Source organism: Sapajus apella, unplaced genomic scaffold, assembly GCF_009761245.1.
Source record: "Sapajus apella isolate SASKATOON/1434 unplaced genomic scaffold, GSC_monkey_1.0 scaffold33, whole genome shotgun sequence".
Lineage (NCBI taxonomy): Eukaryota > Metazoa > Chordata > Mammalia > Primates > Cebidae > Sapajus > Sapajus apella.
The window spans coordinates 12,049,386-12,111,637 of record NW_022436973.1 but is presented as its reverse complement, the minus strand read 5'-3'; the positions used below and the strand labels follow the sequence as shown (position 1 = coordinate 12,111,637).

Genomic DNA, 62,252 nt, shown 5'->3' with positions numbered 1-62,252 from the left:
GTCGCCCAGGCTGGAGTGCAATAGCGCCATCTCAGCTCACTGTAACCTCCACCTCCTGGATTCAAGCGATTCTCCTGTCTCATTCTCCTGAGTAGCTGGGATTACAGGCCCATGCCACCACGCCTGGCTAATTTTTGTATTTTTAGTAGAGACAGGGTTTCATCATATTGGTCAGGCTGGTCCTGAACTCCTGACCTCAGGTGATCTGCCCGCCTCGGCCTCCCAAAGTGCTGGGATTATAGGTGTGAGCCACCACGCTCCACCTAGGCTAAGCATTTAAATCCACTGCATGACTTGTGTGGAGCTGGAGGCCATTATCCAAACTGAAATAACTCAGGAATGGAAAACCAGATACGAAAGGTCTCACTTGTACAGTGGAAGCTAAGCTATGAGGATGGGTAGGCATACAAAGCGATTGTTACGGACCTCGGGGACCGAGTGCGGGATAAAAGACTGCCTCTTGTGTACAGTGTACGGACCTTGGGGACTGAGTGATGGGGGCACTAAAATCTCAGAATTACTATAGAACTCATTCATGTAACCAAAACCCACTTGGATCCCAAAGGCTACTTAAATAAAAAGAATTAAAAATAAAAACAAGCTGGGTGCAGTGGCTCACGCCTGTGGCTCCCAGCACTTTGGGAGCCTGAAGCGGGTGGATTACCTGAGGTCAGGAGTTCAAGATCAGCCTGGCCAACATGGTGAAAACCCATCTCTAAAAAAAAATAATAATAAATAAATAAATAAAAGAAAAATAGGCTGGGCGGGGTGGCTCATGTCTGTAACCCCACCACTTTGGGAGGCTGAGGCGGGAGGATCAGGAGGTCAAAAGATGGAGACCATCCTGGCAACATGGTGAAACCCTGTCTCTACTAAAAATACAAAAATAAGCTGGGTACGGTGCCATGCGCCTGCAGTCCCAGCTAATCTGGAGGCTGAGACAAGATTCGCTTGAACCCAGGATGTGGAGGTTGCAGTGAGCCTGGATGGCGCCACTGCACTCTAGCCTGGCAACAAAGCAAGACTCCATCTCAAAAATAAGTAAAATAAATAAATAAATAAATAAAATCCACCACGGGGAAGCCTTAGGCAAAGGACTCTCCTTTCTGATCATCAGTTACTGCACCTGTAAAATGAAGATGGTAAGGCCGGGTATGGTGGCTCACGCCTGTAATTCCAGCACTTTGGGAGGCGTGGGGAGTGGATCACGAGGTCAGGAGATTGAGACCATCCTGGCTAACACGGTGAAACTCCATCTCTACTAAAAATACAAAAATTCGCTGAGTGTGATGGAGCGCACCTGTAGTCCCAGCTACTTGGGAGGCTGAGGCAGGAGAATCGCTTGAACCCAGAAGGTGGAGGTTGCAGTGAGCCGAAATCTCCCCACTGCATTCCAGCTTGGGCAACAGAGCGAGGCAACGTCTAAAAGAAAAAGAGACAAAAACAATAATTTCTTTCTTAACAAGTGATCCTGAGGAGCGAATGTGAAATAATGGGTCGTGCCCAGCACACAGTAGGTGCCCCTAAAGTCTGTGTCTCTCCTCCCCAAGCCCCAGTGGCCAGGGAGAAAGGAAACAAAGTCAGTATCCATCCCAGCTGTTTATTGAAAAGGAAGGTGGGATGGGAGGGGTGCAGGATGAGGAAGGGGGCGTGAGGCACAAGAACAGTAGGGTGTTCCCTGGTGGCGGCGGCCTGAGGAGCCCCCAGGAGGCCCTTCAGGCTAGTGGAGACTGAGCGTGAGAGTTAGGGAGGGGAGGGGAGCCTTGAGCGCCGCTCTCCGGCTGTATCGGAGCTCCCTCTAGTGGTACAGAAGAGACACGACGCCTCCAGCAGGGAGGGGCTGGTGCCTCCAAGAGGGCACATTTATTATCAGGGTCACAGTCAAGACTTGTGGGCTAGGTTTCTAGGTGGGTAGACTTCCAGAGGCAAAGACAACCCACTTCTCCTGACTCCCCTCCCCGGCTCCTAGAGATCATTTAAATCCATATCCAAAGTAAATCCGGAGCCACCTGAGAACATCAGGCCTCCAGCCAGTCTTTCTGAGCCAAATCTGTCCCCCACCCTGTGGACCCTCGGGGAACCAGGAAGGTGCGGGACTGGCTCTGCCCCACCTGTAGCACAAGAGCTGGCCCAGGAGGAAGATGAAGATGTGTTTCTAGTTCCTGCATGCTACTTTGTTGTGTGACCTTGGACATGTCATCTTCAGCCTCCTTCACCCACCTCACCTATCAGCTGGGGCTAGTAATTGCCAATGGTGGCTGGGCTGGGGGGCTCTGATGCCAAGAGGCAGGTAGAAGACACACTGTGAGGGGCAAACATCCTCACACATCCTGCAGGGGAAGTCCAAGTGAGCATCTGGGACACATTCATGCTGAATGACCCCCACCCCTTCATCTGTGTCTATGGAGGGCAGTGTGTGCCCTCAAGCCTGGGGAGAAGAGGAATCTAGCCCAAAGCACTCATGGTAGAGAGGCAGGAGCTGATGGCTTGAAAAGGCAACGGGCTTGCCCAAGGTCATTCAGAGGAAAGAGTGGGAACGGGTTGAGGGAGATGTTTTCTGCCCCTGAGGGCCTTGGGCAGAGGGTGTGGATGGGAAGTTTGGGGAAGACTTGAGGAAGGCTGGCATCTCAGATGAGTTGGGGCCCCACCCCTGGGGAAGGAGCACTGGGATTTGAGCTCCAGACTTGACCTGGGGTTGGGCTCTAAAGGGACCGTGCTGAAAGGGAGAAGTTGGGGAAACACTGAGAGAAGGTTGTGGTAAAAAGGGGGAAGGTTCCGGAACCCAGATCTGTCTCCTCCTTAGGCCATGTGGGTAGCTCAGGAGTCCCTCTTGGGCTGGATGGTCTGCAAAGAAGATTGCCCAAAGGGGCTGACGGGTGACGAGAACCATGACTGGCCACTGGCATCGTGGAAGATGGGGGAAAGCTGCTGGTCTGGCTCGTCCCTGAAGACCTCCATGTGGCTGTCAGCTTCAGGGTCCAAGGGTTCTGCCTTGGTGTCCTGTCTTAGCCAGCCCATCATGACCCAGAAGAGGCAGATGGCAAGCAGAACTCCAGCCGCCCCACAGAGTGCTATGCCTGCCAGGCGGCAGGTGCCCAGGGCCTGGTTGTAGTCGGCTGCCCGCTGATCCAACACCAGGAACTCACCTTCACCGATGCCCTCTAGCTTGGGGGGCACCGCATAGCCAGTGGTCAGAGCCGCCACACCCAATAGCATAAGCAGGATCCCCGAGGACAGGCTGATCTGAGGGGAAGCAGATAGACCAGGAGGCAGTCAGGGTCAGCCAGGGGCCCCTGGCCAAGGGATCATGTTGGATCTTCAGCATACTTAAGGGTAACCCCTTGATCCAACCTTAGGAGATGGGAATCACAGAACATACTTGCTGGGGTCTAACTGACAGGAGGCATAAACAGTGAAGTTCTACTTGGAATCCTGAGGCCTGTTAATTTCCTTCCCAGCTCCCACCCAGCACTGGGTTTCTCCAGCCAACCCTGCGTTTCCCTCCGTCATGATTTGGATCGCAACTCATCTCCTTGTCCTTTCTACCTTCTCTGTCTCTATTGGATTAACTCCTATGCACCATCAGATCTCATCTCAAACCTCACCTCCTCAGGGTGGAGAGCCCAGGGCTGACTCAGATCCCTTGCTTTACTCTGCACAAACTCTGCACCCATTCATTCTTCAATACATTTACCATTGTGCACACTTGCACATGTATTTTGGTTGCGATGTAAGTGATGTCTGCCTCTCCCACTGTACTGAGAGCCCCATGAGAGCAGAGGCTGTGCCTGTTTTGGCTCCCTAGGAGTCTTCTGTGCCTAGCATGTGCTAGCACAGAGCAAAGGCTGAATAAATGTTTGCTGAATGACTAAATGAACCACAGCTAAGAGAGTTCCTCAAAGTCAGGGACCATGACTTTTTCATTTATTTATTTATTTATTTCGAGATGGAGTTTCGTTCTGTCACCCAGGCTGGAGTGCAGTGGTGTGATCTCGGCTCACTGCAACCTCTGCTCCTGAGTTCAAGAGAGCCTCCTGCCTCAGCCTCCTGAGTAACTGGGACTACAGCCACATGCCACCACACCCAGCTAATTTTTGTATTTTCAGTAGAGACAGGATTTCACTGTATTGTTCAGGCTGGTCTCAAACTCCTGACCTTGTGATCTGCCTTCCTCTGCCACCTAAAGTGCTGGGATTACAGGCCTGAGCCACCACACCTGGCTGGACCATGTCTTAAATTCTGTGTTCCCAAGAGTCTAGCATAGTGCTTGGCAATAAGAAGATGCTTAAGAAATTTAAATACACACTAATCTTTCCTTGGAAGTCTTTCTTGATCGTTTCCTCTCCTGGTGTTCTCTGCAGACCTGACCTGAAGTTATGTAAGTTGGCCTCTCTGCACAGGTTGGCACCTTACCTCCTCACTAGAGTGAAGTCCTTTGAAAGCAGAAGGAGGGACCCTCTGCCTCAGTCTCCCGAGAGTATTTAGCACACAGCTATGCTCATCAAAGGGACTCAGCTCATTGCCCCCTCTACACCTTGACCCATTGGTGCACCCTGGCTGACTAGTCTCCTTGGCTGTTATGGAAATCAATTCTTCACATTTTTTCACTGCCCTGGCAAGGTACCCCAGTCTATCATTGGGAAGCCACAGTAAGATTTAAGTGAAATGAACCTCACTTCCTGCCAGTCAGCATATTCCATTTATTAACCATAGTGATTAGTTCCAGGCTGGCAAGTGACCCAGTGAGAGCCAATGCAATGTTTGTCAGGACTTCTGGAAATGAAAAGCACTGTTTCTTTTCATGTCTCTTGTAAATGGTGTTTTAAATTTCTGGCTATGCTGAATCTTTTACCTCTTCATATAAATGATAGAGTCAGTTTGTTGATGTCCACAAAATAACTTGCTGGGGTTTTGACTGGGATTGCACTGAATCAATGATCAGGTTGGGAAGAACTAACATCTTGACAATATCGAGTCTTCCAATCCATGAACATGAACTATTTTTTCATTTATTTAGTTCTTGGCTATCTTTCGAGTTTTGTAGTTCTTCTCATGTTGCAGATATTTTGTTAGATGTACATGTAAGTATTTCTTTCTTTTTTGGTGCTAAAGTAAATGGTAATATGTTGTTAAATTATTTCTATTTTTCTTTCTCTCTTCCTTTTCTTTCTTTCTTTCTTTTTTTTTTTTTCTTTTCTTTTTTTGACAGGGTCTTGCTCTGTTGCTCAGGCTGGAGTGCAGCGGCATGATCATGGCTCATTGCAGCTTCAACCTCCCTGGCTCAAACGATCCTCCTGCCCCAGACTCTGGAGTAGTTGGCATCACAGGCCCAACCCACCACATCCAGCTAATTTTTTATTTTTAGTAGAGATGAGGTCTCACTATGTTGCCCAGGCTGATTTTGAATTCCTGGGCTTAAGCAATCCTCCTGTCTCAGCCTCTCCAAGTGCTGGGACTACAGGTGTGAGCCACTACCCTTGGCCATTTTTTTTTTTTTTTTTTTGAGACACAATTGTACTCTTGTTGCCTAGGCTGGAGTGCATGATCTCTGCCCACTGCAACTGCCATCTCCCGGGTTCAAGTGATTCTCCTGCCTCAGCCTCCCAAGTAGCTGAGGCTACTTACAAGTATGCAACACCATGCCCGGTGAATTTTCTACTTTTAGTAGAGATAAGGTTTAACCCTGCTGGCCAGGCTGGTGTTGAACTCCTGACCTCAGATAATCCACCCGCCTTGGCCTCCCAAAGTGCTGGGATTACAGGCTATTATTTTTTTCTGAAGGAAATACCGCCGAAAATGTTGACTTCCCTTGGATGGTGTGGGGCTAAGATCTGAGGGTCCACACAGTAGTGGCTATTTGGGGAATATGTGGGAGAGTCTGAAGCTTACAGGCTACTAGGGTGGGGGCACCATGAGGAGCCCAAAGACTAAGAAACCTTGCAAAGTCCTTGGTGTAAAGGTTTAAACTGCCAGATCAAACTTTGCCTGGATGTATGAAACCTTCGGTCTCTTCTAAAAAATGAGCAATCTCTTCTCTTCATTATTATTTATTTATTTTGAGATGGAATGTCGCTCTTTCACCCAGGCTGGAGTGCAGTGGCACAATCTCAGCTCACTGTAACCTCTGCCTTCTGGTTTCAAGCGATTCTCCTGCCTCAGCCTCCCAAGTAGCTGGGATTACAGGCGCCTGATACCACACCTGGCTAATTTTTGTATTTTTAGTAGCGATGGTGTTTCACCATGTTGGCCAGGCTGGTCTCAAACTCCTGACCTCATGACCCGCCTGCCTCAGACTCCCAAAGTGCTAGGATTACAGGCAAGAGCCACCGTGCCTGGCCCCTTTTTGTATTTTTACAAAATAGAGACAGGGTTTCGCCATGTTGACTGGGCTGATCTTGAACTCCAGACCTCAGGTGATATGCCCACCTCAAGCCTCCCAGTGCTGAGATTACAGGCATGAGCCACCACGCCTATAATTATTTACATACAACAAATATATAACTAAATTATGTAAATAACTTGTATGTAAATACAAATACAATGAAGGCTCCCTTCTTTATTTAAACCCATTGGAGTTGGGTTGCTTCAATGTGCGACTCCTAACTATTACATTATCTCTTTTTTTCATCTGAGCCTCAAATTCAGACTCATTTCCTCCATCAAGGCAGAAGAATCACAGGAGTTGCTCATCTGGCCTTACCTTCCAACACAGTGAGGGCCAGGGCTGGCGTGGGCACAGGACCGGAGGTCCCTCAGGGTCGTCGCTGAAAGCAGTGCCTGCACAGTCCTCATAGAACAGGTGCAGGTAGGAGCGGACCCCATACCACTTGCCATCCTCCACGTTGGGGCCACGGCTGCAGCCGCAGGAACGATTGAAGTTCAGCATCGTGGATCCCTGTGGAGCAGGTAAGGTGCAGCTGGCAGAGGGAGGGATTAGTGGGAGCTGCTCATGGTGACCTTCATAAGCCCCCATATCTTTGTGTCCCACCTGCTTCTCCTCCCACTCGAGACACCCCACACTCAGCACAGTCTGGCCTTTTGGAATCCCAGCCTGTCCTTCCCGAAGCACACTGTGAATGAACCAATGCACTGAAGGGTTTAGCTCAGTGCCCAGCAATTGGAGGTGTCAATAAATGTGCATGTTTACTCTGGAGGCCACCCAGTACCTGGGACTGTGGGCTCTGGAGCCTGACCACCTGGACTGGAGTCGTGGACACACTGCGTCCTGGATTTGTGACCTTAGACAAGTGCTTCCACTTTTCGGGGTCTCAGTTTCCTCATCTGTAAAACAGATCTAATAATCATACTTGTTTCGCACAGTTATTGTGTCTAGTGCTGTGAAACAGTAGCTGTTGTGATTAGTACAGTAATTTTTTTTTTTTTTTTTTTTTGAGACAGAGTCTTGCTCAGCTCACTGCAAGCTCTGCCTCCTGGGTTCAAGCGATTCTCCTGCCTCAGCCTCCCGAGTAGCTGGGACTACAGGTGCATGGCACCACACCCAGCTAATTTTTGTATTTTTAGTAAAGATGGAATTTCACCATGGTGGCCAGGATGGTCTCAATCTCTTGACCTCATGATCTGCCCACATTGGCTTCCCAGAGTTCTGAGACTACTGGCGTGAGCCGCTGAGCCTGGTCCTAACTTTTTTGTTATTACTTCCATCTTGAACTTTTTAGGCTCCATGTCTGGAGTGACAGAGGCTCATCCTCTGCTCTCCTTCGGACACCCTCCTGGGGATAACTGTCATGGCTGACACTTGTCCAGTTGGGCTGGAGTTCTCAAGCTGCAAGGCTATAAAAGGTCCTCGCCAGGACTGAAAGCCTCTAGATTTCAAGAAATTTTGACTCCACAGGAAGTGAAAGTCGGGGACCCTCAGGATTAGAGGCTCTTAGGCTTAAGGGCTGTTAGATTTCCAGAGAAACCTATCAAAGATCACTTTTTTTTCCCCCACAAAAGTGGACGCAGGTCTTGGGAGTGGAAGGTACTTGGGTTTCCACATACAGGTTTGGCCCAAAGCAAGCCAGGAAGTGCTGGGGGAGGACTGGGCTTTTATCCTCGTCTCCATGATGACCCTCAGCCTTCAGTAACAGCTCCTACAAAATGAAACAATGTGCTTGCTCCAAAGGGTGAGATAAAGGTCCTGCCAGCTCCCTCTCACTTCCAATCGGATGTGGTCCTCAAATCCCTGCATAGAGAAACTCACCAAAACAGCACAGAGAAACACACAGACACATGCTCACAAAGCACACAGAGAGGTACCCAGATAGGTACGACACACACACACACACACACACACACGCGCGCGCGCGCGCGCGCGCGCGGTTGGAGGTTCTGCTTGGACTACAAGGCGCACAAGATTGCTGTCAAGAAAGTCTGTACATAAATCGTGGCTCTTCACCCTCCTCACTTACAATTCAGGGAAAAGAAGAGCGTGTCTGAAAAAAGGAAGAAAAATAACAGCAACAAAAGCCAAGACAGAGAACGGAATAAGGCAGAGACTAAAAGCGAAGGACCCTCGGAGGAAGAGGGCGAGAGGTCTGGAGGGCAGGGCTCTCCGGAGGAGGTGGGCGGGGCGGGCTCTGCGGAGGGTGCGGCCAGCGCCGTACCAGCCCCGGCGAGGCGCTGGGGAGGTCCAGGTGGAGAGAATAAATGGGGCCTGGGGGCGGTAGGAACCTTAGTGCGGAGACCATTATTAAAGACCGCAGGTGAGGAGGCGTGGAGGGGGCTTTGGAACTGTTGGCCTGGGTCATCTCCTCCACTCCAAATATATGTAATCGCTCAGTCCCGCTGGTACTGGAAAAGGAAGGTGACCTTGACAGTGTCTCCCCCTCGGCCTGGCCCCTCCCTCTCCCGTTTTTGGGCTGCAGGGAGTAGGTCTAGCTGGCCGGGGACGGGGCAGGGAGGAAAGGAGGAGTTGCTGAGGACCCGGCGCAGGTACCCGGGACGAGGGTTGCCATGGAAACCGCTAGGGTGATGTCCCTAGCCGGGAGCGGGGAGGAGCTTGGTGGGAAGGGAGCTGGAAGAGGAGCGGGCTGCGTTGTCCGACGGGGGAGACTGCGGCGGAGGAGGCAGGGGCAGGAGGCGTAGATGAAGGTGACAGGCGCCAGGGCCCAAAGACGGATGTAATCTGTCGCCTCTGCGCGGCCTCATTCAGTTCTCCTTCCCAGGCCCTCAGACCCGCCCACTACAGCGCCCAGCGCTGCCCAGGCGGGGAGAAGGGGCGCCCTGCCGAGGGGTGTAGGCCAGGGAAAGCAGGCCACTTCCCCCTCCGTTTCCCCACCCACACCATTCTCTGACAGGACCACAGATCCCCTGGTCCACACTAACTGCATCCTTTCCCCTAGAGAGAAACTGAGGCAGAGAGGGGTAGGAGTGGGTTTTTGGTTTGAAGAGTTGGCGCGGGGTGGGAAGGTTGTTCTTCGAAGCATCTACGCACTCTATCAACCCTGAGGTATCTAGGGGCGAGGGGGCTGGTGCTATCTCTCCTCCCTGCTCCTTCCCTGGGACCCCCACCTCCCAAACCCGAGGCTCAGGCGCAGCTGTCCAGTCCCAGGCGGGACACGGCCCGGGCTGGGGCTGCAGGCAGAGCGCGGGGATTCTCCAGGGGATGGGGCTGGGGTCGGGCCGCGCGTGGAGCAGGGCTAAGCTCACCTCTCTGGCTGCAGTCTCCGCCCAGCTAGCGGGAGCCGGCGCGGGAGCCGAGCAAAAGCGGGCTCAGTTCGCGCCTGCGCCGCAGCTCTGGGCGCGGGTGACACGGGGGTGGAGGGGGGCGGGGGGGCGTCGGCCCGCCGCAGGTGCTGGCTCTGCAGACAGCGGCCCCTGCAGCTCCCCCAGCTCCTGTCCCCTTCCAGACTTCCCTTCTCTCTCTGAGACCCCGGATCCCTCATAGAGACCCCTCGGACTCCCTGGGCCCCAGCCCTTCAAAGCTCCCATCACCCCCGCAGTTCCCCATCCCTCTCATGGAAGACCCATCCCCTCACTGAGCCTTCATCTCCTCGCTGTACCCTCAGTCCCTTCTCTGGGTCTCCTTCCGCCTCATGAAGTCCTAGCCCAGGTACAGAAACGGCATCTCCTCGCTAAACCCCGCCCCCATCACAGAGTCCTATCTCCCGGCTCCTACTGGGAAGTCTCCTCCCACTCGCCTTGAGAGCCTCTAGTCTCTCTGAAGCCCTCCCTTCTCACTTAGTTCCCATCCTCTTTTCACCCTCTTTACCTCTTTGAGTCCCTACCCCTCCCTGGCACAGGATCAGCCCTCCTACATTGAGAAGGGAGTTTGGCTGGGGGCAGTGGGTTGGGAGAAAAATGACTTCCACTTTGGAAGGAGCCAATGACACAGCCTCCCTTGTTCTCTCCTCCCCTAGCCCCAGTTATGCCCTGGGCAGTGTGTGCCCACTGCCCGTCTCCCTGGAGAGCCAGCTGGTGCCAGGCATCTGCATCTACTTGACGCCCTGCTATGAGCTGTCAGCTTTGGTTCTGTCCCACATTTGCTGTGTGACCTCGGGAAAGTCACTGTGCCCCTCCAACCTTCATCAGGCACCCTTGCATGAACATGCCTTCATGTCTTGAGCATCCGTTCTCTTTCTCCTTGTGTTAGAGGCTGGGGACACATGAATGAATGAGCTTTGCAAGATGGGGCCATGTCTTTCTTTCTATCTTTAATTTTAATTTTAATTTTTTGAGAAAGCCTCTCACTCTGTTGCCCAGGCTAGAGTGCAGTGACATGATCACAGCTCACTGCAGCCTTGATCTCCCAAGGCTCAGGTGATCCTCCCACCTCAGTCACCTGAGGAGCTGGGACTATGGGCATGCACCACCGTGCCCGGCTAATCTTTTGGATTTTTAGTAGAGTTTCACCATGACACCCAGGCTGGTCTTGAACTCCTGAACTCAAGTGATCCACCTGCTTCAACCTCCCAAAGTGCTAGGATTATAGGCGTGAGCCACCACGTCTGGCCAAGGGCAGCCACATATTTCTTGTTCATATTGTATCTGTGCACCTCCCATAGTGTGTGGCACTGAGTAGGCAGCCCGGTAAATATTTACTGAACACAGTCTATTAATAGTAGCAAACATATTATGCTCATTATGTGCAAAGTGTTTAAGTGCTTTATATGTACTATTTAATACTCATTTAAGAGAGAGAGAGAGAGAGAGAGTGTGTGTATGTGTGTGTGTGTGTGTGTGCACACGCGCGCGCGCACGCGCACGTGTGGTGGGAAGAACTCTTGCAACTCAAAACTAAAGGCCCCAAATCATGACAGGAGGTAGCATTGGAGAGGCAGGCAGAAATGAGACCCTGTGGGGCCTCATAAGCCAAGGTGAGGAGTTTGAGCTTCAACCGAAGAGTAGTGGGGAGCCATGGAAGGGTTATAAAGAGGAGTCGGATGTGATCTAATTTCCACTCTGAAAAGACATCTGGCTGCTGTCAGGAGAACAGCATGTTGAGCACAGGAGTGACAGCAAGGGATCAGTGAGATCAGAGATGACGGCGTCTTGGCCTGGTGCAGAGAAATGAAGAGACTCAAGATATATTCGAATGTAAAATGAACTACAGGAATAGCAACAGATTGGAAACAACCTGTGGTGGTTTTAAAATATGGCTACAAATTCTTCAGCACTCCTCTATAGAGAGGTGGGATCCTTGTACCCTCTCTGAATCTTGGGTGAGCTGATGACTGCTTCAAGCAATGGTGGAAGTAATGCTCTGACTTCTAAGGCCAGGACATAAAAGTATGTGCAGCTTCTGCTAGAACTCTAGCTCTTGGAGCCCTGAGGCACCATGCGAGAAGTTTGTCTACCTAGGGGCTGCCATGCTGTGAGGATGCCAAGACCACTGGGAGAGGCCACATGAAGCCACCAGTCCCAGCTAAGCTTAGCCTTGAGTCATCCCTGTTCAAGCATAAGACAAGTAAGTGAAGATAATCCAGATGAGGCTGGGCATGGTAGCTTACCTCTGTAATCCCAACTCTTTGGGAGGCCAAGGCGGGTGGATCACCTGAGGTCAGGAGTTTGAGACCAGCCTGGCCAACATAGTGAAATCCCACCTCTACTAAAAATACAAAAATAGCAGGGCATGGTGGCATTTTTTGTAGTGGTAGGCTCTCACTGTGTTGCCCAGGCTGGTCTCAAATTCTTGGGTGTAAGTAATCCTCCCACCTTTGCCTCCCAAAGTTCTGGGATTATAAGCTTGAGCCACTTGAGCTGGACCCATACCTAAAAAAAAAAATTTTTTTAGACGAAGTCTCACTCTGTCTACAAGGCTGGAGTGCAGTGGTGTGATCTTGGCTCACTGCAACCTCCACCTCCCGGGTTCAAGCAATTCTCTTGCCTCAGCCTCCTGAGTAGCTGGGATTACAGGCGCATGCCACCACACCCAGCTAATTGCTGTGTTTTTAGTAGAGACAGGGTTTCACCATGTTGGCCAGACTGGTCTCGAACTCTGGACCTCAGATGATCCACCTGCCTCCCAAAGTGCTGGGATTACAGGAGTGAGCCACTGCACTGGGCCCCACATCTGAAATCTTTAACTACAAGGTCCCACACTCTGACTAGAGACTTCCTTCCTTTTCATTCTTGGACTTCATTGAGCTCCTCAGGCTGGAGTTCCTGCATCTTTCCCAGATCCATCTGCTCCCTTCCTAGCAGCCCTGGCATCCTTCCCCGCTGAGCTGGGATCCATCCTGAGGTTCACCGTGGGATCTGCTCTCCCCACTTCTATCTGCATCCCCCTTCGCCTCCTCTTTCTGCCCTACCTATCCAGGGAAATTCCAACCCAGGGGCTGGGATACCAGCAGCCTTCTTCTTCACTCCCACTTCTGACACTGCCAGAGAAAATCACATCCATTTAGATGGTTGTCTCCATAGGTCATGACCTCAGAGCCATCAGAGCAAATTCAGATTCTCTGCATCATGACTGAGTGGCCTCATGCAGTGACTTACTCTCCCTAGACCCAGTGTTTATCATCTGTAAAATGAGAATTATCATAGTTCCTATCTCATAAGGTCATTGGGAAGTTTAATTATCCTGGCATATAATAAATGCTCAATAAATGATATCCATCATTATCACCATATTATTTATTTACTTATTTTTTGAGACGGGCTCCTGCTGTTTTGCCCAGGCTAGAGTTTAAGGCTACAATTACAGCTAACTGCAGTCTTGACCTCCTGAACTCCAACGATCCTCCCGCCTCAGCCTCCTGAGTAGCTGGGACTACAGGCAGGTGCCACCATGCCTGGCTAACATCATATTATTGTTGGTTCTGTCAAATCTTCACTATTCCTTTTTTAAAATTATAGTAGAATACACATAACAAAATTTGCTGTTAGTGACTTGTATTACATTCACAATGTTGTACCGTCATCATCACTATCTATTCCAGAATAATTTCATCACCCAAAAAAGGAAACTCATTAAGTAAGAACTCCTCATTCCTCCCTTCCCCCAGACGCTGGCAACCACTAATCTGTTTTCTGACCCTATGGTCTTTGTTTTTGCCAACTCCACATCCACTGCCCTTTCTTACAGTAACAGTATTTCAATTTCCCTTTAGGGAACCTCTTCGAGCAGGCTCTCAGTCCAAGAGGTTTCTCTGGGTTACTCACTGCAAGCCACCCAAAGGGTAATCAAGTAACCAGCCAATCAGGGACACTCCAGTGGGTTCAATAAATGACATATTACCCAACTCGGGGGAGGGGAATCAACATAAGGGCTTTTCCTGGGACTACAGGGAGAGAGAGATTCTTCTCCCAGCAGTTATATTTGAAGTCTGTGGCCATTTTGCTACCATATAGGGAAAAATCTGCCTGACACTGAAGCCAACACAGATGAGGGAAGAGCCAAGCAATGAAGAGATAGATACTGAGCATCTGGATCCAGCCATGCCTGAAGCCAGTGTCCCTTGATTTCTCAATTATGTGAGCCTTTATATTCCCTTTATTTGAAGCCAGTTCAAGTTTAAAAGTGCCACTTGCAGTGAGAAAAATTCCCTGCACTGTATCTACGGCCAAGACCTTGCCCCTGACTCTAGGCCAGTATGTCTGTACAGCGCCATTCAGCTCTGCCAAAAGCTAAGGACATCAGCTTCTCCACAGGTTGGCTTCCCTTGTCTATTTTCCATCTCTGTTAATGGGAGCATCACTCACCTAACCTATAGGCATAACAGTCAGCCTCTATCCTCTCTCTCCCTCTGTCTCAATTCCTCTCACTTCCCTTACTTCTTAGTCACCGAACCTCCATCTCTACTAAATACAAAAAATTAACCGGGCATGGTGGCACATGCCTGTAACTCCAGCTACTTGGGAGGCTGAGGCAGGAGAATAGCTTGAACCCGGGAGGCGGAGGTTGCGGTGAGCCGAGATCGCACCATTGCACTCCAGCCTGGGTAACAAGAGCGAAACTACCTCTCAAAAAAATAAAAAGGTGCTAAGCATACTAAAACCAGCAATTTATTAAAATGCTTCAGGGCAAAGATTAAGTGAAGAGTGTAGCCTTAACACCGATTTTTTAAAATTTATTTTTTTAATCTATTAAAATACTTCAAGGCTAAAATCAACTAAAGTACAAGATTGGATTTTAAAAGGCTTTGAGTGAAAAATGTCCTGTAAAACCTCTCACAGCCAAGATCACATTAGAGGTGCAGCTCTGCCACCTGTTATTCTTGCTAATTGCCATTGCATTGAGAGTGACAGCTTTGAGATAGCAAAGCAAAGGGAAAAAGCAGACTTAAGGACAATCTATTGAAAAGTATTGTAGGTACGGTTTTAGTACCATTAACTACAGTCAAATGGATAAGAAACCTAAGTTTTGTTTTGTTTTGTTTTGTTTTTGAGACAGAGTTTCACTCTTGTTGCCCAGGCTAGAGTGCAATGGCACGATTTCGGCTCACTGCAACCTCCACCTCCTGGGTTCAAGTGATTCTCCTGCTTCAGCCTCCCAAGTAGCTGGGATTGCAGGCATATACCACCATACCCGGTTAATTTTTTGTATTTAGTAGAGATGGGGGTTTCACCATGTTGGTCAGGCTGGTCTTGAACTCCTGAACCTCAGGTGCTCCACCTACCTTTGCCTCCTAAAGTGCTGGGATTACAGGTGTGAGCCACCATGCCCATCCAAAAACCAAAGTTTTTAAGAGAATTGTACTGTCAAAAAAATCACAAGCCTGAGCAATAAAGCCTGTGAGGCCAGGCACCTGTAATCCTAGCACTATAGGAGGCTGGGTGTGGGTGCACTGGTTGAGCCGAGGAATTTAAGACTAGCCTGACCAACATGGCAAAACCCTGTCTCTGCAAAATATACAAAAATTAGCTGGGTATGGTGGTGTGTGCCTGTAGTCCCAGCTACTTGGGAGGCTGAGGTGGGAGGTTCATCCGAGCCCAAAGAGGTGGAGGCTGCAGTGAACCATGATTGCACCACTGCACTCCAGCCTGGGCAACAACAACAAAAAAGCCCGTGACTGTTTGGGTCTGAAAATGACCCTAGTCACTTCACACCCATCAGGATGGCTACCATAAAACAAAACAGAATAACAAGTTTTGGCAAGGATGTGGGGAAACTGGAACTCCGCGAATTGTTGATAACAATGAAGAATGCTGCAGATGCTAGAGGAAACAGTCTGGGGATCCCTTGAAAAGGTAAAAATAGAATTACCACAGATTCTGGCAATTTTACTTCTGGGTACATACCCCAAAGAACTGAGGCCAGGTGCAGTGGGTCATTCTTGTAATCTCAGCACTTTGGGAGGCAGAGGCAGATGAATCACCTGAGGTCAGGAGTTCGACACCACCCTGACAAACATGGCAAAACCCCATCTCTACTAAAAATACAAAACAAAACAAAAACTTAGCCAGGTTTGGTGGTGTATACCTGTAATCCTAGCTACTCAGGAGGTTGAGGCAGGAGAACCGCTTGAACATGGGAGGCAGAGGTTGTAGTGAGAGGAGATGGTGCCACTGCACTCCAGCCTGGGCGAAAGAGTGAGGCTGCCTCAAAGAAAAAAAAAGGTTGGGGGTGGTTCACGCCTGTAATCCCAGCACTTTGGGAGACTGAGGTGGGAGGATCATGAGGTCGGAGTTTAAGACTAGCCTGGTCAACATATAGCGAAACCCTGTGTCTACTAAAAATACAAAAATTAGCTGGGCATGGTGACACGCACCTGTAGTCCCAGCTACTTGGGAGACTGAGGCAGAAGAATTGCTTGAACCCAGGAGACAGAGGTTGCAGCGAGCCAAGATCGCACCACTGCACTCCAACCTGGGTGACAGAGTGAGACACGGTCTCAAAAAAAAAAAAAGAACTGAAAGCAGTGTATCTTGAAACCCGTGTATCTTGAAACCCATTTTCATAGCAACATTATTTCCAATAGCTAAAAGGTGGAAGCAACCCAAGTGTCTATCAACAGATGAATGGATAAGCAAGATGTGATATACACATACAACAGAATATTACTCAGCTTTAAAAAGGAAAGAAATTCTGATACATGCTACAACATGGATAAACCTTGAGGACATTATGCGAAGTGAAATAGACCAGTCACAAAAAGACAAACACTGTATGATTCTGCTTATATGAGACATCTACAATAGTCAAATTCATACACATAAAAAGCCCAGTGGTGATTGCTAGGAGCTAGGGGGAGGGGAAAATGAAGTGTTAGTGCATAGTGGGTCCAGAACTTCAGTTTTGCAAGATGAAGAGTTCTCAAGATGGATGATGGTGATGGTGATGGTGATGGTTGCACAACAGTGTGACTATACTTCATGTCAATAAGTTGTACACCGAAATGTGATTAAGATGGTAAATGTTATGCTATCTGTATTTTACCACAATATTTAAAAATTATCAAAATATTTTTTTTTTTTGAGACGGAGTTTCACTCATGTTACCCAGGCTGGAGTGCAATGGCGCGATCTCGGCTCACCGCAACCTCCGCCTCCTGGGTTCAGGCAATTCTCCTGCCTCAGCCTCCTGAGTAGCTGCGATTACAGGCACGCACCACCATGCCCAGCTAATTTTTTTTTTTGTATTTTTAGTAGAGACGGGGTTTCACCATGTTGGCCAGGATGGTCTCGATTTCTTGACCTCGTGATCCACCCGCCTCGGCCTCCCAAAGTGCTGGGATTACAGGCTTGAGCCACCGCGCCCGGCTCAAAATATTTTTTAATGATCCTAGGGTCCCCAACAGTTTACAGGCAGTGAGTGAGCTGAAAAAGCTGCGTATCTCCCAAGGTACTTCTGGGCTTTCTTGGCTTCCGGTCGATTCCCTGGTCTTTCCTGCTCTACAGAGCTGACCCCTGGAAGCTACTCAGCCTCCTTTGTCAGCTGGCCTCTAGCTGAGGTCACCCAAGGTGAGGCACCCACAGGAAGTTGGAAGAAAAAAGGAAGAAGCCAGCCTTTTTCTTCCCAACCTTCTCTGACTTCCCTAGCCCATCCTGACTGATACAACCCCCTCATGTAAAATAGGAGCCCCTCCTCCTTCCACTTTATCCTCTTCACTGCATGACAAGATTATCAACATTTATCTGGTTATTCATTATATGTTTCCATCTACTACAGGAGGGAAGGTACTATGTCTGTTTTATTCACTGATGAATCCCCAGTCCTTACAACAGTGCCTGGAACATAGTAGGTGCTCAACAAAGGCTTACTGCAACAGTGAATAAATTTTGCAGTCGAACGAAACACATACGAGAGAAGAGAGAAGTGCTCGTTTCAGCAGCACATATACTAAAATCAGAACAATACAGACGGCTGGGCGCAGTGGCTCACGCCTGTAATCCCAGCACTTTGGAAGGCAGAGGCAGACGGATCACTTGAGGTCAGGAGTCTGAGACCAGCCTGGCCAACATAGCGAAACCCCATCTCTACCAAAAAATACAAATATTAGCCTGGCGTGGTGGTGTTTGCCTGTAATCCCAGCTACTTTGGTGGCAGAGGCAGGAGAATCACTTGAACCTGGGAGGTAGAGGTTGCAGTGAGCTGAGGTTGCGCCCTGTACTCCAGCCTGGGTGACAGAGTGAGACTCCATCTCAGAAAGAAAAAAAAAAAAAAAGAACAGGCCGGGCACGGTGGCTCACACCTGTAATCCCAGCATTTTGGGAGGCCGAGGTGGGTGGATCACTAGAAGTCAGGCGTTCAAGATCAGCCTGGCCAATATCGTGAAACCCCATCTGTACTAAATATACAAAATTAGCTGGGCGTGGTGGCACGTGCTTGTAATCTCAGTTACTCGAGAGGCTGAGACAGGAGAATAACTTGAACCTGGGAGGCGAAGGTTGCCGTGAGCTGGGATCGGGCCACTGCACTCTAGCCTGGGTGACAAAGTGAGACACGGTCTCCAAAGTAAAAAAAAAAATTAAAAAAATAAAAAAGAACAATACAGAGAAGATTAGCATGGACCTTGCACAAGGATGACATGCAAATTTGTAAAGTGTTCCATATTTTTTGATAGCACAACAGGGTGATTACAGTCAACAATTTATTGTACATTTAAAAATAACTAAAAGAGTAGAATGCCAGGCGCAGTGGCTCACGCCTGTAATCCCAGCACTTTGGAGACCAAGGCAGGCAGATCACCTGAGGTCAGGAGTTCAAGACCAGCCTGGCCAACATGGTGAAACCCCATCTCTACTAAAAATACAAAAATTAGCTGGGTGTGGTGGTGTATACATAATCCCAGCGATTTGGGAGGCTGAGGTTGCAGAAGTTGCAATGAGCCGAGATCATGCCCTGGGCAATAGAGCGAGACTCCATCTTAAAAAAAAAAAAGAAAAGAAAAAAAAAAGGAAAAGGGAAAAGGAATATAACTGAATTGTTTATAACACAAAGAAAGGATAAATGCTTGAGGTGATGGCTACCCCATTTACCCTGCTGTGATTATTACACACTGTATGTCTATATCAAAATATCTCAAGTACCACATAAATGTATACGCCTACTATGTACCCGCAAATAAAATATTTTAGAAAGAAGAAGGAAAACTCATATGACAGGTCATCACAGACTGAAATGAAAGCCAGAGAGGTCAAAGAGCTTCTCCAAGTCACACAGCAAATCCCCCACTGACCTCAAACCCAGGTCTCTCTTTGTTCTGGGTTGTATCCAGGTCTCCACAGAGACCTTTGGCCTCAGGTTTTCTGAAGGAGAAAGAGCAGAACTTGACATTTAGTTAAAAGGAAACCCTGAAAACAGCTAAGGGTGAGAAACTGGGTTGCTAAGAAACCCCCAAGGGTGGGGGAGAGGGTTGGCATTCATTGCTAGGCAACATAGAAGAAGCTAGGCAGACAGGTTTGGCTGCAGACACCTTTCTCCCTCCTTTTCATAGACTCCTAGAATGCCAGCCTGGATCTGCTCTGAAGATATATCTAAGGCCAGGCACAGTAGCTCACGCCTATACTTCCAGCACTCTGTGAGGCCAAGGCAGGTAGATCACTTGAGGTCAGGAGTTCAAGACCAGTCTGGCCAACATGGTAAAACCCCATCTCTGTTAAAAATACAAAAAATTACCTGGGATGGTGGCATGCACCTGTAATCCCAGCTGTTTGGGAGGCTGGGGCAGAAGAATCACTTGAATCCAGGAGGCAGAGGTTGCAGTGAGCTGAGATCATGGCACTGCACTCCAGCCTGGGCAACAGAGTGAAACTCCATCTTAAAAACAAAACAAAACAAAAAGAGACTACTAGTCCAACCACCTAATCATACAATGGGGAAACTGAGGCCTAACAGGCAAGGTGATTAGCCCAAAGTCCCTCTAATTCCTCTACATGAACAAAGATAAACAGCATGGGGGAGGCAGGAACCACCATCACTGGAGAGTGGCCTGGCATGGCTGAGGCAGTTTGAGGATAAATCTATAAAACAGAAAGTGACCGAAGAGAAATCTATTAAAGAGTGAGGGAGTCAATTGCAAAATGCCTTGGATTTCAAGTCAAGAACTTGAGAGTTTACCTTGAGGATAGTAAGGGGCCGTTGAAAGGTTTTTAGCAATGGTCAGGTTTGTGTTTTCAAAAGACCCTGGCTGGGCATAGTGGCTCATGCCTATAAACCCAGCACTTTGGGAGGCCAAGGTGGGCTGATCATTTGAGGTCAGGTGTTCGGGAGCAGCCTGGCGAACATGATAAAATCCCTTCTTTACTAAAAATACAAAAATTAGCCAGGTGTTGTACCATGTGCCTGTAATCCCAACTACTCAGGAGGCTGAAGCAGGAGAATCGCTTGAACCTGGGAGGCGGAGATTGCAGTGAGCTGAAATTGCATCACTGCACTCCAGCCTGGGAAATAGAGAGACACATTCTCAAAAAAAAAAAAAAAAAAGACCCCTTGGAAGCCAGGCACAGTGGCTCACACCTGCAATCCCAGCATTTTAGGAGGCCAAGGTAGGAGGATCTCTGGAGGCAGGAGTTTGTGACCAGCCTGGGCAACACAGCAAAACCCCATGTATAACACACACACACACACACACACACACACACACACACCCTTTGACCCCTTAGGCTGCAATGTGGAGACTCGGGATAAATTCCAAATACCTTCAAGGTCCTTCTCACTCTTGCCTGTCACCCTCCTTTCTCTACACCGTCCCTGCAAACTGGTCAGCTTCTGTGCCAGCTGCCCTTGCCAGGCCTTCCCATGTGCTGTTGTTGGCATCTGTAAAGTCCTTTCCTTTGCCTCACTCTGCCTTATCCAATTGTTCCAGTATTGCTTCATAACAAATTGCCCCAGAACCTAATAGTGTGGACAACTGCCATCTCCTTATGCTCCTGGATTCTGTGGGTCAGGAATTCAGACAGGACATGGAAAGGATGGCTTGTCTCTGCTCTGTGATAGCTGGGCCTCTGCTGGGAAGACCCTCCAACAGCTGGGAGTGACTTGAATGATGAGGGGCTGGAATCACCTGGAGGCTTCTCCACTCATGAGTCTGGGTACCCGTGCTCAACTGTCAACTGGAGCACCTACCTACACATGGTCTTCCCACGTGGCCTGGGCTTCCTCACTGCATGGCAGTCTTGGCTGTTGGCCTTTCAATATGGCGGTTCAGCGCAGCTTCACCTTAGAAATCCTGCAGCACCACGTCTGCTGTATCCTTAGTTTCACGTGAATCATGAAGGCCAGTACAGATTCACAGGGAAGGTAATTTAAAGGAGAAATGCCAAAGAACTTGTAGCACGTTCTGAGATCATCACATCCTACTGAGGTTTCAGGCCACAGCTTAAACATTACCTCCTCCAGGGAATGACCTGACCACGCCCCGCTCCATGTCTGGACTAAGCATCTCCTTGGGGTTCCCCTAGACTCACTGTCCATCTCCAGCAAATCATCTCCATTCCCGGGCTATGTGTATCCTCAGACCTGTGAGCTCAGTGAGGACGAATCATGTCTGCGTTTTTCACTTTTGTATGCCCAGCCCCTAGCACACGGTCTGGTCAAGGCAGACTTTCCTCCAATCCTCTTTTTTTTTTTTTTTTTAACAGGCAGGGTCTAATTCTGTCACCCAGGCTGGAGTGTAGTGGTGTGACCATGGCTCACTGCAGCCTTGAACTCCTGGGCACAAGGGATCTTCCCGGTTTAGCCTCCTGAGTAGCTGGGACTACAGGCTGGCTAATTTTTTAAATTACGTTTAGTAGTAGCAGGGTCTTGTTTTCTGGCTCAGGCTGGTCTCAAACTCCTAGCTTCAAGTGATCCTCCCACCTCGGCCTCCCATAGTGCTGGTATTACAGGCATGAGTCACCATGCCCAGCCCAGATCCTTAATAATGTTTGTTGAATGGATGAGTGTATGTGCCAAGGCATTCACTCACTGATTCCTTCCTCATGAAGCTTACATATAAATTGGAGAGAGAGACACAAAAAATAAAAACTACATGTGATAAATGCCATATAGTGATAAATGCTATTAAGAAAAATAAAGCAAAGGAACAGGATAGTTTCTGGAGGATGCTACTTTATGTGAATGGTCAGGGAGGACACTGTGAGGTACTCCCTGTGCCCACTCCAGGGCACTTTGAGGTAGTGGGCTGGGAGCTGAGGCCTGAAGGAAGGAAGACATGTGACTGTCTAGAGGAAGGGGATTGTTTGTTTGATTGTTTGTTTAGATGGAGTCTCTCTTTGTCTTGTCCAGGCTGGAGTGCAGTGACATGATCTCGGCTCACTGCAGCCTCCGCCTCCCAGGTTCACGCGATTCTCCTGTCTCAGCCTCCTGAGTAACTGGTACTATAGGCATATGCCACTATGCCCAGCTAATTTTGTATTTGTAGTAGAGGCATGGTTTCACCATGTTGGCCAGGCTGGTCTCCAACGCCTGACCTCAGGTGATCCACCCACCTGGACCTCCCAAAGTGCTGGGATTACAAGCGTGAGCCACCACACCCGGCCGGAGGAAAGGTATTTTAAACAGAGGGAAGAGCATATGCAAAGGCCTTCAAGTGGGAGTGTGCTTGGCACTTTTGAGGAACAGAACAGAGCCCAGTGTGACTAGGCATGTGAGAGAAGGAAAAAGTAGTAGGAGATGAGGCCCAGGCTCGGCCACAGGCCACTTCTCATGGGACTCTGCAGGCCATGCTGAGGACTTTGGCTTCTACTGAATGAGAGGAGAGCCACTGGCGAATTTTGAACAGAGGCAGGGTGTGTGTGATTTATAGTTCAACCGGATCACTCTGGCTGCTGTGTGGACAGTAAGACGATGAGTGGGACAAAGGAAAATGCAAGGAGCCCTTCGGGGAGGCTGGTACAGGATGCCAGGCAAGGTATGATGGATCCTGGATGTGGAGGGGTGCCATGAAGACATGAGAAGTGATAAGACACAGGGCATATGTTGAAGGTGGGGCCAACAGGATATAAGGGAGATCGCGCTGGGAGGAAAAGAGGCGTCGAGGATGACCGAGAGGCTTTAACCTTTCATTTCACCTCGCCTGTGAAGATGTGGTTTGCAGAAGCAGGCTTGGGAGCACTGTGGAAACAAGAGTTCATTTTTTGGCATGTCAAGTTTGAGGTGCCAATTAGATATCCCAGTGAAGATAACAAGAAGGCATCTTCTTGTCACCCAGAGTCATTTGTTTATGTTACCTGCCTGGTCCCTACAGGGGTGAGTTTGCTATTCTTCAAGAAGACCGGGGAGTCTAGCCATGTCCGAGATGGTGCTGTAGACTTGAGGATCCTCAGCTATGATACTTCAGCCTCCCAAGTAGCTGAGACTGCAGGCATGCACCACCATTTCTGGCTAATTAAAAAAAAATTAGTAGAGATGAGGTCTTGCTATGTTTCCCAGGCTAGTCTCAAACTCCTGGACTCAAGAAATCCTCCCACCTCCACTTCTGGGAGGTGCTGGGATTACAGGTATGTGATAAGCAGAATTCTAAGATGGCCCCCCAAGATTCCCAGTCTCTGGTGTAACTGTGCTAGACAGCCTCCTCCCTTTGAGTGTGGGCTAATCTAGTATGATGGCTGTCACTCTCATAAGGCTACAATATACTGCAAAGGTGATGAAAAAGAGGCAGAATTTCCCCATGTTGGCCAGGCTGGTCTCGAACTGCTGAACCTCAGGTGATCCACCCACCTTGGCATCCCCAAGTGCTGGGATTACAGGCATGAACACACTATGCCCGGGCAGGGGAGGCTTTTAAGAAAGAACTTAAATCTTCCCTGAGCCAAGTGACTCCAAGCAGCAGAAAAATTCTCCTCTAGCCTTGACAAAATAAGTTGCAACATTGTGAGAGGGCTGGGGAGGCCCTAGGAGGGCCATGTGTCAAGAAACTGTGAGCAGTTCTTAGTAATTACGAGTGGCACTAACTGACAGCCAGCAAGAGAACAGGGACCTCTGTCCTATAAGCACAAGGAACCAAATTCTGCCCACTACCATGAGAGTTTGGAAAAGGCTGCTGAGCTCCAGGAAGGAATGCAGGCCAACACCCCAGTTGCTGCCTTGTGAGATCCTGAGCAGAGACCCAGCTAAGGCATGCCTGGACTCCTGACCCACGAAGACTGAAATAACAAATGCATGTTGTTTTACCCTGCGAAGCTTGTGGCAATTCGTTACGCAGCAATAGACAAGAACCAAGACATCTGCGTATGGTGTTTTTAAAGCCTTGGAACCAGGGTGGCTCACATCACCTAGGCAAGGCGCATGACCCAGTGATGAGTCAATGACTGTATGAATGGAGGGAGACTGCAGTGGGAATCAGTTCCTTGGCGTGGGACACACCCTGACTCCCACCTCCCAACTACATAGAACCTTGGTAATACTCCTCTTAGCCACTAGGTGGCCCCAGAGACCCCCCCCTTAAGGAGGTGTCTCCTCAACTTCCAGGTCAGCATCCGAAATGGAAGGAACAAAAATGAGATGGTCCCCCTTCTAGTCCTAATACCCACTCCCCATAAGGCCTGCAAAGGGGAATAGGCTTGCCCAAGGTCCCACAGCTCTAGCATTATCTCCAATCAGGCATTTTACTGTGCCCCCCATTCGAGGCTATTCTGAAAGACAAACTCAGACAACGACCTCCCTCCAACCTGTTTTTACCAGGTTAGGGACTGGGAGCAAGAATGGCATCAGCAGCGGGCCCAGGAGGGCCTGTGGGCTGAGGCTGGACTCTGTAATTGACGTGACTGGCGTATAGACTAGGAAAGGGTCCAGCCCTGAGGTTGGTGCGGATGGCGTTGTTGAAGAGACTCTTGAGATTGGGATACGTCCCAGGGGCTTTGCTGCCGTTGCTGGGCCACTGACCCCATTCCCTTTGTCCAGTCCCTTGCACCCTCTGTTGAAGACTGGGTTTCTCTAGAAGCAGACGCTGAGACTGAGTTGGGGTTGCAAGATGTTTATTAGGAGTAAGTACCTGTGAAAAGAAGAGGGAGCAGGACTGGCATAGAAAGTCAAAGTGTGCTGCAGGCCTGATGAAGCCCTGGCTATTGCAGGCCTGGTGGGAGTACCTCCTGTCAGCGTCCGTCCCATCTTGCACTGAAATGACCAGGTGTTCATACCACGTCTCACTCAGACACCAGATGCAGGCTGCCCCAGGAAGGGCGTGGTCTCAGGTGAAGTGGCTCTCTGCAGCTGGGGCGTACCCTGATGACCACCGCGCCCAGTGATGGCACTTCCCACAGCTGGGGAAGTCTTCCCTTGAAGGGAGTTCTGGGGACAGGTAGCCCTATCTTCCACACCTTCTCAACTTTACCTCCTCTCATAGGATTTTATTATTATTATTTTTTTTTCTAGCTTGCTTTCAACCCAAAAGGCTGAGAGGAAGCAGTCACTGTAATTTCCACACTCGGCCCTGGCTTACTGGGAAAACAGAGGCTTTGTCCCAGCTTAGGAATGCACTGGATGTGACAGATGAAGAATGGGGGGGGGGGGGGCGGCGGTGTCAGAGGGACAAAGGAGGGAAAAGCCTTGGTCTCAGTTGTAAAACACTGGTCAGAGCCTCAAAGACAGGAATCACTGTGCTTCTGTTGCTCTTTGGTCTTTCAGTAAATCTACTCTGCAGACCAATGTGTGCCAGGCACTGGGACCAATCCCACCACTCCAGGCCCTGAGCTGGGGGTTAACACCATCTGCAGATTCAAACAGGGAGGGAGAGGCAGCAACCCGAAGCCATGCTTCACCAGGAGGCAGAACCAAGCCCTGTCTCTGACCCTGGCTGCTTGCAGCCCCTCCTGTGAGTTGCTTCCCCACCTGACCCTGTCTCCTTCTCTGACAATGGAGTAACACGATTTGTGGCCACCATGTTGAATGCTTCTCACCTCAAATTTCATCTCACCCTGGGAAGCAGCCACTATTATTAGCTCCATGTTACACATATGGAAAGGAGAATTGGGACTTAATGAAAGTCACACGGGTGCTCAGTGGTGGAGCTGGGCTTTGAGTCCAGTTTGGCCCAACCTTGCTGCTTAATCCTGATTAAAGGCATGGTAAGGCATGGTCAAGCCAGCCCCCTCCGACCAGACCTGCCTGCATACTTGTTTCATTTGGCTCACAGAGATTTAAAAATATGAATCAGCTTTCCTTTTGAAATTAAGATGACTTGGAAACATCCATCCAGCTTCTCTTTAAGTCTGGCCACCTGGCCACTGTGGACTTCATCCCCACAAGGTCACAACTGGCAGGAGGCGGGCCCCTTGAAGTGGGTCATGACACCAGTGTCCACCCAGAGTCACTCGTTTATGTTACCTGCCTGGTCCTTTCAGGGGTGAGTTTGCTATTCTTCAAGAAGGCAAGGGAGTCCTGAGATAGAGGCCTAGACAGGCCAGGTGGCTTGCCCTAGGACACCCAGTTGGGGCTCAAATCACAGGGACTTGAATCTGGCAAATTGTTTTGGGAGGGTTGAGGAAAAGCATAGACATGCAGAACCACAGGGCAAGGTCGGGGCAAATACACTTTATTCAGTCCTGGCATCAGACTGGCGGAGTCCTGCTGTGGGTGCCAGTGCCCCAGACGGAGGGACCCCACCCCTCAGCTACGAGACTAGTTCTCCAAGACCACAGACAGTGACATCTCTTCACTCACATGACGTCTTTTTTTTTTCATTGTCTTTTTTTGTTGTAGTTTTTCTTAAAAAAAAAAAAAAAAAAAAAAAATAGAGAGCGCAAGAAAGGCCCAGAGCCGGAGCACCAAGCTTGAAGGAGGCAGCTGGTGGCTTTGTCAGCGACGGGAACGCGTGGGGCAGAGACCTGTAGAGACCCTGGGCAGGGGTCCCGGAGGACTCTGGGACCGTTTGTTCCTGAGATTTGTGTGTGTGAATGAGAGTGTGTGAGCCACCCGGAGGGTGAACACACGCCGGTGAGATACAGGTAGTGAGGGCAAGGGGGGGTGTGGGGAGACCGGAGGGTCGGGGCGGGGCTGAGCGGAGAGATGTCGGCGTGAGAGGGGTCACAGCATCAGGGGCAGGGCTCCCGAGGGCACCCTGAACTGGACACAACTTCCTCCTAACAGCAGCGTTTTCCCCATTTCTCACGTGGAAAAACCGAGGTGCAAACGGCCCATCTCTACTCGCAATCCATTCTCAGTCTCACTGGCCAAGTCGATGGTCTCTTTCAAGCCAGATGTCTAAAAGTGGAACTCTTCCTGCCATCACGTCTGCTATCCACGCCTCAGTCCCAAACCCCTAGCACCAAAGTGCCTCAGTTTTTCCCGCTGAATACTGCAGCTGTGGGTACTGAGGGTGGACCTGGGTGACAGGAAGGGTCGGTGGGCTTAGGGAGGAGCCCAGGTTTCGGGTGCCCTGAGGTGAGAGGGCACTTCCCAGGAGGGGGTGGGGGAGGAGCAGCAGGGATCCTGCCCCCAAACAGACTGTTAGGTGTCTTGGTTTTGAGTTTTCTTGGGTGGTCCCTTCCTCTAATGTTGGATTTCCAGAGCAAGACCTTACCTCCCAATTCCCAGTTGGGGAAAGAAAGGGACATATAGATAAGACTGTAGAGGCAGCCACGCGTTCGGAGAGGTGGTCCGCGTGGGTGTAGGAGACCCCATACGGGAAAAGGGGCTATGCCACTTGGGAGAGTTTCAGGCCCAAACCATCCCTTCCAAGTGCTCCTCCCATTAAGGCAGCGACGCCCCGTTGGGTGGAGAGGAAACCCAGGGCTCCGGGATCAAAGGATTTCCCAGGATCGCTCTACACTCGCCCCCGCTTCTGCCGGGAGCAGGCGAAGAGGGCGGCTAGACTGGGACCAGCCCCCTCCTCCCAAGAAGCATTAAGCATGCGCAAGAAGGGGGTGGGTCCCAGCGGAGGGGCGGGCCCTAGCGCTCCGGGGATAAAAGGAGCGCGCCCCTCCCCCCAGGGAAGGGAGGGGCACAGGAGGAGCGCGCGTTGCCACCCAGCCGCATCACCCCCCTAACCCGGAGCGGGCAGGCTGGGCGAGGGAGGAGGGATCTGGAGCAAGAGAGGGGGCGGGTCCTCCGGCCACGAGGAGGGGCGTGTGCAAAGGGGGGGAGGGGTGCAGGTCTGTAGGAGAGGACGGGAGGTGTATCGGAGGGGGCTGGCTGCTGGTGGCTGTGCGGGAGGGGGCAACGTGGGGAGGGGCTTGGATGTCAGGGAAGGGGTGGGGGTTGGGCTGCCTTGGGGTGTGTCTGCGGGGGAGGGGCATGTCTGGATCTGAGGGGGGATGGGCACGTCCAGGAAGGGGGAGGCTGCGCGGGAGATGGGGTGCCAGCCTCGGCCTCCGAGGGGCCCCAATACCTGATTCCTGTATGTAAACAGCTGGTTTGGGGGCGTGCGCGCCCCGCTGACGGTGGGCTCAGTAGGTGAAAACCAGGTCGGCGATGCTAGACGGGCGCCAGTCCCCCGCGATCATCTCAGTAACCTCGGGGGTGCAGTAGTCCGGGAACTCGAAGTGCGACGTGCCCGAGGGAGGCGGCAGGTCCGGGTCGCGATCCAGGGCGCTGCAGTCTAGGCCGGCCGGGCCAGGGGGCATCCTGGATAGAAAGCCCAGCGGCTCCTCCCCCGACGCCACTGTCTCCTCTTCGCCTTCCTCAGCCGCTGCCGCCTCCTCCTCCTCTTCCTCCGGCTCCTCATCCTCCGACGGTGTCGGGGAAGCGGCGGTGGCGGCCGCCCCCTCGCCCGACGGCCCTTGGGCGCGTTCCGCTTGTCCTCGGGCGGCCCGTCCCGCCGGGACCATCCTCCACAGCTCGCGCCCCGGGGTCTCCACCAGGCGCACTTCCAGCAGCTCCTCGTCGTCGTCGTCTTCGTCGTCCTCGGGCGCTGCCGCCCCGCCCCCCAAAGGCCCTCCAGCCGCTCGGCGGCCCCCGCGGCCGGCCAGCTGCGGCCCGGGCTTGAGCCGGCCGCCGCCACCGCCGCCACCGGGGGGGGCGGGGCCGCGCCTTGGCGGGCGCCCCCTTGCTCTTTTTGCGCGGCCGGTACTTGTAGTCCGGGTAATCCGCCATGTGCTTGAGGCGCAGCCGCTCCGCCTCCCGCACGAACGGGATCTTCTCCGAGTCCTGCAGCAGCTGCCAGCGGCGGCCCAGGCGCTTGGAGATCTCGGCGTTGTGCATGTCGGGCCACTGGTCCATGATCTTCCGCCGTTCGTGCTGCGACCACACCATGAACGCGTTCATCGGCCTCTTGATGTGGCCGCTCGGGGTCTTGCACCAGCCGGGCTCGCGCGCCCCCTCCTCGGCCTGCCCGGGACCCGGGGGCGGCGGCCCGCCGTCCCGCTTGGCCCTCGCGCCCCGCTGCTGCACCATCGCGCCTGGGCCCGGGGCCGCTAGACGCCGCCGGGGGCCGTCCGCATCCTCCGCGGCTGGGGGTGGGGGAGGAGGCAGCGGCGACGGAGGGGCGGCCCCGCCCCGCGGCTCGGCCCGGCCCCCGCGAGCTGGGGAGCGAGGAGCTGGGCGCTTGGGCCCAACGGACGGCGGGGGGAGAAGGTCAGCGCGGTCTCAGGCGGGCTCGGCGCGCCCCCGCCGCCTCCGGCAAGTTGCGTCCCGGCGCACAACACACATTGTTTTGCGGGGGCGAAGGAATTGCACCCTCCGGGCCCCCGCGGGCTCTTCTTGCAGCCTCGGGCTCCGCCGCGGCCCGCGCGCGCCGCTCCCCACCCCGCCGCCGACGCCTTTCAGTGTCTTTCTCCCCGCGCGGCCCCGCCGGCGCGCGCGCCACCCCTCCCCCTCGTCGTCTGCGGGCCGCTGCGGCGCGCGCGGGGCCGCCCCGTGTAAACACCGAGGTGCCCGCTTGGGCTGCGGCCGGGCCACGCCTCGCGCTCGGGCGTCGCGTCACCCGTTGCTGGGCAGAGAAGCCGGTATTTGCATCTCCCAATCGCTGGCCGCCGGAGCGGGGCGGGGCTCGGGCTGCGGGGCTGGGCGGTCTCGCGGCTGGCATTGGGGGACACCGGGGAGATCGGTTTCTTTTCTTAGGTTGGGGGTTGGAGGAAGGGTAGGGGACGCCGAGCCTGCCTCCCGTCTGGTTCTGGACTCTTGTCCCTGCTCCGCGTTGCCTTTTAAATTTTAGCTCATTCCGAGACACCTGCCGCCAGGTAGGATTTCCGCCCTTTCCTCTTTCAGGGACGTCTTTTCGGACCGTCCCAGAAGAGAATTTGCGGGGACCAAGACTAGGAAAGCTTCTTAGAAGACAGACTCAGGTTGTTTTAGATGTTGTTCCTGCCTGCTACACACAGGATCCAGCCACATATGGGACCAGCAAATGCTTATGGACCCAATGAAAGAATCCCTTTCTCATATATATGTCTATTTAATCCCGTTTGAGGCTCCACAATAATCCCGAGGAAGAAGGGAATATAATATGATGCCCACTTTCCAAACACCGAGGAGACACAGACTAGGACCGGATTCCTAGGCTCGCGGTCGCAGCTTTCTCTCCGTTGCTCAGCACCAAGGGGCCGGGGCACCTCGCCTGCCAGCCAAGGGTTCTGAGCTGGGCGGACTTCCCGCTTTTCACAAACCGCTGGCAACATTCGAGGATGCCAGGGTGCGCCATTCCCAGGTCCTACCCCAACCCGTAGCCTGCGCGGTGCCTGACTTGGGCGCGTCGCTCCTCCCAAGCCTAGAGAAGCGTGCAGGGGCACGGGCGGAGCCAGTCCTGGGGGCGTGGCCGGGTGGCAGGCACGAGGCGCGTGGCGGGGAGGGGCCGCGCGCTCCCGGCTCACCACGTGTGAGCCCGTTCGGGCACCACCGGGCGTGTGCCGCCCCTGGGGGAGGTCACCTTCACGGCGTCGTGAGCTTGGGCGATGGGAGGGGGTGCTGAGGCCTCGCCCTCGGGAAGCAAGAGCTGGGAGGTGTCCGGATTAGGGTCTCCAAGGTGGCATTCCGCTGGGGCGTAGCGGGCATGGTTTGGGGCCGGGAGAATGCGCCTCTGGCGGTACAGCTCACGCACTTCTGGACGAGCGAAGGCCAGGAGCCGAGCCTGTGGGTGTGGGGCGGGGAGGAAGGACCGAGGTGCGGCTCCGCGGCACGGGGGGCGGGGTGATGCTCTGGGTGGCGGGGCTCGGGGTGGGGGTGGTGGGAGAAAGTAATTGGAGCATCACTGAAAGGAGGGGGCAACTCTTAAAGGCACAGGGCTCTCGGAAAGAGAAGGCTCTGCTCCCGCCCGAACGGTCCCTCCGCCTGATTAGAAGCTGAGATCTGGAAATTCCTACGTGTGAAACCTTTACATCTGCAGCCTGGGTAGTCTACCCGATGGAGTCACACTTCCTGTGTTTCACATCGCAGTCCCTCCTTTTGCTTACCCTGAAAATGGGGAAAATGCTGTTTCTCCCTCACATGGTGGTTTTACAGATTAAGTGGGTTAATGCATGTAAACACATCCTAATGCCTAGTGAATGTTCAATTAAACTTATGATAGACCGGGCGCGGTGACTCACACATGTAATTCCCAGCACTTTGGGAGGCCGAGGCGGGTGGATCATTTGAGGTCAGAAGTAAGACCAGCCTGGCCAACGTGGTGAAACCTTGTCTCTACTAAAGAGACACAGGCCACCACACCCGGCTACTAAAAAATGAGCCGGGCGTCGTGGCCTGTGCCTGTAATCCCAGCTACTCGGGAGGCTGAGGCAGGAAAATCACTTGAACCCAGGAGGCACTGCAGCCCAGCTTGGGTGACAGAGGGAGACCCAGTCTCAGAAAAAAAAAAAAAAAAAAAAAAAGCTATGAGAAACTAGATTTCCCGATAGTTATTACACTACGAAGGTCACCAGCAACCCAGATGCATCCACTTAATGAGAAAAAAAAAAAGGGGGGGGCAGGGTGGGGACAGCTCTAACATTTCAGAAAAGGTATCAAAGTAATGATCATGGGACAAACAAAAGCTTTCTTGGAATTATCAACACCTTAAATTTTTTCTCATTTAATATTTATTTTATTTTAAATGATGTATGATCGGCACCATCATCTTTTCAGTGCTCTTGGCCTCTCAAAATGTGTCTCTCATCCTGTAGCTGCTGCTGCTGTTATTATTCCACTGTATTTGAAGAGTTCCCACTCTTCTCACTGCCAGACTGATTTTGACTGGGGTTTCACTCTTTATTCTCAGCAGTGAGAAAAAATACAAAAAATTAGCTGGGCGTGGTGGCACATGCCTATAATCCCAGCTATTCAGGAGGCTGAGGGAGAAAAATCGCTTGAACCTGGGAGGTGGAGATTGTAGTGAGCCAAGATCGCGCCATTCCACTCAGCCTGGGCAACAAGCGTGAAACTACATCTCCAAAAAATACTTCATAAATTATTTAATGTTCCTTCCTTCAACAGGAAGAGCCTAATTCCTCTTCCCCTTCCCCAGTTAAGTGTCAATTTGCCTCTAACTAATAGAATATGACAGAAGAAATGCTGGTATGTGACATCTAAGATTGGACATAAAAGCCTCTATGTTTTCCTCCTGGCTGTCTTATTTTGTATCATTTATTCTGGGAGAAGTCAGCTTTCATGTGAGGGCACTCAAGCAGCCTGTGGAAAGGTCTATGTGATGAGGAACTGAAGCCTCCTGCCAACACCAACGAGGAACTGAGACCTACTTCCAAAAGCCATCTGAGTGATCCATTGTGGAATCAGATCCTCTAGCCCCAGTCAAGTCTTCAGATGACTGCAGCCTTAGCCAGTGTTCTTAACTGCAACCTCACGGATGATCCTGAGCCAGAACCATGCAACTAAACTGCCTGGATTCATGATCCACAGAAACTATGACATAGTAGCTGTTTGCTTTGGTAAGCCTTTAAGTGTGGGAATAATATATTCATATATTCTCCTGCCTCAGCCTCCTAAGTAGATGGGATTACAGGCACCCACTACCACTCCCAGCTAATTTTTTTATTTTTAGTAGCCACAGGGTTTTGCCCATGTTGGCCAAGCTGGTCTCAAATTCCTGGCCTCAAGCAATCCACCTGCCTTGGCCTCCCAAAGTGCTGGGATCACAGGCGTGAGCTACTGTGCCCAGTCACAGAATAAACTGGCTGTCCCCCAAACACAGTAGGCTTGGGCGTACCTCAGGGCCCTCATTCATGCTCTCCTCTGTCTGGAACATGTTTCACCCCCATCCCCACATGGGCTGGAGCATCTCATCCTAGCCTTGGCTCAAACAGGCTCCACTGTCCTGACCACTCTCTGCAGTTAGCTGTTCATCCCCCTCCATCTCAGGTGCACAGAATTGCTTCATCTGTGCATCTGTGACACATTCTTATTGTTGTCCATGATTGCCTCACTTTATGTTTGTGTGGGGTTTTTTTTTTTTTAAGAGACCTGGTCTTGCTCCATTGCCCAGGCCTGGAGTACAGTGGTGCGATCATAGCTTACTGCATCCTGAAACTTCTGGGCCCAAGTGATCCTCCTGCCTCAGTCTCCCAAGTAGCTAAGACTACAGATGCATGCCACGTGGGTGGCTAATTTTGAAAAATATTTTTTGTAGATAGGGGTCTCACTATGTTACCTAGGCTGGTCTTGAATTCCTGGGCTGAAGCGATCTTCCCACCTCAGCCTCCCAAAGTGCTGGGATAACAGGTGTGAGCCACCATGCCTGGCCCTGTGTGTATTTATTTTTATATAACAATAAAAATATGTGGAGTCAGCAATCTGACACAAGAACTGGAACACTGATAATAACCTGTTTTCCCCTATGAACTCCTTTACCATACCATCTCCTGCCTTCCTTCACCTGAGATAACGTTTACCCTGATTTTTCTGGAAAAAAAAAAAAAAAGCTTTATTGAGATGTAATTCACATACCCCATCTATTCACTCATTTGTAGTGTACAATTCAGTGGCTTTCCGTGTATCCACAGAGTTGTGCAACTGTTGCCACAATGGATTTTAGAAAATTTTCATCATCCCTAAAAGAAACCATTAGCATCAGTACTTGTTAGCAGTCACTCTCCCATCTGCTCTGCCTCCCCTCTAATCCTCAGCCCTAGGCAACCATTAATCTGCTTCTGTATCCATGGATTTACCTATTCTGGACAGTTCATGTAAAGAGAATCATAAAACATGTGGCCTTTTGTGACTGACTTCTTTTACTTAGCATCATGATTTCTAGATTAATCTATGTTGTAGCATGTATCAGAACTTCCTTTTTATTGTCAAATAATATTCCATTATAAACCAGATATGGTGTCTCATGCCTATAATCCCAATTCTTTGGGATGCAGAGGTGGGAGGATTGCTTGATCCCAGGAGTTTGAGACTAGTCTAGGCAACATAGTGAGACCCAACCTCTAAAAATAATAATAATAAAAAAAATAACTGGGCCTAGTGGTGTGTGCCTATAGTCCTAGCTACTTGGGAGACTGAAGCAGGAGGCTCTCTTGAGCCCACGAGTTCCAGGTTGCAGTGAGCCATGATCACGCCACTGCACTCCAGCCTGAGTGACAGTGAAACTGTCTCAAAAAAAAAAAATTCAATTTCATGGTTATACCATATTTTTAAAATTCATTATTGAGTTGATGGATATTTTGGTTATTTCAATTTTTAGTCTATTATGAATAATGCTGCTATCAATATTTGTGCACAAATTTTTGTGTGATACATATTTTCATTAGTCTTGGGTATATATCCAGATATGCGATTGCTAAGTCATATGTTAACTCTATAATTCACCTTTTGAGGAACTGCCAGCTGTTTTCCAAAGTGGCTGCACTATTTTTCTTTTCTCTTTTCTTTTCTTTTCGAGACAGAGTTTCGCTCTTGTTGCCCAGGCTGGAGTGCAATGCCACGGTATCAGCTCACTGCAACCTCCGCCTCCGGGGTTCAAGGGATTCTCCTGCCTCAGCCTCTTGAATAGCTGGAATTACAGGCATGCACCACCATGCCCAGCTGATTTTGTATTTTTAGTAGAGACCGGGTTTCTCCGTGTTGGTCAGGCTGGTCTTGAATTCCCGACCTCAGGTGATCCACCCACCTTGGCCTCCCAAAGTGCTGGGATTACAGGTGTGAGCCACCTCACCTGGCTACTATTTTACATTTTAAGCAGCAGTCTCTGAAGTCTCTCATGCCTCCTTTTTCTTACTTTAAACAATATACATTGTCTTAAAAATATATTGTGTTGTCTTTAACTTTATTAAAATAATATGCTGTGTATATAATTGTCTGATACTTTCTCAATGTTATAGGGCTAAAATTCATCAATTTTTTTTCACACTTTAAAAACTTTATTTATATAAAAAACTTATTTGTTTTTAAAAGCATTAACAAGAGAGAAAGAAAAGAGAAAAGGTATGGAGCAGAACACAAGCCCCTTTGTAGTGTTAGTTGGGAAGGTGGGATTTTTGATTCTCTGGAATTGAATGTTTAGTGTTTTTATAAACAAAAGAGGAAAAAAAAAGTTAAAGGCCCCCAAAAGCCCATAGCTGTTCTATTACCCACACCCCACAAAGAAAAAAGAGCACCAGGAAAGGAGCAGAAGAGGACAAGAGAAATCAAGAGTGGAGCCAAGCTACCTATGACCCTCTTCACAGAACTGGAAAAAACCACCTTAAACTTCATATGGAACCAAAAGAGAGCCTGCATAGCCAAGACAGTCCTAAGCAAAAAGAACAAAACCGGAGGCATCATGCTACCTGACTTCAAAGTATACTACAAGGCTACAGTAATCAAAACAGCTTGGTACTGGTACCAAGACAGAGATATAGATTAATGGAACAGAACAGAGGTCTTGGAGGCAAAGTCACACATCTACAACCATCTGATCTTTGACAACCCTGACAAAAACAAGCAATGGGGAAAGGATTCCCTATTTAATAAATGGTGTTGGGAAAACTGGCTAGCCATGTGCAGAAAGCAGAAACTGGATCCCTTCCTGACACCTTACACTAAAGTTGACTCCAGATGGATTAAAGACTTAAACATAAGACCTAACACCATAAAAACCCTAGAAGAAAACCTAGGCAAAACCATTCAGGACATAGGCATAAGCAAGGACTTCATGACTAAAACACCAAAAGCATTGGCAACAAAAGCCAAAATAGACAAATGGGATCTAATTAAACTCCAGAGCTTCTGTACAGCAAAAGAAACAATCATTAGAGTGAACTGGCAACCAACAGAATGGGAAAAAATTTTTGCAACCTCTCCATCTGACAAAGGGCTAATATCCAGAATCTACAAAGAACTAAAACAGATTTACAAGAAAAAAACAAACCCATTCAAAAGTGGGCAAAGGACATGAACAGACACTTTTCAAAATAAGACATATATGAGGCCAACAAACATATGAAGAAATGCTGATGACCACTGGTCATTAGAGAAATGCAAATCAAAACCACATTGAGATACCATCTCAAGCCAATTGGAATGGCGATCATTAAAAAATCTGGAGACAACAGATGCTGGAGAAGATGTGGAGAAATAGGAACACTTTTACACTGTTGGTGGGAGTGTAAATTAGTTCAACCATTGTGGAAGACAGTGTGGCGATTCCTCAAGGACTAGAAATAGAAATTCCATTTGACCCAGCAATCCCATTACTGGGTATATATCCAAAGGATTACAAATCGTTCTATTATAAAGACACATGCGCACGTATGTTCATCGAGGCACTGTTTACAATAGCAAAGACCTGGAACCAACCCAAATGCCCATCAACAATAGACTAGACAAGGAAAATGTGGCACATATTCACCATGGAATACTATGCAGCCATAAAAAGGAAAACGATGAGTTCATGTCCTTTGTAGGGACATGGATGAATCTGGAAACCATCATTCTCAGCAAACTGACACAAGAACAGAAAATGAAACACTGCATGTTCTCACTCATAGGCAGGTCTTGAACAATGAGAAAACATGGACACAGGGAGGGGAGCATCACACACTGGGGTCAGTTGCGGGGGCAACACGGGAGGGACAGCGGGGAGTAGGGAGGTTGGGGAGGGATATCACAGGGAGAAATGCCAGATATAGGTGACGGGGGGATGGAGGCAGCAAACCACACTGCCATATATGTACCTATGCAACAATCCTGCATGCTCTGTACATGTACCCCAAAACCTAAAGTGCAATAAATATATATTTTTTTTTAAAAAAAAGAGTGGAGCCATGTTTGGATGGGGCAATTTCCCCTGTGCAGTATGCTCTTAGGGTCACAGAGAGCAAAAGGCTTCTTTTTGCCAGAAAAGGTAGATGAAAGTGGGAAGAAATGGGAAGAGGGAAAAGGTAAATAAGGAATTTTAATGCACAAGTAAAGGGAGTGGTGGGTTGTGCACTTTTCTCCTACCCCATAGCCTCAATATATAAGGGAAGAGGAAGAGAGGAATAAAGAACTCCAGTTGCATGGAACAGATCTTTTAGATTAGATTAAGGGGCGAAGGCAAATAAGGAAAAGGATTTAAAAAACAATAATAACCCGCCTAGCAGCTGATTTCTCTAGCCCAACCTGCTACTTAATATATGCTAAAGTGAGAGGGGGCAATACTGGAGGGAGGGGAGAATTGGTGAGAGGTAAGTTCCCTATAAATCCTTCAGCAATGGAGGTAAATTCTGGGCACCTAAAGAGTAAGAGTCACATTACTCACTTTTCTCACCAACCTTACTTTGAGATTCATCAGAATAGGAATTTTGCAAAATCCCACCCTTACGCTGTAGGGCAAAAGCTTGCTGTGACTGAAATCATGGCTACACCAAGCCCCAGTGGAGAATCTTATGTTCTCTAGGTCACTTAACTTCTTTCTGCTATTTAGGGCCAATAGTAGGTAAGAAAGCAACAAAATATAATTTGCAAAATGAGACTGCAGAGGCAAAGAAAGGCACACGGAAGGGCGGGAGGAGATGCACCCCAGGCCGAAGGCACAAAGAAGAGGCAAAGCCAGGGGCAATCACCACCTTGTAAGGGTAAAAGGAACAGGAGTTACGTACATCAAGTCCTTTAGTTTGCCAACCAATCCAGGGCAGAGGCAAGGGACAGGCCTATAAGGATAGGAAAAGGAGAAACAGGAGGGGGAAGCCAGCTTTGAAGCTTCCTGCCAGTTTCAGACTAATCGCTTCATGTACACTCCTACTAGCTCTTCCTGGAGGTCTTCTTCTTCCCCAAAACACATCTTGCTGCTCCTTCTGAACCAAAAGTCTTCCTTGACATTCTCACGTTTCTACAGCCTCTTGGAAATGGCCAGGCCAACTCAGCAGACATATCACAGGGCAGGAGAGGTGGGTTAAGGACAGCATCTGTTAAGGGGCAGCAGCAATAGCCCAGGGTTGGCATGAGGCTTCCAGAAGAGATGGAGTTTGTAGGTTCTTGATGGTCCCTGCCTTGGAGACGAGAAGACCAAGGTTTCTTAATCCCAGTTCTAGGAGACCTTCACTTACTCAAGGGTCTTTTGCCAGGTGGAATGTATCAATGTTGCCAGCCTTCTTTGCTTCAAAAATAGCCATTAGGAGTAAGGGAAGAGCTCACACTTTCCCCTCTCTAAAATAAAAGTCCCTTCCCCACCAGGAAAAAAATCTTGATTAAGAATTATCAGTTTATCAGACTGCTGGCCATTGCATATACAGCATGTAACTTCCAATTCTTCCCATGGCTTCCAGTGAAGATTCCCCATTCTCTCCCTTCCTCCCGCCACAAAATGCCAGGAGTTCCAGGTTGAACTTCATCCAAATTATTAGACATATGTAGAACTTGTTCATTTACCACTGCAGGAATATCCTAGGATTTTCCTATCTGTTCACGGACATTTGGATTATTGCCAAGTTTGGCTTTCATGAACAAGTGCTGCAATTGGCAGTCCTGAATATGTCAGGATACAGAAGTGACTTTGATTCACTCAATAAATATCATGAGTGAGGCCGGGCACAGTGGCTCATGCCTGTAATCCCAGCACTTTGCGAGGCCAAGGTGGGTGGATCACCTGAGGTCAGGAATTCGAGACCAGCCTGACTAACATGGAGAAACCCCGTCTCTACTAAAAATACAAAATTAGCTGGGCATGGTGGCACATGCCTGTAATCCAAGCTACTCGGGAGGCTGAGGCAGGAGAATACTCAAATAATCGCTTGAACCCGGAAGGGTGAGCCGAGATCGCACCATTGCACTCCAGCCTGGGCAATAAGAGCGAAACTCCGTCTCAAAAAATTATGCATGTACTCAATCTCTACAGGAGCCAAGAGAAGGAAGTAAAATGTTGAAAAACAAAACCCCAAATTCCCATTTGCCAGGCCACCATCATTTCTCATCTGGGCTCCTGCCCAGCATCTTTATGGGTCCCCCTGGGCCTACCAGGCCTCTTTCCATCCCATTATTCTCCTTAAAGCCAGAGTGATGATATTTTTGAGTCACAAGTCTTGTGTTTCCTATTTTCTTAAAACCCTTCAGTGGTTTCTTGATGGGTGCGGTGGCTCACGCCTGTAATCCCAGCACTTTGGGAGGCTGAAGCAGATGGATCACCTGAGGTTGAGTGTTCAAGACCAGCCTGACCAACATGGAGAAACCCCGTCTCTATTAAAAATACAAAATTAGCTGGGCGTGGTGGTGCATGCCGTGGTGGCGCATGCCTGTAGTCCCAGCTACCCTGGAGGCTGAGGCAGGAGAATCACCTGAACCTGGGAGGTGGAGCTTGCGGTGAACTGAGATCATGTGATTGCACACCAGCCTGGAAGCAAGAGTGAAACTCCATCTAAACAAAAAATACCTCCCCCACTTCACCCCACCAAAAAAAAAAAAAAAAAACCCTTCAGCGGTTTCTCATTACTCTCAGTGATAAGCACCAGGCTTGCACCTAGCCCATTAGGCCTGGCTTGGTCTGGCCCCTGCTCACCCATCCAACCTCCTCTCCCACTTTGTCAGTCTTTTGATAGTTTCCAGCCGCACCAGCCCCTTTCCAGTTTGTTTAATGAGCCAGGCCTCCCCACACAGGGGGGTGTTGCAGCCCCTTCGCTTGCTCATTCCAACACTCCTACCTCTCTTTGCCTTGATGCTTGCTCTCCTAACCCCATGCTTCTTTTCTTTCTTTCTTTCTTTCTTTTTTTTTTTTTTTTGGAGGAGTCTTGCTCTGTCACTAGGCTGGAATGCAGTGGCATGAACTTGGCTCACTGGAGCCTCCTCTTCCCAGATTCAAACAATTCTCCCTCTTCAGCTTCTTGAGTAGCTGGGATTACAGGCGTGTGCCACCACGCCTGGCCAATTTTTGTATTTTAGTAAAGACAGGGTTTCACCATGTTGGCCAGGCTGGCCTCGAACTCCTGACCTCAAATGATCTGCTCACCTCGGTCTCCCAAAGTGCTGGGATTACAGGCGAGAGCCACTGAGCTGGCCTACCAACCTCCATGTTTCGTTTCCTCAGTGTTCTGTGCTCATTTGACACAGAGCAGATAAACACCCACCTCTTCTAAATGACATCATTCCAGTACCAGTCATGAAACACAGTGACTAATGTTAACGATAATGGCCAGAAAAGAGATGCAGGGCCGGCCAGGTGCGGTGGCTCACGTCTGCAATCTTAGCATTTTCGGAGTTTGAGGGGAGCGGATTGCTTGAGCCCAGGAGTTCCAGACCAGCCTGGCCAACAGAGCAAGACTTCATCTCATCTCTATAAAAAATTAAAAAAGAGAGGCCAGGCACAGTGGCTCATGCCTGTAATCCCAGCACTTTGGGAGGCTGAGGTGGACAGATCATGAGGTCAGGAGTTCAAGACCAGCCTGGCCAACATGGTGAAACCCCGTCTCTACTAAAAATACAAAAATTAGCTGGATGTGGTGGCAGGTGCCTGTAATCCCAGCCAGTCAGGAGGCTGAGACAGGAGAATCACTTGAACCTGGGAGGTGAAGGTGGTAGTGAGCTGAGACCGCGTCATTGCACTCCAGCCTGGGGTGACAGAGTAAGACTCCATCTCAAAAAAATAATTAAAAAGAGAAAAAGAAAAGAAATACAGATAGTGGAAATATTCTTTTATTGAACTTTGTATGTGTAATCATGTCAGTAAAAGTATATGTTATGGTACAAAAAGGGAACAGGGTATTGGATTGATACTTTTCAATTACATTAATATATTTCTTTGAAAAAGAAAATATAAAGCATACCTACTTGGTGGTCTGTTGCAATAATAATTATGTTAATTACAGTTTAAAAACAAGAAAACAACTCTTTAATAAAGAGCCAATTCCAATATTAACATTGATTAAACATATTTAAATTTGGTAAAACATAACATCACTAAACACTAATAATATAATTTTACCAAATTCTAAAATTTGCTGTTACCACACTTTTCAGCTAATCTTGTTTCACTCTTTTAAAATTTTAAATACAAGGCCAGGCGCAGTGGCTCACGCCTGTAATCCCACCACTTTGGGAGCCTGAAGGGGGTGCAGATCATTTGAGGTCAGGAGTTGAGACCAGCCTGGTCAACATGGTAAAACCCCATTTCTACTAAAAATACAAAAATTAGCCAGGTGTGGTGGCAGGCACCTGTAATCCCAGCTACTGGGGAGGCTGAGGCAGAATAATTGCTTGAACCCAGAAGGTGGAGGTTGCAGTGTGCCAAAATCCCACCACCATACTCCAGCCTCAAAAAAAAAAAAAAAAAAAAAATAGAAAAGCTTTAAGTGGTCACATAAAATGACAGGATTGAAGCAATTCAAGTCTGGTTCTTAAGCTTCAAATCACTGTGCTATCATTGTTTATTTTGAATCTATTGTTTAAACCCAGGCATATTTAGTACCAAAGGGGCTGCAGACAGGACTGTGCAGAAACAAGCTTGAACAATTCCAAACTGTTATGAACTCATTCTCAGAACTAAGGCATGTAGCTGAGTCTTGCTCCATGTATATTAGGGTTGACTGCATAACTGGGAGTGTTTTGAATTAACTTTCCCTTAGAAGATACTTTTATTGGCTCATAAAGCTAATAATTTACCTATAAATTACTTATAAGTAATTAAAATGTGCTGATTTGAAGCTTACAAATATGTTATTCAAACTCAAAATCAGGCTTGGTGGTTCATGCCTATAATTCCAGCACCTTGGGAGGCCAAGGTGGGAGGATCACTTGAGCCCAGCAGTTAGAGACCAGCCTGGGCAACATGGCGAAACCCCATCTCTACAAACAATACAAAAATTAACTGGGTATGGTGGCATGCTCCTGTAGTTCCAGCTACTTGGGGGGCTGAGATGGGAGGATCAATTAAGTCCAGGAGGTCGAGGCTGCAGTGAGCTGTGATCATGCCACTGCTGTCTATCCTGGCCTGGGTAACAGAGTAAGACCCTATGTTAAAAACACAGAAACAAACAAACAAAAAAACCACATTGACTTTCAGTTTTATTATTGTTTTTAAATTATCTGCAGATAACGAACCCCCTTATTGCCTACACAGCCCACTTGGTATATGACAGCAGAGTGCTGGGCAGCTTTGTAATTAACCCTCCAATTGTGTAAACTGGAAGCTTCATGAGGTCAGAAGACCCACCTGGTTTTGACTCTTACCATTGTATCCCCAGCTCCTAGAAGAGCCTGGCACGATGTAGGCTGTTAATAATACCTGCTCTTCATAATACCTGAAGGCAGGATGAAGCCAATTCAGGTGTGGGTGTGGCTATTCTAGGAACCATCATGTTACTCCACTCACCCTGTGTCTAGCTCCAGAACACCTATTTGCCAACTGGCGTGGTCCTCAAGACATTCATAATAAAAAAAGAACAATAGGGACAAGGTAATTTGTTTCTTGATTCATCTAAATTTCTTGATTTAAAAACAATCAGTGGCTCACACCTATAATCCCAGCACTTTGGGAGGCTAGCTTAAGCGTAAAAAAAAAAGAACAGCAAAGCCAAATTATATCAGTTGTGGTGGTGCACACTTGTGGTCCCAGCTACTGGGCATGGTGGCACGCCCCTGTAGTCTCAGCTACTTGGGAGGCTGGGGTGGGAGGATCGCTTGAGCCTGGGAGACGGGGGTTGCAGTAAGTGGAGATCACACCACTACACTCCAGCCTGGGTGAAAGAGTGAGACCCTGTCTTAATAGTAATAGAAGACACAGGGTGGGGTATATGGAAACTTTATAGTCACAATTTTTCTGTAAATCTAAAAGTGTTCTAAAAAATTAAGTGGTTTTTTTTGTTTGTTTGTTTTTTGTTGTTGTTGTTGTAATGACACAGGTTTTAAAAACACATTTGGTTTATTTAGACTCCAGAGTGTCAGAGCCATCAAGCAGCCCGCCTCAAAGACAGAATTTCTTCCATGGATTAAGAGAAATGTTTATTTATCCTACAGTTGTAATGTTCTGAACCAGGAATTAGGTTTTTAAATAAAAGCTGTCTACCAACTAATTAAGTCAATATCTCACAAACGCTGCATAAAAAAACAACTCAGGATCTTTAATTTTGTATGTATTCAAATACAAACAAAGGAAAGATGACTAGTTCCTTGATCATTTTAAGTTAAATGAAAATACCTATAACGAAAGAAAATCACATAGAACAGACTATATCATCCTATTGCCTAAATTTTCATTGCCTAAAATTGTTTTAGTAGAGAATGGTATATATTGTTGCGTAATTGAAACAGTTTTGCTCTTCTTAAATAAAATAGCAGCCAAAGAGTATTCAGGGTGCAGCTGACAGGGTCCTTACTGCCAGTTCCTTCTAATCTGGAGAATTCCTTAAAAAAAAAAAAAAAAAAAATCGAGTCTTTTTGTTACACTGAAGAGAGGGAGGGCAGGGTTGAAGCGCATTGGTGGTGTCCCTGGGCCGAGGGCAGGGCTCTAAGCCACGGGACCTGCTGATTGGTGGGAGCTGGGGGGGCGGGGTCTCTGGCAACGGAGCTCGGAGTCCATTGGCTGCGTGGCCGGAGGATGTTGTAATGGACAGCCGAGGCCTGTGCGGCTGGTTTCTATGGCAACGGAGGCTCGAGAGAGCCACTCAGATTTCGGCGCTCGCCCCCAACTCCCCTTTCCGGAGGGGGCAGGGCGGCCTGGATTTGAGGGCCGGCGGAGGAGGCGTGGGGGCTGGGAGTTAAGGAGACAGGGCCTTCTTTGAACCAAACTAACCCCGCAATGCCACATTTGAAGTGAGTTTGACGAACCGGGCCTGCGTGCTCATTTGAAAAAAATCTGCCAAACAGAAAGGTATGAAGAAAAAAAACCTACAAAATTCCATCCTCCTCTGACTTCTCCACTCGTAACAGTTTGAACACCAAAGCCTGGTACAGAACTGGCACTCAGTGGGAGGAAGAAAGGGAGGAAAGGAAGGAAGGGGAGAGAGGGAGGGAGGATCGATGATGTGGACAACGTGGCGTGACACAAAGTGCCCGCCCCCTCGGGCTGAAAGTCACAGGCAGACCCGTAGGGCTGACGGGATATAACAGACTTGGATTTGGGGGCGTGGAGGAGGAGGGGTCGCCGGGGCACTGAAGGAGGGTGGGACAGCCAAAGGCTCCTTGACTCCATTCCGGGATTTGGGAGGCCTGACTCTGCAGAAAGACTCCTCCCTGGCTTCACACACCGCCAGCCCTGCCACTTGCAGCCTCCAGTGCTTCCAGTCTCCGGATCCCTGTGCCTTTGTGTTTGGGGAATAATAAACACTGCTTACTTCATTGACTTGGTGTCAGAACTGAGTTGAGATAATGCATGGAAAGTTCTCAATACAATGTCTGAAACGTACGTGCAATCAACAGTAGGTATTATCACAGTTGAAGACAGTGTGGGATTTAACTAGGTGGAGAGAATGGGGAGGTTATTGGCTGTGGGTAAGGAGGGAGGAGGGAGCAGCAGTGTGGAAACCATGCAAAAGAGACTAGTTTGGATATCATATAGGAAGTCAGAGGAGATGACAGCCAGAGAGCATCAAATAAAGGATGAAATAACAATGCTAGCGACTATATACTGAGGGCTTGGCACTCTTGTCAAATGGGTATTTGTGGGGCTCAGAACAAGAGCAGAGTTGGAGGTCCATATATCACGTCTCTACATAGTTAGAAGTTATACAATAGTCCAGCAAGTGTTAAATGAAATATGTTCTATTTTCTTCCTTGATGGATATATCCTCTAACAACTTGGAAGGCCATGTTCAAATTAGAATTCTAAGACCCTTGGAGTTAAGTGCCAGAATGTGTTGACCCAAGGAGACCTGTTCCCTGGATCCTGTGTCTGTCCTTTATCCCGCTACGTCTCATCCCATCAGTGATGGAGCTAGCATGCATGGATCAACACTAGCTGTCACCTGCAAACAGAGACCTTGAGGCCTAAAGCTCAGGTCTATAAGATGTGCATTCAGGCAGTATTGTTTGCTCTCAGGTGAGATGAAGCCAGGGATAAAGCCCATGAAGGGTCCTGTGAATGACCGTAGTGACATTTTGGAAGGGAATTATGGGCTATTGGAGCATGTTCTAGAAGGCATGGGCACAGACTCTGGGTGGGCACTTCTCATGCCTCACCCCATGGGGAAGGGTGGTGGGGGACTCAAGGAAGGGGTCATGCTTGCCAGGCCTCAAACCCAGGCATTCAGAATCCAAGAGCCTGGTGCTTCTCCCCTGTGCCTCACGGTGCCATGGGGCATGCTGGCTTTCAGTGATTTTATGCCCTCAGAGAAATAGAGGAGGATGAGCTAGTAAATTGAGGGCCTGACCTCCTAGGCCCTTATCCTCCCTTATCAAAGGTGGGTAAACCGAAAGAGTGAGTTAGCTATTTATTTATTTATGGGAAAACTAAAAGAGTGAGTTAGCTATTTATTTATTTATTTTAAGATGGAGTCTCGCTCTTGTTGCCCAGGCTGGAGTGCAATGGTGCAATCTTTGCTTACTGCAACCTCCGCCTCCTAGGTTCAAGGGATTCCCCTGTCTTAGCCTCCTGAGTGGCTGAGATTACACACATGTGCTACCACACCCAGATAATTTTCATATTTTCAGTAGAGACAGGGGTTTTGCCCTGTTGGCCAGACTGGTCTCGAACTCCTGACCTCAAGTGATCCACCCACTTCAGCCTCCCAAAGTGCTGGGATTACAGGCGTGAGCCACTGCGCCCGGCCAGACTGAGTTAGCTTTTAAAAGATGAATGAATAAGTCCTGCAGTATACAGTCAATGACAGGGTGCTAAGGTATGTTAAGTATATTAAAGAAGGACAAGTAGACACGTGTCCTAATCTGTAACCTCAGCCAAGTAATTCTCGAGCATGCATGCAACAAATACTTATTAGGCTTTACACAGTGCCAGGCACAATGCTAATTGCTGAAGCTATAACCATGAGCAAAAGAGACTGGTTCCTGCCCTCAGGGAGCTCAAAGTTGGGAGGCAGAGGCAGATACCAATCAAACCATGGCACAAATAAGTGTATCACTGCACTGGAGTAACTGCTGAAAGGAGAGGCCAGGGAGGTAGGGGATGGTGTAAGAGGATCTGATACAGGACGTTAGGGTAGGCTCTAGTTTGGAAGCAGCATTAGAGCTGAGTGCCCCAGGCAGGTAAGGGTTGACCATGTGTAGGGGAGGAAGATGTCTGCTTTCAGGAATGACCAGCTGAGCAGAAGGGGAAGCCAAGCCAGGGTAAGGGGGAGAAGCCCGACCAGAGAGGAGGCCCAGAGGAGGCAGGGCTGGTGAGGCAGGCCCTGGTGACTGCCAGGGATGACACAAAATCTTTGAAGGTCTTTAAGCAGGGAGGTAATGTGATCCAATTTTGTTTTGGGGTGGAGTCCATGGTTGGAAGGAGGAGGAGCCTGGAAGGAGGGAGACCAGTGTGTTGTCTACTATAGAATTTCTTAAACTCTTCCATCAAATTTCTTATTTTTTATTTTTATTTTATTTTATTTTTAGAGACAGGTCTCACTCTGTGGCCCAGGCTGGAGTGCAGTGGTGCCATCATGGCTCACTGTGGCTTCAACCTCAATGATCCTCCTGTTTCAGCCTCCCAACCAAGTAGCTGGCATAGGCACATGCTACCACACCCAGCAACTTTTTTTTTTTTTTTTTTTTTTTGAGAGACAGGATCTCCTACCTGTGTTGTCCTGGCTGCCCTCAAACTCCTGGGCTCAAGCAATCCTCCTGCCTTGGCTTCCCAAAGTGTTGGAGTTACAGGTGTGAGCCACTACGCCTGGCCTTTATTTTTTTAAAGATAGAGGAAATGGACTTCTGTCTCTGCAAAATGTATAGGAATTTCATTGAAGTCTTATGATTTGCATTTATTTTTGTTGTTAAAAGTTGTTTCTGGGCCGGGCACGGTGGCTCACGCCTGTAATCCCAGCACTTTGGGAGGCCAAGGTGGGTGGATCACCTGAGGTGGGAGTTCGAGACCAGCCTGGCCAACATGGAGAAACTCCATCTCTACTAAAAAAACAAAATTAGCCGGGCACAGTGGCGCATGCCTGTAATCCCAGCTACTGGAGAGGCTGAGGCAGGAGAATGACTTGAACGCAGGAGGCGGAGGTTTCGGTGAGCTGAGCTCGTGCCATTGAGCTCCAGCCTGGGCAACAACAGTGAAACTCCATCTAGAAAAAAAAAAATTGTTTCTGTTGTTAGAGATTTTTATTTATTTATTTATTTATTTGAGATGGAGTCTTGCTCTGTAGCCCAGGCTGGAGTGCAGTGGCATGATATTGGATCACTGCAACCTCCGCCTCCTGGGTTCAAGCGATTCTCCTGCCTCAGCCCCCCGAGTCGCTGAGACTAAATTCGAGTGTCACCATGCCCCGCTAAGTTTTTGTAGTTTTAGTAGAGACAGAGTTTCACTGCATTAGCCAGGATGGTCTAGATCTCCTGACCTTGTGATCCACCTGCCTCGGCCTCCCAAAGTGCTGGGATTACAGGCATGAACCACTGTGCCTGGCCTGAAATATTTTCTTTAAAAGCAGGCATATACAATGGAAACTAAACTTTCCTTTTATCCCAAACCCCAAATATCCAGTTCTCCAGAGTTACAAATTACAATTTCATTAATATCTTTTCAGAGTTATTCTGTACATAAATAAGCATATGTATATATATATATATTTTTTTCTTTTTTTAAATCTTTCCAATGGTGCTGAGCATATGTATGTATTTCTTCCAACATTAAAAATGTAAACTGTAGGATGCCATATCTTGCTTTTTTTCATTTTATAATGTGTCTTAGAGATTATTCCATATTAATACATATAAGTTGTTCTGTGCACACCATAGTCCCAGCTACTAGGGAGGCTGAGGCAGATAGATTGCTATGTTGCCCAGGAGTTTGAGTCCAGCCTTGGCAACATAGCAAGACCCTGTCTATAAAAAAAATAAAAATAAATAGTTCTTGGGCTGGGTGCAGTGGCTTACACCTGTAATCCTAACATTCTGAGAAGCTAAGGCAGGAGGATCACTTGAGGCCAGGAGTTCAAGACCAGCCTGGCCAACATATTGAAATGGTTTAAAGAGAAAAAAAGAAAAAAAATTAGCTGGGTGTGGTGGTGTGTGCCTGTAGTCTCAGTTACTAAGGAGGCTGGGGCAGAAGGATTGCTTGAGCCCAGGAGTTGGAGGCTGCAATGAGCCATGCAGTGAACCACCGCACTCCAGCCTGGGTAACAGAGTGAGACTCTGCCTCAAAAACAAAGTTCGTTTTATTTAAAACTGCAAAGTTTACATTCTGTTCCATAATATATCTGTGTTTATTTTCTTGTACCACGTCCTACCCCAAATCTTAGCCACATTGACAAGCCTGCAAATGGGGCTGTATCTATCAGTGCCTTTGTAGGTGTTTGGTACACTCCCGTGGAACCCCCACCCTCAACTCAGTATGATCTGACCCTTCCTCACTCTTAGCTTGGTCCTTTTATTTATTTATTTTGAGATGGAGTCTTGCTCTGTTGCCCAGGCTGGAGTACAGTGTGGTGAAATCTCGGCTCACTGCAACCTCTGCCTCCCCGTGAAGCGGGAAATGTTCCCTTGTCCCCATCGCAGGGTGTGTGACAGGGGGAGTGGCTTACTTCTTCAGTGCCCTCCTGCTCAAACCTCTAGGAGGGCACACAGATAGGCAGGCTGTGGGGCTCTGATCCCACGGCAGTGTCCTGTGGTGGATGATCACAGCTCCTAAACCCCAGTGGGCGTGTGCTACCTAAGATTTTAGTTTTGCCGTCTTTGTGTTAACCAGCTCAGTTAGACCCTCTACCTTGTTGCCAGGACAGGGGGCTTTCCGTATTCCAGGTACTTGCCTTGGTATACCAGAAGAATCGGATCACACCTAGGCTTGGAGAATGAGTGCAAGGTTTTATTGAGTGGAGGTAGCTCTCAGCAGGTGGGGGAAGCCAGAAGGGGAGGGGGTGGAAAGGTTTTCCCCTGGAGTCGAACTGCTCAGTGGCCCAGGTTCTCCTCCGACTGCCCCAGCCAAACTCTGCATAGTTCTGCTGGTCCACGGCCTGTAGCGTGCTGGTGTGCCGGTACCTGTCGGTGCATTCCTCTCGACGTCCAGCCGCTTCTGTGTTCCTCCACAGATGTGCTCCTCTAGACATCCAGCTGCCTGTGTGTCTGCCTGCTAGGGTCTCGGGGTTTTCCATAGGCACAGGATGAGGGCGTGGCAGGCCAGGGTGGTCTTGGGAAATGCAACTTTTGGTCAGGAAAACAAAAATGCTTGTTCTCACCTAGGTCCTTCGGCACAGGCTAGGGTGGAGCCCTAGCCAGGGATCACGCCCTTCCCCCCTCTTCCGTATAATTTAAAGGGACCACGCCCTTCCCTTCCCAGCACTCCCCTTCTTGCATCACCAGGTTCAAGCAATTCTGCTTTAGCCTCCCGAGTAGCTGGGACTACAGGCGCATGCCACCACGCCTGGCTTATTTTTTTTTTGCTTTTTGTTTTAGTAGAGATAGGGATTCACCGTGTTAGCCAGGCTGGTCTTGAACTCCTGACCTCAAGTGATCCACTCGCCTTGGCCTCCCAAAGTGCTAGAATTATAGGCGTGAAGCATTGCTCCCGGCCCCTTAGCTTGGTCTTGTACCACTCCATACTCCCAGCCATTCAGTAGTCTTTCTGGTTGCTCTTTGTCAGCCGGAACTAAAGTTGACATAAAAGGATGTAATGGGCAATCGGGTTGAGAGTAAGGTTGGAAAGGAGTCCAGCAGCCTCTTGTGAAAGGGATTGAGTACCAGGCTGAGTTCCAAGGGCAGGAGAGAGTCCCAGAGGATGTGACATGGGAATAAAATGGTCAGCGTGCCAGACTGACATCTTAGAAAGAACATTTGCTCCTTAATCTGCCCCATCACTTTCCTCTAAAAGGCCCTTATTGATAACCTCCACACTACTCAATCCCATGGGCACAGCTCCAATCTCAACGGACATTTCTTTCTTTCTTTCTTTTCTTTTTTTCTTTTTGAGGCAGAGTCTCACTCTTGTCACCCAGGCTGGAGTGCAGTGGTGCAATCTCGGCTCACTGCAACCTCTGCCTCCCTGGTTCAAGCGATTCTCTTGCCTCAGCCTCCCAAGTAGCTGGGACTACAGGCACCCACCACCATACCCAGCTAATTTTTCTATTTTTAGTAGAGGTGGGGTTTCGCCATATTAGCCAGGCTGGTCTCGAACTCTGACCTTGTGATCTGCCTGCCTTGGCCTCCCAAAGTGCTGGGATTACAGACGTGAGCCACCGTACCTGGCCTCAACTGACATTTCTTAGAGCCGATTTTACTTGATCTGTTGCAGCCCTCAACACAGTTGTTAACCCCTCCCACCTGAAATGTCCTCCCTTGGTTTATGTCTCTACATGTTCTTGTTTTGCTTCTCCCTTTCCGGCTCTCCCTTATTAGCTTTTCACCATCTCCTTTTCTATGTCAGAGTTGCTCAAGGCACAATCTCGATGGGTCTAATCTTTCCTTCTGCTTTCTTCTTGATCCATTTGGAGAGTGTGAGATCAGTTTAATGGGTCATATAAGCATTGACACAAGGATGAAGCAATAGAATAGAAAATGTCAAGGTACATCATTGCACAGGGCAAATATTGTTTGAGGAAGCTTATTTCAGATTTAGATATAAATACACACATGCATATGTATGATGGCTGCAATGTAAAATATATATCTTACTGTGGGATGTGGTGAAACAGTTTGAAAGCCACTGCTATACAACTCCTCTGTTTATTTCTCAAGGCCAGAATTCTCCTAGGAATGTAAGATCTGTGTGTATCCAACCGCCTACTCCACATCTCCTCTTAGATATTCTCTATGGAGACCTTAAACTCAGTACATCCAAAAATCAAATTCAAGTCCTTCAGCCTAAACTTGGATTTTCCCCTCTGTTTTGCATCTCAGGGGAAAGCCCCACCATCCATCCAATTGCAGAAGCTAGAAACCTGGGCATCATCCTTGGTACTGAACCTTCTCCCAGCCCATATCAAATATCGTTCCAAATCTTGTTGACTTAAGCTCCAAAAGATCTCTTTACCCTGCTGTTTCTTTCCGTCCATCTCCACCTCCCGTGCCTAAGATGTCCTCATCTCTCAACTGGGTCAACTATACTGTATTTCCACTTGGGCTCTCCTCTAATCCAGTCTCCACCAACTATCCTGAATGATATTTGTAAAACATCACCCTAATCATGTTACTCTCTTGCTTACAAGTCCTTCAGTGGCTTATCGTTCTTAGACCTACATTTTAACATGGCCTACCAGATGCCCCCAAGATCTCTGGCCATATCTTATAACATCATCTCCTCCCATTCACTGCATAGCAGTCACATTTGTTGTGCTGGAGAGTCTTTTGAAAGACAATACCCCTCCTCATTCTATGTGCCTTCCTATGCTACAGATGCTAGAAAGCTAAAACATCTCCTAACTCCCTTGCAGCCAGGGCTCTAGCACTTAAGTGTATTTGCATAAAAGACAGAAGGGAGGCAGTAGTAAGTAAGCCAGATGGTTTGGGCTGTTTTAACTTGTAAACATGGTTGCGGACACAGTAGTGCACAGTCGCTGGCTGTGAAAGGCAGGGAAAGGACTTGGCATTTCACTGTCTCGCCAGTGGCATTGGCAATGACTTTCTGATTCCAGGATCCTGTCTTTGGGTGGCAGCTTCTCCACTGTGTCCTTATACTCACCCTTTCCAGTGGTGGCCTCCTGGCTTTTGTCTTTCTGACTGTGAGAGGTAGTAAGTCCCCTGGCAGGTCAGTTCTGTGGTGTTCTGGGAGTCATTTCTAATACCCAGCCTAGGGACCACCATTTTCTTCAATAGCCAGACTAGTTTCTGTTTCTAAGCTCAGACTGATAGGCTGGATTTCATTTAGTCTTTAGAAGTAGTCATGCCTCCTCCCACTATAGGGTTGTCTTACTTGCCATCCCTTAACCCCCAGCTCCATATCTCTAGATGAACTCCCTTATATGTCCTTTCCATCTCAGTTCAAACATTTTCTCTGGGAAGTCATCCCTGACCCTTAAGACTGGATCAGCTTTCCTTGTTAAACAGGGATCTCACCCGTATGTTTCTTCTGATGCATCATCACTGTCTGTAATTATGTACTTGTGTAACTCTAGAATCTGAGCCCCAGGGACCTGATTATCTTGCTCAATGCTGTGTTCCATTGCTTAGAAGAGGCCCCTAAAGAGTTGGTGCTTAAGAGGCATGTGTTGAAAGAATGAATGGAATGGAGGAGGCCAAATTGGAGGCCCTGAAGACAAAACCCACGTTCTTAAATATGGTTGGTAAGCCGGTGACACCTTTTCTTGGCGTTTTCCCCCAACCACATCTTCCCCTGACTCTTCGGCCAGCCTGAACATGCTGTGTGCTCTCTGGCCTCCAGGTCTCTACATTTGTTATTTCTGCTGCTGGGGTGTCTCTTTCCTCTTAGCCTGGTTCTTACTCATCTTGCAAGTTTCAGTTAACTGATGCTGCCCATCAGAATTTTCTCTTCTAGGGAAATCTTTACTTCAGACAATTCTATACAGGACAAATGTTGGCTGGACATGGTGGCTCATGCCTGTAATCCCAGCACTTTGAGAGGCTGAGGCAAGTGGATCACCTGAGGTCAGGAGTTCAAGACCAGCCTAGCCAAAATGGCGAAACCCCGTCTCTGCTAAAAAATACAAAAATTAACTGGGTACAGTGGCAGGTGCCTGTAATCCAGCTACTCGGGAGGCTGAGGCAAGAGAATCACTTGAAGCTGGGATCACGCTACTGCACTCCAACAACAGAATGAGACTGTCTCAAAAATATATATATATTGTTAAATAGATTGTAAACATTGTCTGCTGTTACTTATCTGTACCTTCCATTTCGAGTGCACTGTTTTGTTCAAGGCAGCCTACGCAGAGGGCCTTGCATGGGGCCCAGCTCTGATGCCCTCAGTATTTGTTGAAGTTAAATGAATCAATGTCCCCTAGTCAACCATCCTCAGTCTGGGCATCTCTGCACGCTTTCCAGGAGCCCATAAACAGTGAAGAATTGTAATTTGAGGGCTGCTTGATCAGGAAAGGAAGCTGGGGGAGGTTTGTTCAGCTCCAACCCTTGGCTATCCCTGAACCGCCAGGCAGGAGGCCTTGAAGCAGATCCTGTGGGGGATGGGCAGGGAAACAGCTTCTTCCTCTGCTCTCTCCTGGAGAGTCCAGGGATGGGGCCAGGAGAGGGAAGGTTCTTTCCACGAGGCTCCTTGGCACAGTGCCTGCTTTGAGGAACAGGGTGGAGAACAGGGTGAATGCAGGCTTTCTCCTGGCCCCTGGCCTCCAGCTCTGTGAGGAGGAGGGAAACTGCTGGCAAAGAAGGGAAAGAGGGATGGGAGGGAGGGAAAGGAGAGGGTCTGCTTGCTTTGGGAGTCAAGGTGAGGGGCTTGAACTGGCTCTGAAAGACAGGATTCCCAACAGCCTACCAGGTGCCAACTGCAGATCGGCTCTGGAAATATTCTCAAATCACTGAGTCAGAGAGTCAATATTCTGGGAACGTTAACTCTTAGGATCAGATCATTCTAACATCTCCAGCTGGAAAATCCTTCAGAGGGTTGAGTCTGGGGTCTGCAGGTTACTGGACCCAAAGTCAAGACCTTGACCCTATTCTGCCTGCAGGCCCAGTCTCCATGGGGCTAGCTTGGAGAAATGTCAGCTCCCTGGACCACCCCCCTTTCTCTCTTCCACAACAGCTGAAAGAAATGGCATTATTCTAGAACCCAAGAACACTTCGCATCCCATCCAAGGCGCTTACAATAACAGAAAGACGAGGAAGCCAGCATACCACCTCCCTCTTTCCCACAGGTCTGTAATCTCCCTGAGGGCAGAGTTCAGCTCGTACATCTTATACTCCTTTAAACGGTGGTCTCAAACCTGGCTGCCCATCAAAATTGCTTGAGGATAATTAACTAAAATGTTTCACTTCCTCTAACAGTGATTCTGTTTTCTTGGAGCAGTGTTAGGACTTTAAACCCGTTTTAACAGTGTGCTAAGTGATTGTGATGCAAAGGGACCCGCTCAACATTGTAGGTGCTAAGTGTTGCCTGCAGGGGTGGGAAAAGTAATTAGCAGGGTAAACAAATGGAGTGTAGGGAAGTGGTACTGAACTAAGATCTGGATCTGGGTAACTCTGCATCTAACACTTTGAAAGGATATAGTGCACCAGTGTTAGCAATACAAAAGATAAATATTTATTCAGAACAAAACTTTTAACAATCAATTTTACATTCTAAGCCACAAGGAAATAGCAAAACATATAGCAAAGGAAAAGCAAACACCAAAAGAAAAGCAGTGTACTGTCTTTTCTACTTGATAACACTTAGTTGACCTCTTGCTTGGCCGATCTCCCAAGTACATTTTAGAGTTAACAGCTCACTCATAATTTTGGGTTAAAATCCATCTTTCTCGGGAGGGTCAGGAGTTGCAGATGAGCTCCAGCTAGCTGCTTCTCTAGGGTTCCTAGCTATTGAGGCTAAGGTGCAAATGTAAACCTTTGGTAGGTTTCTTTACACAGGGGCAGCCCCCATTTCTCACTGGTGGCAATGAATGGGGAAGGGGAGGGCCTCCAAAGGACCTGACACTCTTTAATCCAGAAGTGGTGCCCCAGGGAGCAACGAATGCACCCTGGAGTTCGTTCCTTGGTCCATTCTGTATCTCCCAAGTATTCAATAGCCCCTCCTTAAAACCTTCTCTTTCTGCTCCCTCCTCTAGATGATTTCTCAGCATTCCTCTGGGCTCATCCTCTGGAGAGATCAGACTTTCTGGGCCCTCAAGTGTTGAGGAAATTGTTGTGAAGTGTGAGAGGTAGTGGAATGAGCACCGGGCTTGGGGTCAGGGGACTCTATTATAGGCTGGCTCTGGCACCAGACAGCTAGGTGATTTTGACCCAGTCATTTAACCTGTTTGGGCCTGTTTCATCTTCTGGAAAACCAGGGAACTGGTCTAAACCAACTCTCAGGTTCTTTCCAGCAGGAATATTCTAGATTCCATGATTCTATGAAAAAAAGGCTTCTGAGCCACCAAAAGAGCTGTCATGAAGTCCATGCATATTTATGCCATAAGAGAGGCCCTTGGCCACCATTCAGAGCTTATTGATTCATATTATATACACTTCTAACAACACTGGTTTCACAAATTCTCAGACCACGTAGATTAAAAGCAGCAAATTAAATGAGGGAGGAGAAGAGCTGCAAAAGGTAGACACTCTGATAGAAGCCACAGTCAACAATGTTTTCAATTCAACACTGATGGTGTGCCTACCACGTGTTGGGCCCCGTACCTAGTGCTGGGGCATAAAGATGAGCAAGGCAGCCCAAAAGGTGAAAAATCCAGGGGAAGACAAGGTATTGGGGGGGGGAAGGGAGAAAAAGTACAAGAAACAAAAACGAAAATAAAATTTTTAAAAGGGAAGGGCAACACATCTGCACGCTACAGTTCTCCGCAGTCGTTACTGATGACAGAGTCACCAATTCAGAACAGGCTGAAATGGAGTAAACTCGGTTTATGAAGGCATAGAGAGATGTCTCTTGTAGGTTTTAAAAAGGTCTCCTTCAAAAACGATAAAAAATGGTTTAAAAAAAAGTTTTGGCACTTAAGAGGGGTAAGCTGGCTGTGTGTTCACCCTGGCAGGCAGGAGAGTGCTTAGTGCCCGGCCACGCCGGTTAGCTGAGCTGCCATGGAATTGTGAACTGCTTTGGGACACTGGGCAAAGGCGTGTCCTCGCTTGCCACAGAGGTTGCACACGATGCCCTTCCGGCAGTAAGGGCTCAGGTGCCCCTCCTCCCCGCACCTGAAACACCTGTCCTGCGTGCAGTTGCCGCTCATGTGGGTCCGGGAACCACATTTAAAGCATGTCTTGGGCTGCCCCTTGTACCAGCTGTAGCCCCTCTCTGCCCCCAGGAAGAAGGCCCCTGGCAGGTGCCTGACCCCGCCCTCCCCCTGGCGCAGCTCGATCTCGCACTTGTACTCCCCGGTCCAGATGCCAAACCTGTCGGTCACTTTCACCGGCACGGCCAGAACGTCGCAGTGGCGCTTAAGCCAGGTCACAATGTCCTCCACGTCCACAGTCTCGTTCCGGAAAAGGATGAAGAGCGTCTTCAAGCTGGACTTGCTCCGCCCCAGCACCACAAAGTTCTCCCAGCAGTCCTCCTGCTCGCGCTTCTCCTCGTAGATGCGTAGAAACAGGGCCAACTTCTCCGCTGAGCGGAAACTCACGTCGAATTCGCGGCTGCCCGGGATCTGGATGACCGCGTAGATGTCGCTCGGGTCCATGCCGATGGAGCGCAGGATAAGCGCTCCCACCACGAAGTCCCGGGTCGGGCAGGCACCCTCGTCTCCCTGGAAACAGATGCGGACGAGGAAGCGACCCTTGCCCGGGCCCGCCGTCGCGGGCTCGTCCTGGAGGGGCCGCTCCACAGCTTCCTCGGCCTCGCCGGGCCTGGCTGGGGTCGCCATGGCCGCCGCCGCCACCGCCACCGCCTCCGCCTTCTTCCTCCTGCCCGCCTCCGCAGCGCCCTTCTTCTTGCGGGAGTCAGCCGCCTCGCCGGCCGGATCTCTCCGGCGGCCCTTCGGGTCCCCGCGGCCGGCCGGGGGAAAGTCGCCGAGGTCCGGCGTCGCCAGGCCCGCGTTGCTGCCGAGCCCGCCACCCCCGCTGCCGCCGCTTTCCTCCTCCCGCCGCGGCGGCCGCGGCTCGCGGAACTCGCCTTTCTTCTCGGCTAGATTCTTCACCACCTGGGCCCAGCCCATCTTCTCGCGGCCGCCGTCGGCCTCCTCACCCCGGGCTGCGGGCCGCGCGGGGGGCAGGAGTTGCGGCCGCCCCCGTTTCCTCTCTTCCTCCGCGCCGCCGCCGGTGGCCATTTTACCTCCTTCCCAGCATTCTCCACTCGCTCCCGCAGCCAAAGGGCGCCCATCGCGCGCGCCCGCCCGCCGGGGCTGTGGGGGTTTGGCTTTTCTTTTTCCTTCTTTTTTTTTTTTTTTTTTTTTTGAAATTCGACGCTACTCTTCCCCGCCACCCCCTCAAAGGTATTCACTTGCTGCTCACATTGGCCAGCGACGGCTCTGCGCCGCCTGGTAACGGCTGACCCTCTCTTCCGCCAGCGCTCGCTCCAACCCCACCTCCGCCCGCAGCGGGATGGGGAGCCCGGAGGCTTCCCTTTCCCGGGCCCGAGTTTGGCAGCCTCGGCCTCGCTCTCGAGGATTTGGCATTTCGCAAGTGATGCTCGATGATTTCATGCGCGCAGCTTTACTAACGGCCCGCAGCCCACAGGCGGGACGGAGTTCAGGAACATCTCTCCCATTTAGTTGCTTTCTCCTTTGTACCGTTTATGTTGAAAAAGCAAACACAATAACAAATTAAAACTTAGCTTTCCCTTTCCCCAGAACTGACTGCCATGCATTTTTTTTTTGACGTCGGATTATGAACATTTTCAAGCAGAAAAGTTGAAAGTTTGACAGTGAACATTTTACCATTAACTCTTTATCATTAAAATTTTACTCTAGCACCCTGCACCTTGATCCCTTCATCGGTCTTTATTTTTTTATACATTTCCAAGTAAGTCATATTGCATTCTTTTTATTTTTATTTTGAAAAGCCCTCCCGTCGTACTTAGGATGAAGTGTGAGTGCTTCTTAAGTTCCCAGTACTGTATTAAGCACACTTCAGACTTTATTACATGGAATCTTCCAAAAACGATGCTGTAATTATGCCCATTTTACAGATAAGGAGGCAGGAATTAAATCACTTGGCGGAGTCAACAAGTATAGGTAGCTTATATTTCTTTCTTTATTTTGCTTTTTTCTTGAGATGAAGTCTCGCTGTCACCAGACTGGAGTGCAATGGCACCATCTCGGCTCACTGCAACCTCCGCCTCAGGTTCAAATGATTCTCCTGCCTCAACCTTTCCAGTAGCTGGGACTACAGGCGTGTGCCACCACGCCCAGCTAATTTTTGCATTTTTAGTAGAGACGGGGTTGCACTATGTTGGCCAGGATGGTCTCGATCTCTTGACCTCCTGATCTGCCCGCCTTGGCCCCCCAAAGTGCTGGGATTACAGGCATGAACCACCGTACCCGGCCTGGTAGCTTGTATTTCTTTAACCACTTTATTTCTGACTCTGTGGATCAAGAACTGTGCATCAGACTCTAGGAAACCTTGTTAACAGGCAGATTCCCTTCACCCCAACTCCTGGTATTGGTCTCAGGGCAGCCATCATCCCTGACTCTTGTGCCATTTGCACCTTCCAGTCCTCTCACTTTATATCCTCAGACACCCTTTCCTTCATCCCTTCTCAGCCACGCATTCCCATGATCATACTGGGAACCTTGCCATTACCAGAAGCATCAAAGTCTTAGATTCACATATTTCTCTGTTATTCTTTCTACTTGTCTGGCCAAGTTTCACCATGAGATGAATATTTACAAAACCAAACAATATATGTATTTTAAACAATCTCTTCCATTCCTCTTACCTGAAGCCCTCACTCCAGGGTAACTATCACATAATCAAATATCTGCAAGGGTCAGGCAGGTACCTTAAGCAGAATATATATTGCGTGAACTGGAGATTGCATATTCTATCTGAAGGGGCAACTGCTAGTCAACTATAGCTGATTATTCCTCTCCAGAAGTGAGGGTCCGCTGTGGGCGGATTTTCCCATTTCCAGCAAGAAACCTGAACTTCAATTTGTCTCTCTCTCTTCTTTTTTTTCTTTTGAGACGGAGTTTTACTCTTGTTGCCCAGGCTGGAGTACAGTAGCATGATCTCGGTTCACTGCAACCTCTGCCTCTTGGGTTCAAGCGATTCTCTTGCCTCAGCCTCCCTAGTAGCTGGGATTACAGGCATGCACACCACTCCCGGCTAATTTTTCTTTTCTTTTCTTTTCTTTTATTTATTTATTTATTTATTTATTTGCAGAGATGGGTTTTCTCCATGTTGGGTCAGGCTTGTCTCCAGCTGCCGACCTCAGGTGATCCACCCACCTCAGCCTCCCAAAGTGCTGGAATTATAGGCATAAGCCACTGCGGCTGGCCAGTTTCCTTTTTTCATGGAAAAATTCTTCTCTCTTTTTCGTCTTAAGATAGTCTCAGCCATATTTGGATCCTCCATATAAATTTCACAACCTGCCTACTAAGTTCCATGAAACCATGAAATCTTAATGGGAGTTGCATTGCATTTGTGCAGAATTACCACTTTATAACACCGACTCTTTCCATCAGTGACTCCACTTGATTTCCCACTTATTTGGGTCTCATTTTATGAATTTTAATAGAATATTACAGTTTTCTACATAAAGGTCTGACATACTTTTGGGGATTTATTCCAAGTCACTCCATGGTTTGACTGCTGTTATAAATGCAATTATTGTAAATTAGAAGTTACATATTGTTTGTGGGTGTTGTTTAGAGGGAACAGGATTGGATTTTGTGTACTGACCCCATATCTAGCAACAAAGCTGAAGCCTTAAAAAATTTCCAGTAGTTTTTGGAATCTCTTTACCTTTTTATGTCGCCAGTCATATTGTCTGTGAATAATGAAGGTGTTGTCTCTTTTTTCAGATCTTACACGTTTTCTTGTCTTACTGCGCTTGTCGGGAACTCTCACATAATCAATGTATTTTGAGACTTTTTGTTTTGTGTCTGACTTTAAAGGCATCTGTTTGTATTTTGAAAAGATTTGACTTGTGGATTAGGTTTTGGCTCCACGGCCAATTTTACTAATTATATCTTCTATTGTAAGATTTCACTGGTATGTGTAGGGAGATCCTTTCGATCAGTTTCATCTTTTCCAGGTCAAATTTTGCAGAGATTATTAAATCAGGAGCTACAGGGGCCAGGCATGTACCCTACAAGGAAAGCAGTCCAGATGGGCACTGAGGCCATATGAAGAGGGCAGGCTTTATTCACTTCTGGCAGATTATTGTCACAGAGGGACACAGGCCCAGTGTTGCCAGATGTCTGCTCTTCTAAAAAAGGTTGGAAATCCAGCGTTTGGCTGCCTGGAATAAGGCCTGAGCTCAGTGGCTCACTGAGCTCTAGATGTGAGGGAGTGTCTCTTGTGAGGCTTCTTCTCTCTTTATGTTCTTCTGTCTTTAGTGTGCCGGCTTCCACCTGTATTCCTCTTTAGCATTTCTATCTCCTTTTCTTCCCTCAAACCTGACATCCACTCTTTTGGCAAATCCTGATGGCAGTTATTCCAAAATATATCCCCAAACTGACCACTCTTACCTGTTCTCCAAGTCACTATCGTGTAAACTGCTTAGAACATGCCTGGCTTGGGCACGGTGGCTCACGCCTGTAATCCCAGCACTTTGGGAGGCTGAAGGGGGCAGATCATGAGGTTAGGAGATGGAGACCATCCTGGCCAATATGGTGAAACCTCGTCTCTACTAAAATACAAAAAATCAGCCAGGCATGGTGGTGCACGCCTGTAGTCCCAGCTACTCAGGGGAATCGCTTTAACCCAAGAGGTGGAGATTGCAGTGAGCCGAGATTGCACTAGTGTACTCCAGCCTGGCGACAGAGCAAGACACCATCTAAGAGAGAAGAAAAAAAAAAAAATATATATATATATATGCCTGGCTCATTCTAGTTAAAAAATAACAGGACAGACAAATGTGTGCAGAATGGGCCTGCCCAACTAGTTTGCTACCTTTGGCTTAGGCCCAATTATCCTCACTTTACAAAGGAGGTAACTGAGGCTCAGAGAGGTGAAGGGATTTGTCTCAGAAGCATCTGTGAGGTCTTGATAACTGGGCCATGTATTACTCCCTGTCTTCACAGACGATTGCTGTGAAGACAACACAATTGGCCAGGCGAGGTGGCTTATGCTAGTAAGCTCAGCACTTTGGGATGCCAAGGAGGGAGAATCGCTTAAGCCCATGAGTTTGAGACCATCCTGGGTAACATAGTAAGACTTCGTCTCTACAGAAAATTTAAAAAAATTAGCCAGGTATGGTGGCATACACCTATAGTCCCTGCTACTTTGGAGGCTGAGGTGGGAGGATCACTTGAGCCTGGGAGGTTGAGGCTGCAGTGAGCCGTGATCCTGCCATTATACTCCAGAGTGAGACCCTGTTAAAAAAAAAAGTAAAAGGCATCACAATTGCTCAGTGCTCTATAAGCACTTAGCTGATTTTTGATTTTTGAATTGTTAAGAAGCTTGGCTAAGCGCAGTGGCTCATGCCTGTTATCTTAGCATTTTGGGATGCTGAGGCAGGCAGATCACTTGAGTCTGGGAGTTTGTAGACCAGCCTGGGCAACATGGTGAAACCCCATCTATACCAAAAAGAACAAAACAATTGGCCAGGTCTACAGGCTTGTGCCACCGTGGCCAGCCAATTTTTTATTTTATTTTTTATAGAGAAGCAATCTCTCTATGTTGCCCAGGCTGATCTTGAACTCCTGGCCTCAAGCAAATCCTCCTGCTTTGACCTCCCAAAGTGTTGGGATTACAGGTATGAGCCACCATACCCGGCCTAGTTAAGCTTTAAAACAAACCAGTAAAGTAAACTGTTTTTTGTTTTATTGTTCCTATTTTACTGATAAATACATTGAGGTTCAGAGAGGTGGAGCAATTTAAGGGTAAGCTAGGATTAGAATCCTGACTCATGTTTCACCCACGGTATTCTATTCCTCTCCAATGGAATTGTCTTTTGTGAGTGTTGCTGCTTCTCATCGATTTCCTGCTCACTCAAGTAGTATGCCGTTAGCATGGGTGTCTCCACTCCCGGGCTATAACTGCCTCTGCATGCCTACTCTCTGGCATTGTGATCATGACCCAGAGGAAGGAGATACTGGCCTTTCCAAGGCCAGGATGCAGTGGGGCCACACGTGTATGTTGCTCCTTGGCTATTTGCAATAGTTGTTAGAAAGCAAGTCTGCAAATTGCAATCTCTTCACCCAAGGGCAGTAGAGCCAGCTGACCCAGGAGACAGAAGGAGGTGAGGCCAAGGGAAGAAGGAAGCACTTGACTGTCAGCGTCTGGCCTGGATCAGCATTGTCCCAACCCACTGGGAATGAGAAGCTGGTGGAGTCCGTGAAGGAGACATCATCAGAAGTCCAGTATTACATCCATGTGG

General features: G+C 48.9%; 3 protein-coding genes and 1 pseudogene across 4 annotated transcripts; 1 reads left to right on the top strand and 3 right to left on the bottom strand.

Annotated features, from left to right (window-relative positions):
- Nucleotides 1–1,580: 1,580 nt before the first annotated feature.
- Nucleotides 1,581–9,755, bottom strand: NRSN2 (neurensin 2). 2 transcript variants are annotated; one of them, XM_032295347.1, is made up of 5 exons: nt 9,652–9,755; nt 7,986–8,093; nt 7,167–7,281; nt 6,701–6,917; nt 1,581–3,243 (listed from the first exon to the last, which is right to left on the bottom strand). In XM_032295347.1, exons 4-5 carry the CDS (start codon nt 6,884–6,886, stop codon nt 2,818–2,820), a joined length of 612 nt encoding a protein of 203 aa, XP_032151238.1. In that variant the 5' UTR covers nt 6,887–6,917; nt 7,167–7,281; nt 7,986–8,093; nt 9,652–9,755; the 3' UTR covers nt 1,581–2,817. The 2 variants fall into 2 exon arrangements, with proteins under 2 accessions (XP_032151238.1, XP_032151237.1); XM_032295346.1 differs by having other exon boundaries at nt 6,701–6,895.
- An 8,598-nt stretch (nt 9,756–18,353) lies between these two features.
- LOC116563081 lies at nt 18,354–18,443 on the top strand (annotated as a pseudogene).
- A 6,754-nt stretch (nt 18,444–25,197) lies between these two features.
- On the bottom strand, nt 25,198–29,556 carry SOX12 (SRY-box transcription factor 12). Its single transcript, XM_032295344.1, is given in 2 exon segments — nt 25,198–28,782; nt 28,784–29,556. Coding segments are annotated over 2 exon segments (945 nt in total). The 5' UTR covers nt 29,159–29,556; the 3' UTR covers nt 25,198–28,212.
- Nucleotides 29,557–54,345: 24,789 nt separating this feature from the next.
- ZCCHC3 (zinc finger CCHC-type containing 3) lies at nt 54,346–57,558 on the bottom strand. The gene has a single exon (XM_032295343.1). The coding sequence runs from the start codon at nt 57,031–57,033 to the stop codon at nt 55,819–55,821; it is 1,215 nt and encodes a 404-aa protein (XP_032151234.1). The 5' UTR covers nt 57,034–57,558; the 3' UTR covers nt 54,346–55,818.
- Nucleotides 57,559–62,252: the final 4,694 nt, after the last annotated feature.

Excerpts from the sequence above, each read along its gene's own strand:
- ZCCHC3 (XM_032295343.1), bottom strand. The coding sequence starts at position 57,033 with ATGGCCACCGGCGGCGGCGCGGAGGAAGAGAGGAAACGGGGGCGGCCG.
- NRSN2 (XM_032295347.1), bottom strand. The coding sequence starts at position 6,886 with ATGCTGAACTTCAATCGTTCCTGCGGCTGCAGCCGTGGCCCCAACGTG. Across the intron at positions 3,244-6,700 it reads GGCCCTCACTGTGTTGGAAG|ATCAGCCTGTCCTCGGGGAT; the intron begins GTAAGGCCAGAT and ends GCTTCCCCTCAG.